This window comes from Micrasema longulum, unplaced genomic scaffold (genome assembly GCF_059751315.1).
Source record: "Micrasema longulum isolate JH-2025_06_02 unplaced genomic scaffold, ASM5975131v1 h1tg000798l, whole genome shotgun sequence".
Lineage (NCBI taxonomy): Eukaryota > Metazoa > Arthropoda > Insecta > Trichoptera > Brachycentridae > Micrasema > Micrasema longulum.
Window position 1 is genome coordinate 317,125 of NW_028277990.1, and position 69,556 is coordinate 386,680.

The following is a 69,556-nucleotide window of genomic DNA, read 5'->3' on the forward strand; positions in this document are numbered from 1 at the left end:
GGTAATGGAAGCCTATTGAGTCCATTGTAAGCCCAATACCACAACCGTACATCAATAAAAACAAGGTATTAAAGATCAAACTTCATTCTGAAATCTTAACAAACGCACAACTTAGATTTGCTTTTTAAATAAATTGAGCTTTGTTTTTTGGAGAAGCAAAAATAATGGCTCCCATTTCCTATATGAGCGTTAAATGGGCTTTCATTACCCACATATATGGGGTAGTGGGAGCGATTGACTTTTTAAAATTAAATCTTTATTGTAGCTTAATGCATGGCTGTAGTTGATTTAAACTGTGATGATAAGATAGTCAAATAAACGAGGTTTAAGTTACTAATAAAATATGAAAACAAAGTAAATAAATGTGGTTTTTATCAATATTTTCTCTTAGTAGGCTCCAATTATCCCGTTCTCTCCTACAAGTATAAGAATCCACCAAAAAACATGATAATGGTTAAAGAAATCGTAATAGGTAATAAAAATAATTTAGAAAATTTTACAAATCGCAAAAGAAAACTAAACAGAACTAAAACTTTAAAATATTTATGAAATATTAAGTAAACCTTTAATGTAATTCAAAGCCTTTTTTCCTTGGCAGATATTCAAAAAAATGCACGATGCTGTGGCTCAGCTCTGAGCAGAAAAAACGATGGTCACATCTTTTTAATGAAGGCGCCGGATCTGTATTCAGAATTTCCCCAAAAAGGGTCGAATTGAGTGTCGGACGTAATAACATATGACGAGAACAGGGTCGGTACTCGATATGTGGGCATTACCTACACTGTACACTACGCTGGTCTATGCAAATGCTACGAGTACCACCTTCACCCCTACACTGAACGGTTGGTTATTTAACCGCTTCGTGTAACAGACCTTACTTTAGTCGGAAATATCACCACACAATCCGAAAATAGAAAATCACAGAGATCTGCGTTTATTTTATTTATTTTTCATAAATTATTTAAAATGTATTCGCAACAAAACAACACATCACAAAATAAAACATACGTAAAAAAAACAACTAAACAACTATTTACTTGTTAACGTTCTTAGGACTTTTACATCATGGTTGATACAAATTATTATTCAATTCGCAATTATTGTTTCTTTTCCAGGACACAGGACTTGATCATCAGCGATGAGGTATAAAATAAATCCAAATCATCATTTTATTGATTTGCAAGCCGCTGCATGCGAGTAATTTGTGAATTAAATGAATAGTTAGTACTATGATGATGAATGTGAAACAAGATATTAAGTCTAGTTGAATACGGAAATTCATAAAATATAACATTTCAGAGCAATTTATTTTATTATTAAACATGAGATCACTTATTATAGGTTACTGGCGGACCCGACAGACGTTGTCCTGCCCAAACGTTGGCTTGTCTGCTATTTGCTTGGATTTTTTAAAAATAGATAAGTAGGTACCTAGGTATTTGTTTATGGTTGAATTCCAAAACATAAAATAATTCATTTTCAAATGTATAATTCTTTTTGCAAATGTCCAACTTGGCTCTTTTCACCAACAGGGGTGCACTTTATTCATGAATGATAGTTTCAAAAATGTATTTAATGTCAGTTAATATTATTTAAGTACTACCAAATTTTCAGTAAAAATAAATAAATGGGAAAAAATTACAATGAATGTAAGGAAGTAATCTGTTTGGGATCCATTAATAGCGAATGTTGTTTGTAAACATTCAAAAACAAACTTTTTTTAAATACAACATCCTTCAATTCTTTTGTACACGCATTCTCGTTGAATGCAACCCTGGTAGGTGGATGAAAAAAAGATTTATGTTTCTTACTTTTTTTTTACAAATTCCATTGAAAATTTGATATTTACGAACACGTGCAGCGCAAGATCTACATTTTGCTAAAAACCATATGTAAATCGGTTTAGCCGTTTAGGAGTAGTTTAGTGACATCACACGTACAGAAAAATTATATATATATATAAAGATACGCTACAAAATTACAAGGTACCTACATAATATAAAATGCGGTTGACATAAAATTTTGAAGTTAGTAAAATATTATTTATCTTAAAAATAAAGTGAGATTTATTAGCAGGCAAGTTACGTATTCAATGTGGTTTAAAATAAATTAATAAATTTTAATTAAAGCTTGAATTTAAAAAAAATACTTGAACCTTAATGTGTTTTTGTTTACAAGGTAAGGCATTAAAAAAAACTCTCTTATTTTAAATACTGTTTTTTAAAAAATTACATTTTAATTTTAGAATGTTCATTTTATTTTGGTATCTCATTAAATAATTTGATAGAAATATTTTTTTTGATTATTTTGTTTATTAGTTTATCAGACAACCGTTTTAATGGTTTATCTAAATACAATCCTTCTCAACAAATATTGAGACATATTAAAAACATTATTGCTACGTTCTGTTCGGAATCATGTGGTACGAACCTGGTTCGATTTTCTGATGCCAAACATACGTAAAACATAGTTTTTCACTCAAGTTTTTTATCCGGATCCGAACTCCGAACCAAACTGCAACGATTAGATAGACACAAATAATTGATTAGTAAAATAATGAATAAAATAAATAATTAAGTATAATAAAATGGATAAAATGCAAGTCTTCTTGTATGCCATAAAAAATCCAGTTTATTTTAAGAGCCGTTGAGTTCCAAAAAGAAAACATTATAGACTACCCAATATTATTATTATTAAAAAACTTAGTATGGAAAACGATTAATTTGGCTAAACAGTTAAAAGTTCGACTTATATACTTGTTTTTTAATATTTAACATACCGATTAATAATTAAACAATATATTAATCCATCTGTGAGCTTAAAAATATGACTTTAAATAATGTACATATTTCTATTTACCCATCTAATAAAAGAAGTGTAAAGTAACTCACAGAATACATCGTTACAATGTTTTTTCCTACCTATACAGCGCAAAATCCTATTGACGCAAATTCGATTGCACACATTCTCACACTCGAAAACAAAATCTTCCATGAAAGCTCCAGTCTGCGAGCGACAAAGGCTTTAAAAAAACCTACGACTCGATGCATGTGGAACATTCCGCGTTTCCCACCAATTCGTAAGCTTTATGCTTACATAAAGAACGGAACCTACTTTGAAAAAGGCTTTTTTATTGAATAAATAAATACATCCCGCGCTGAAAATACGAAGTCGATCACACGAAGCTTCACTTGGGAGCTTTATCAACAGTTTTTATTTTATTCTCTTGTATGTTTTTGGTATTATTTTTTTTCACTGTTATTTTCTTTGAATATACAAAGAAAACAAAGAAAAAAACATTTTAAACTAACACTTATAAACAAATGTAAAAAAATAACTGTACCTCAGAAGATATTTTTTCTTTTGCCGTTTCTAATTTTTTTTTCAAAGAAAAAGAAATATTTGCGTTCTTATAATTTACCCAAATATTTAAATTTTGGTGGCCATTTTCAACAAATTGTACATAACTCACTATTAGGAAATGGAAATCAAGTTGGGGTAGAGTGGGGTTCAAACCTCGGACCTCTAATCCACGGGACTAGAACCTAATTTTTAAAATTCAAAAATTATCACAATAAGATAATTTATAAAAAAAACACTGAAGTCTTGTCGTAAAAATTCCTTTTCGAAATAAAAATCTGATATCCACATCGTTTTCAGTAGTTCCAGTTATGATATGTAGATAGTATTATTATCAAAAAAATAGGTATTTTACATTAAAGGTTCTTTATAGATTGAAATTATCTCATTTGGTTCAAAAGTTATCATGTTTTGGAAATCGCACAATCACAAAATCTTATTTGCTGAACATTTCGTTTTCTGTGACTCCTATGATTTATCCTTTAAGGTACAGTAAATAATAAATAAATAAGTCAACCTACGGAAAAATAGTTACATGTTTAATTATGAAATAAAAGAAAATAATTACTTATGATCTTGGCATTTAATTCCATGACGAGGTGAAATGAAAACTGTGTTAAATAGAAAATATTTTTTTTTAAAGTAAAAAAACTAAGTATTTAGTTGGAAATATAAAGTTTTTAAGAGATTTATTTATTGATTCTATTAAAAATTTGGATAATATACAGTTTCATCCCTTAAACAGCTATGCAGCAGTATCAAAACAAATTCAACAAAGCGGCTGTTTATGATAAACTGTAAAAAGAGGATTTGTCCACTTGGAGTTTACTGATCCATGAAGGGCGGTTTAGGATTATCTGAGGGAAGGGTCGAAGTAAGGGACGGGATGGGGTAGAGGAGGGGAGGACCATCGAATATCCGGTATGCCATTCTAGCGGAGCCGGAAATGCCAAAATATACACACACGTCATATTTCCTTTTCATGTGACTACAGTCAATATTTTTTACACCGTTTGACAACAATGACATTCCTCTAACGTAACGGAATTTAAATGAAATAATTTTGCAAATACAAGTTTTTTGATAAATTGATTGAAAAACATGAAATCATGACTTACAATGATGAGAACGTTTGTAGTTTGTTTTACTTGTTTTTTTGTTTTTCTGAAGAGTGGGTAAGACTTAGAATTGCATCATTAATATCATTCTCTTTCCGCACCTAATGGTGTATAGGGCAGTACATTGGTACACCAATCGTAGCGTATCTTAATGATCAGTCTTACGCTTCAGGTACCAGTCCAGGGACTATGAAATATTCTAGTGTGAAAACACCCCTTTAAATAAATATTTCTTATCAAACATGTCGGGAATCGACCCCGAGACCTCTTGCGCGGTCGGCAATCGCGCTGACAATTACACCACGAGGCCGACACTTATAAGTATTTAAACTGGAAAATATCGGAGTAGTGATACACCATCCGCTCACAATTTTCTTCGGTGGAAAAATTCTGTTATTTTTTATAATAACGCCTGAAAGGCTTCTTAAAACCATAATAAATGAAGGTATAAATACATGTGTTTTGTTGAATTATAGGTATAAGGTTATTATATGTACGTATTTGGTTTTGGACTTGATATTTACAAAACGAGTTCGATTTTTTTTCTCTCGCAATGTAATTCTTAAACTTTTATCTATATTCAAGAATGTTTTTCTTTCTTGATTTTTCATATCTCTGTATATATTTCATTAATATTTTTGGTCACATATACGTATTTACTTGTTACTATTGTTATAGTTTTGCAATTTTATCATTTTTATTATGTATTTATGTATGTTATACATATATCTGTACATTTATCTTTTTTCCTCATATTTATGTTCAATGTAAAGACAATTTATACAGTTTATGTATAAATAAAAAGGTGGCTTATGCCATTATATTATCGAATTATTATATAATCGAATATTACGAAACATTTTAATGCAGAAAATCATGTCAAACTAAAGAATATTCTCAGTTTGCTGAACAAAAATTTATTTTAGTAAGTAATGAAAAATATACCGCAACACCCAGACCAATTGAAAAAATTATTCTTTCTTGGATTTTTTTCTTAGAACTGACGGAATTCGAACCCGCGACGCCAGTTTCACAATTAGCCGTCTAACCAACTGCGCCACGGCGCCTGTCAATATACTTCACTTTTCGAACATGTCTCGGCAAAATTAATATTCTCTACTTGTACTACTACTACTACTACCATCTCGCCATTTGACCGTACTGGTAGACAGAGAGAATAGACCGCCACACACGTCTATCCTGACATACATTCCTAGCTTCTTCCACATTCCTGTATCTTGTCATACATGCCCTTCAGTTGTGTCTGCTTTTGACATGATCAGACTTAAGATTTTGATTTGACTGATCATGCCACATCTTTCTTGGTTGTTCACGTCCTACGTTACTATTCATTCTCGACAGATATATCTATTTTACTATTTTTTCATCACCTATTCGTCCTACATGACCAAACCAGCTCGGTGTCTCTTTCTCATCAATATCTAGATTAGCACTCTCACCTGATTTTATCATTCGTAACCCTGTTTTACATTGATTTCCCACGCATTCGTCTCAGAGACTGCATTTCGACCGTATTCACCTTGCTTTCGTCCTTCCTCTATCAATTCCATGATTCACATCCATACATGAGTAAATGTACTTACTGTAAACTAATTTTTATTATTTGTTTTTAACAATAATTTGTTAATGTAATTTTATATAAGTATATGTAAATGTACATTTATATATTTTTGTTTAAATTCTTTACAAGTTATTTACATTTTTCTTTTTAATTCAATTACTTTTCTTATATCCAAATATTTTTTTATTTTTTTTTACTATGTAAAGTTTCACTTTTTATTTTGCAGAGCACTATGCTTTTTATTGTTTCTACATGTATACAAAAAAGCGTTGTTTATCTTTTAAATTTTTACTTGGGCGTATTGTAAAATTAAATAAATAAAATATGTAAAATGACTTAATGTACTTATAAATTACAGGTATTGCTTTTTACGTTTGTGGATTAACATTTTTTCAATCCCACTTAGTTAAGAACTGCAGTAGAAACTTATCATCTTTATGGGTATTTGTGCCATACGTATTGTTATTAAGCATAAAAATCATTATCAGCACACTTAAGGTTCACAAGTCTGATAAATCCTGTCGTCAATTTTCCAACCAGGAGTACAGGAGAACCCAACGACGGGATACAAAACGACCAACACAGAATGGTAATGAGACGCCGCCGGCGGCCAGCGCTGGAACGATCGAGACCAAATTGCATTATAAAATGGCGAACGTTACAAGCCAGAGAGCGGGCGACATTTAACGCCTATTTGCGCCCAATTCCAAAACACGCTACAATCCAATAATGTTATAATACACGGACCGGAACACAAGGCGTGGAGACCCAGGGGAAGCGGAGAGGGGGTGGAATGAATATTAGCTCCGTATGAAGAAAAAATATATCGACACACTAAAAACAAACTGAAATATTTTTATGTTTGTCCTGCAAGAGGTGTGATGCATCGGTTTAAATTCGATTCACAACGTGTCGAAATATGTGAAAGTATATGATTATATTGTTAAAATGTATTTTAACGTCTTCTTATTCTTAAGAATGGGGGTCAGTGCAATATAAGCTCCTGACGGCTCTGCGACCTGTGTAGATTTATTGTGACGGATTGACTTTAACCCAATTTTTTACTGTAAAGTTTAGCATAAAAATAAATAATAAATACATTCTTATACCCAAAAAGAGCAAAAAAATATTTGTACAACAGGAATAGGTTGTGCACAAAATGAAAAACAGATCAAACCGGATTGATACAGTTTTGGAATATGAAATAATTGGATGGGGATGTGCAAATGACACATTGATCAAACAACTAATCATTGCACAAAAAACTTTAGTAAAAATTATCTTCAGAACTAGCTCCCTCGGTATATTCATAAATTTTATGTAAAAGCTCTGTTACTGTACGCACACAAACACTATTCCCTACCTTCCATAACTCATTACACAAATACAAGAGTTACTAGATACTCCACCCTGATGCTGCAAAAACAACAAAAGAGGATTGGCCTACTACTCGGTAAAAGTTTACAATCTTCTTCCATTGTTCATAAGGACAATTAGTAAGTACTCTCAATATAAAATTGCTATTAAGAAATGGATAGTGGAGGTGGGTTGCGCACGGATTGATGAGTGGATAGAGCCAAATAGATAAAAAATTGTTTCCTGATTATTAAATTTTGTCTGCAAGTTTACATAAATTTATTATGTTTTTTATGATTATTTTAGTTTATTTTTCTTATAATTTTTACGATGATTATTAGGTTAATTAGATTAATTACGTTTTTGTTTTATTTTTCTTTCAGTTTTTAGTTTTATTATACTTATTGTAAAATGTTTCTCTCGGCACGGGACACCCCACCCCACCCCAGTGAGGAAACATTATTCTCTATACAAAAAAAATACAAAATTGTAAAATAATAAATAAACAAATTAAATAAAAAATACATGTTTTACACATAAAAAACTGTAACATTAATATAATGCACTTCTAAAAATAAACACAATTGAAATTCAATCTTTCTTCGAGTGCGGCAGACCCTGGAAACGGATGATTATTATATACAATAGATTTTTTTTTAAATACATTATAAATATATCAGAATCTTATAATTTAATTACAATAAAAAAAAGCCGATTGGGTTATTTACTTATTCAGCTTTTTGTTTAAATAAAAAATATACTGATTCTACTGATGTCCATGTAAATGATTCGTGAATTTTTAGTGCATATTTTAATTTTAATAAAGTAAAACGTGCATGCGTATTTTTATGTATAAGTATTTGAAAACACCTGCGACATAATTATCTTATCAATAATCCGTATATTATTTTTCTAAGCACCCTCTAAACTTTTGTGTGATGAGATTTTTGATGTAGCTTTTTATTTTATTTTTACATCCAGTGTCGGGAGGAAAATCCATTAAAAATAAATGTAGGCGAAATCACTTTACTTACGGGTAAAATATTTCATATTATATTCGGCGCTGGGAAAGTTTATGGACCTATGTAATTCAATATTTAAATGGGCCAAAGCTTAAAAAACTGATTTAATTATATTTTTTAAATGCGGTTTGTGACGGTAAAAAGATCTACGCAAAATGCATATCATAAATGCTGTGATAATTGCCGTAACACAGGCGCTTTCGACAATAAATTGTACATACATATTATATTGTTTCTTTAAATTGTAAACACTCTGATAAAAATTAACTTTGTATGAAAGAAATTAAGTTATCAACATTTAAAATAAATGCATGTAAGCAGTAAATACATTATTTTGGAATAATCTTTGTGGTATTTTCTTTATTGTGTAATCATTAAATGTGTAATGTTTCTTTAAAATATTTTAACGTTTTCTGAACCAACTTTTAGAACAATTATTATTATTTTATGAAGAAAATATTGCTCTTAGAATAATTAATAAATGTGATTTATCAATAAATATGTTTTGAAGATAATTATGTAATACAAATGTGGGTGAAAAACCGATTTACATGAAAAGATTTAGGCGGCCTCCATGGTGTAGTGGTCAAGATGCTTGACTCACATACGGAAGGTTCCGGGTTCGATTCCCGGTGAGAGCACAAAAAATTAGTATGATTTTTCCTAAGCCTGGGTGTTCTGTGATGTAATTCACCACTGTAATTGGGCCTTCTACCCTGTTGTGGTACAAAAATAAAATAAAGATGTAAAAAAATATAAAAAGATCACGATAGTGTCGCAATAGAAATCTATATCTATGGTTTATATTATTTATAGATCATTATTTACTACCCTTTTTTTAGTAAAAGACGTTTCAATCCTATTTTACTTCAGTGAGGTGCTAAAAATACATGTCATTGGAAAAATTAAAAACAAGAAAATAACATCAAATAAAATTAAATAAAAAGCCTTAAAATATTTTCAATCAATTTTGAAATTATGTTTTTAGTAAATTCTGAGACGAAATGTTATGTTTTTAAATGTTTATATTAATTCCAAATGTGTTATTAATTTTCTTTATAAAGCATAAACAAATAAATACGAGAAAAATTCAGATGTATTAGTAATACAATTTTTATAAGATTAAAAATATTTGAAACAGTTGCCTTTATGAACGGCACAATATTAATACAGTAAAACTCCGTTTATCCGAAATTCAGTCATCCAGATTGCCAAATATCCAGATCGTTGTCAAGAAATAAAAAGTAAATGAAGATTTTTTTTTAATTTTAATTAGGAATTTTTTTTATTTTTTTTTTATTTATTTATTTAATTTTACAATACGCCCAAGGGGCATTTACAAAAAATATACAGTTAAGTACAAACATAGTGCGTAAAAATTTAAAAGATAAACAATGCTTTTTTGTATACATTTAGAAACAATAAGAAGCAGACTGCCATGCAAAATAAAAAGTGAAACTTTACATAGTAAAAAAGAAAAAAATAATTTTGAATGGATATAATAACTTTACCTTCAGGAAGAAGAGGGGTCATAAATTTGTAATAATCATCAATATTAATAAAATCATTTAACAGAACATACGGGAAATTGGATACAAAAAATGTTTTCTTGCGCGCGATAACTGACACAGAAGAACCTCTGACGTCACACGCGGAGTTATTTCAGAAATTCAGAACCTTAAAAAATCATAGAGCTAATAAAACGATGTGTATTTTTTTTATTTTTTTGGCATAGTTTAATGGTCTATTAACAATAAAAATATATTTTTAAAAACACTCAACTTCCTCATTAGCTGTATCATTTCAAAATCGATTAAATTTGGCACTCATTAACTCGAATAATTTTATTTCCTTGTTTAGCGATTTTACATTACAGACATAAAATTGTGTCAATTATTTTTTTATTTTCTTTACAATAAACATAATAATAATACAGAGTTTTTAAAAAATAAAACATAATTACATAGCAATGAAATACATATTAATAGAAAAATTGCAAACAAAACAATCCCACAAAGGCATGGCCTGTTCGTGAGTATACAAGAAAATGTTAATGAATTTTTGCTCCTATAATCCTCCTCCTTTTAAACGACAATCATTCATACATTAAATTTCAGCAAAAAAATACTGGTAGATACCGAATAGGCACCTACGTAATGTTTTTACTTGTGTCTCTGTCTTCGACAATATACAACATGTCAGCATTCACGTAGTCCTTCCAGTATCATTCCAATAATAAAAATGATAATTAGATCAAATAGTTGTGAAGGGTAATGGTCCCGTGAATAGTGTCGCGGACTTTAGATCAGGTAGTTCAAGGTTCGAATCCCACTCTATCATAACTGGTTTTCCATTTTCTAAAACGGTCTTTCACGACTAAAAGAAAATGGCTCTAAAACATAACATTTCGGTAAATCATTAGAACTACAAAATGTATTATTTATTTCAAAAAATAAATATTAATACTTTAGATTCATACATTCTACCAATATTATATTTTATGTATAGTTATAGTTTTTTATATTTTACTTTTTGTGCTGTTACATGTTCACTTATTTGCCATACTTACTAGTTCTTTGCTCAATGTATTATCATTGCATTTTTTTTTATTTTTTATTATTAACTTTTTAAAATCATTCCTATGTTGTTGAAATTCCATTTGTCGATGCGTTTTGAAGCTGCAAGACTTTTTTTGATGTTAGCTATCATATTATGTAAATGTTATCAACTATCAAATATCTAAATTTAGTAAATGGGGTCTAGAATTTCAACCGTTCATGCGCTCAGTAGCTGCAAGACTTGTTGTAATCTAACTTCTAATTTTATAAATTTGCTTTTGATTTCGTTTTTAAAATATCACTTAAACTCTAAACTTCATTGTCAAATAAAAAATTGAAAATTAAAAATGTAAATAGGGGCTAGATTTCTTATTGTTCATGCGCTCTGTAGCTGCAAAACGTTCTGTTATCTAGCTCATATATATCATAATATATCATAATTGGAGACGAGGAACTAGAATCACAACCGTCCATGCGCTCTGTAGCTGCAAGACGTGTTGGGATATTTATTTATTGTACAGCGCCCTTGAGGTGATTTTTACAAAAATGACGCTATATAAATTATCCAAACATTATTATTATTATTATTATTATTAACAACTTTATCTCAAATGCCAAAGAAAACATTAAACAATTTTAGTTACGTTATTTTCTAACGCAATCGACGAAATAGAATATCCCGAACACACATTAATTATCTTTTACTTTAAATTCGAGAAAATATATCGTTTTTTACTTCGCTATCAAATTGAAAATTTAATCAAACAAAAACCATTCCTCGATCCCATTAACGCTTTGAATTTGATTATCTAAAAGTCCTATTGTAATGATCATAGGTAATCAATCAGAAATCACGGCCCTTCGACAAACTCGTTTTAAAATCCAACCGCCCTTGAGGTGATTTTTACAAAAATGACGCTATATAAATTATCCAAACATTATTATTATTATTATTATTATACATTTTTTACTTTAAATTCGAGAAATCACGGCCCTTCGACAAACTCGTTTAAATTTATTCTTTGGTTTTCTGTTGTGAGCTGTAACAACTCAAACAAATTGCATATTTTATAATAATTTTTATTCATTTAAAAATACTATAATTTACAATATATTTCATTTTTTAAATTGATCAATTTTTAAAACTATTTTTTTTTACGTTAATAACTACATTATTAAATATATACATTTACGTAAAAGTATTTTATATTATACTTGCAAAATTATGTTTATTACCTACCTACAATACCTTTATTATGATTCGATATATATTATTGCTATTATTTATGTTTATCTATGTCCCAACTCAAAGCAAGACATTAAGTCCCATTTGTTAATATGGTTATATTTTTATTATTATTTTTTTTTTTAATGTACAAAATTAATAAATAAAACATCTTCTTTTTTAACTTTACAACAATTCATACCAGTATTTTTAATCCACGAAATAAAAGCATTTTGTTAGTGTTTTTACATTTGTGATACTTCAACTAACTTATTTTCAAATTGACCGGTATCTTAACGGGTATGAAGAAAAAAAATGAATGATAATCTATATATATATATATATATATATATATATATTTATATTAAAGGCAATGTTCGAATGGTTGTCGTCGATGGACTGAATAACTACCGGACCAATTCAAGTGCTGTTTTTAAATAAATGTAGGTACATCTTTGCCACGAGAAGGTTTATAGCTCATAAAATCTTCAATTTATTAAGCACAAAATGAATTACGAGCGTAAATGTTTTTTTATCCATCACCAGGGTTGCATTTGCCAAGAATGCAGATAAAAAAAATGGATGGAGGTTATTTTTGTGTATAAAAAAAAGTTGGTTTTTGAATATTTACAAACAACATTCTTTTTTTATGGATCCCAATCAGATTATTCAATTGAATTCCTTATTATTTCTACCCATTTATTTCTTTTTACTGATGTTTTGGTTATCCTAAAATAATATCATTGGATACATTTTTGAAAATCGCATTTTGCATCCATCAATATTCGCATTAAAAATAATTTTAGCCGTTCTTTCGCTGTCCATTCGCTTTACATGTCCAAAGTAAAGCAGAGCTTCTTTTTGATTTTGTTGTTAATGCTTATCTCAGCCTTACATAATGTACGGATCTCAACATTTGTGCATCTATCGTACATATTTTAACCACACATTCGCCTGAGAGATCGTATTTCAACAGGATTCTATTTTGTTCATTTAATCTATATACGAGTATGAACTCAAATCTAGCAATAGCAAAGCATTGCCGGGTTCAGCTCGTAATCTATAAAACGAGATGAATAAATTATTAGGGGATGTAGAAATCCTGTCTTTGACTGGTTTAAGTGATCACTTTACACACCTTTTGGCAGTCAGCATTCTACCCAAAATTTGTGACTTCCACATCTCTTATATAAATAGTTAGTCGACCTCGTGGTGTGAAGGTCAGCGCGTTTGCCTACGATACAAGAGGTCATGGGTTCGATTTTCGACATGTTTGATATGAAATATATTTTAAAGAGTGTTCTCACACTAGAATATTTCATAGTCACTGTCCATTAGGTGCGGAAAGGGAATTATGATGATGATAGTTTTTCATATATATTTATACTTTTCCATTGTTAAGATATTTCTCAAGAGTATCTTACGAATGTCTTGCACAAGTAGAAGAATTTGTGTATCTGGGAAGTATGTTTTCAAGAGATGAAAGAGTAGAAAATATGTTGAAAGGATAGTGAGTGCGGGCAAAGTGAACGGCGCACTAAGCGAGTAATTGCTAATAAACATATATGTATGTCAATCGAAGCTAAACTGTTAGTGCATAACGGAGTTTTAGTCCCAACACTTATGTATGGAAAAGAAACATGAAACTGGCAGAAGAAGGATGAATTCCGAGTGAACGTGGTCGAAATGCGATCTCTTAGACGAATGGTGGGAAATCAATGTATGACAGAGTTACGATTGATGAAATTAGGCGAATGTAAATCTGAGTCAAGTAAAATTGATAAGATTAATCTCTGAGACGGTTTGGTCGTGTTGAAAGAATGGATGACGAAAGAATGGCAAAACAAGTGTACATGGCAATAATGAACGGTAACGTGAGACGAGGACGACCAAGGGAGTCGTGGCATGATCAGATAAACCAAAATCTTAAGTCTGGTCATGTCAAAAGCAGGCAGAACCAAAGGGCATATATGACAAGATATATAAATGTTGAAGAAGCTAGAAATATATGCCAGGATAGACGTGTGTGGTGGTCTATTCTCTCTGCCTACCTCTACGGAGAAATAGTGTAATGGTAGTAGTAGTAGTTATGATATCTGTTTATTTTTGGCAGAGTTTTTATGGTAATATTATTTATAAATAATATTATATATAAATAATATTATGACGTGGTAGACTATTCTTCCACATATATACAAATATTTTTAATAATTTAAGCATTAACTTTATGGTCATATATTTCATTAAATATTTTTATATAACCACTTAGCGGCTTGTCTATGTCTACCGTTTTCTATGTCTCAACTATGGTGATGGTTTGTGGGTTTTGCATGTTGGTTTAATTAGTGTCCTGACGAAGAGATAAGTACGTCTTGAAACCGGTAGACACAAAAAAGTCGCTAAGTGATTATATATAAATATTTTTTGAAATTAAGTAATATTACAAGTGTTTTTATTTACGCGGTATTTTGACATTTGATCGTCCTTTTTTAATATTTAAAGTATTCAACTCTTTCGTTTTTATTTAGGACATCGTTATGTCGTTTGGCCTCGGTTGGTGTGACGTCAAGATTCGTAATATTCTTTTACGCAAATTTCAATGGCAGGAACAAATAAACACGAATCGTGACGTATTAGGGGCGTGGCCAATGGAATTACCGTTTTCGCGGGAATTCAAAATTTAAAAGTATTTTTTATGCTACTTATGATTATCAAAAAAAAAAATTACTAGGCAGTATTTCATAGATCTTTATTACTTTAAAAATGTTTTAAAAAATACGTGATATTTCCCTATTACGAAAATTTTTAGCATATAATTTTAAAAAAAATAAAAAATACAACAATCAACAAGAACAAGCGTTCTGTGTTTGCTAATATTTTCTTACCATCTAAAATATGCTGTTTTGTTCGGTTTAAAGTCATTAAAATAAATATTATAAAAACTGTTTTGTAAAACGACATTAATAAAATTACTATTTGAAATGAGGATTATTTGTTTTAGATCGACACCGACGTCACGGTCCTTTTAGAACACCCGTGTTATGATGAAGTGGTGGGGTAGCTTTTCTTCAGTCGTAACGAAAGTGACAAAATCCAATCCAATTATTCTGTACAATGGGAACCCGCGTTGGTCGTTACTTAACTGTAAATGAGGCAAATATTTGCGGTAACCCGACCATTTTGTACACAACAATCACAGTCAATCTGATTCATTACTAGACCGGGTGGTGCGAGAGAAACGCCTTCCATCTCGCCCAAGAAACCCGCATTTTCGTAATCAATTTCTTTTGTCAATTAATTGCTTTTCTTTGCATTACACCGCGCTCTGTGAGCTGTGCCATCGCCACCCAAAAACTTGAAGGAAGATATGAACAATTTTCTTTCTGTTTGACCTTAATAAAACGTAATTACGTATTGTTTCGGCGATCGTTTGGATTAAGAGTTATACAATACGATCGGTGGGCGTTTCGCAGATAACTTATTATTTAACGTCTTTAGTATTGAACGTGAAGTTCCATTACCGCTATTTCTTTGACGTTTCCATCACCGTACTTTGATTAATATTGTTAACTAAATGACTGTTTTTTTACGAGCGTCAACAAAATCATTATTTTTACTGACTCGACTTTAATTTAAATTTCGTGAAATATAAAATGAAAGTTATCCGCGTGGTACATAAAAATACAAAATTATACGAAATATTAAAATAAACGATCCGCTGTAAAGGTCGATCGGTACCGCTGATAATAATACGATTTACTCCGTTTTTATTGTTCGCTCTGTCAAACTGTCAATTATGTGAAAACCCGCAATGACTCGGAGCTGCTAAAAATGGCAACCATCACAAAAACGCAACCTTTGCAAAGATAAGAACACCCTCACACCCGTCGAAAGTATAGATATCTGCTTTCCCTTTGTAGCCGACAAAGACGACCTATCTGTGTCTTCTCTTTTTATCGTGAACAAGAGCCGGGGTACGTTCCTTCTATTCCGAGCAGTGAGAACGTAAAAACAAAAATCACGCCTCTCGCCATTAAAAGTCGTTCGCGCCAAACGCCGAAACACAGAGCCGGTGGTCCCGCGCAAAACGTCGTAAGCGTCGCCAGTCTGCGTGACGCTAGCGCCTTTCGGGGCTCGAGATTCCGCCCTTACGACGTCACGTGCGACTTTTTGATTTCGGAGCTCGGGAGAATATAGTTCCATTCTTTGGCATATAAAAGGTGATGGCGGCGCTTAAGACTGGAGAGAAAGGAGGGTCTTTATCAGCGCGCGAGACCATTATGAAGGGCTTATCAAGCGCTGCTTCCTGCGCCGCTCCGGGCCGGAGTCGGGTGGCGCGTGACACAACGGAATAGATATTAACCGCGCTTTTTCCTTTTTGTGCTGAATAAAAGAAAATGGGTAGAGGTCGCGTTTTGGGGAAACAAATTCTTCGAGTTTTATTTTAAATGAAAACCGACGAATAATCGTATCGATTTTTTAATAAATTTGAATACATGACCGTTATAGAATTCAATTTCTTCTCAATAAGATGCTTTCAAAATCAGTAAATAGTTTTATGATTGAATTAATAATTTTATGATGAAATAAGACCTTTATAAAAACTACGTAGGTACCTATTTAAAAAAGAACGCTATGGAACGTATCTCTATCTGACATTATAGAGATTTTAATAAACCATAATACGAAATATAATCATTCGTTTCATTTGTGATTTTACAATTGATGGCAAAAATCACGCATATAAAACATACCAGGTTCATTTATTAAATATGAACATAAACAAAATGAAAAATATAAAAACGAATTTAAAAGTTTAAAAAAATATCAAACACAAAACCATTCCTTTTTTTTATTATTTATTAGGGATATCAACAGTAATACATGTAACAAAAATATAACAAATAAAATATACAGAGAATAACCAATGACAGATATCCACAGAAATACATTAAATACTTTTTTGTGTGTTATTATTTTATTCTTGACAAATACGATTAGGCGCGGAATGTTTTCTCTTTCGTTAATCATTAATACTACCAAAACAAATAAAATAAAATACATTACCGACAAAAATGTGAGTGATTCTAGATGTGTTCAACTGGAATCAGTAAAAGAAGCAATAATCGTTAAAGAATTCTGAATGCGCCCATAATAAGTGATAAGGAAAATGTCCGGCTATTAAATGGCATCTCTCCAACTTTGTCTCCACTCGAAACATCGAATGTTTCTTAGACATAAGTAAAGGTATTATTTCTCTTATTTCCACATTTGCGTAATTTTATTTTCGATAAGAATGCAAAAATAATTCATAATAGAGATAAAAAATAATACACTACTGGATATTAACACTCCGAGAGAAACGGGAAAAGCTAAAGCGTCATTTAAACGACTCATTCATTCATTCATTCATTTTCCATGTCCGCTCCCTCGTTGGAGTAAACGGCGTCCACAAAGAGCCTCCAGGCCTCTCGCCTTCACGTCCCGTAGTTCTGACATGAACTGCCAACGAAGAGTCAGCAATAGACGTCCAAGATATCAAGAACCTGATGCCTTGTAAATCAAATTGGCGTGTACTCTCAGAAGGCATCCCCAATATTTATCCAAGCCAGCCGTATCGCCTCCGCTTGATTGCGGGTTTTCCGAAAGTTGCTGCGCCCTTTATCTAATTTCTTCATTCCTCTCAAAGTCGGACCACCGGATACCCGAAATTATTTTTAGACACCTATTCTCAAAAACCAGTATTTAGGCCCTAGTGAGGTGACATTAGTGAGGCGTCACCTTGGAGATGACATGGATTGCATCAGCAGATAATAGATGTTATGCAGACTTTATTAGGCGGCATTTGGTTTTCACTGACTACATATCCGATCTACTGCTGAATACGGCACCGGCTATTCCTAGCCACTCCCGGGTTTCGACATTTCCATGACTTGATTTGACAGTCGGGGGATTTTTAACATCAAGGCACCAAGTATTACACAGCGCATTGGTTTTTGCAATGTTGATTTTTAGACGTATGTTTTTTTCTTTGAAAACCTTGAAAACAAATTGTCACATTCAATGGTGGTCCATGATTTGTGTAGGTATAACTTATTAACCCTTTATCTTATTAATGTACATTATTTTCACAAAAAAAACCATACAATTTTCATGAGAAAATATCAATTTTGAATTCCTAGATTCGAACCTGTGTCCTGCGAGTGATGTCTACAAGGTGGACGCGGTTTTATAGAGACGACAATGTCCGCGTTAAATAACTGGAAGTTTTTTCGTCCTCAGTAAACTCCATTTATTCAGATTTTTCTCCCTAATTAATGTATTCAAGAGAGAATTAATGCAAATTCAGAAATCAGTCACACATTCAGAAGATAAAAAGGCTGAAAGGAACAGTTGCTCCACCATTATGGGGAATTGTTTCCACACATTTTTCTGTTTTAATATTTTCCTTTCCTTTAAATTTGTCTTTTCATTGCAACCAATAGAGCTCGTTTGTTTTCATTCACAGGGTTATTTTGTTGAAATAAGTGGGGTTGGACGAAAAATTTGCACCCTGACTTAAAAACAAACAAACAGCATCTAATAATTACAAAAACTAAAAAGTACCTATTTAAATATTTAGAGTTAAAATATAGTACTGGTAATTATGTTAATTAGTTCAATTGTCGGGTTTTTTAAATTTCCAATAAGTTATTTCAAAAAATATGATATATAAGTAAGTTTGATTTATCTTGCTGATAACGTTATCTAACAATCTGTTTTTGTATTGGTTCATAGTACCTATTCTTTAGCGTGTTTATTTATTTATGTATTATTATATACGCCCACGGGGTTTTTACATGACAGGTACAAAATTAAAATTTAAGCGTTTCATGGTATAACAAAACAATATTTACATGGGTCTAATAAATAAGTATCGAATTACATTGTCCTTTAAAGATACATATTTAAATAAATTTAAAATACTACATTAAAAAAGCTAGTAAACAGTTTCAGGCACAAAAAAAAATTGCAGTAGATATTATTTAATTCAAGTAAGTAAAATACGATGATTATTACAGCATTTGTTTCTTCTTTGTTAATTCTTGTTTTATATTATTACGTCGAAAGTAGATATAGTTACAAAGTATTTTATTATACGTTGGTTTCAGGTCCCGACTGGCTAGAAAATTCCTGTGTTTAGGCAGTACCTTCTTTTTTATATGTGTTTTATTTTCATTAAATGATGCTTAATAATATCAAAAAATAAAAAATAAGTATAATCTAGAAAACACACCGATAGTAATAAAAATTTAATCATAAATATAAATTAGAAAATATCCATTAATAATTAGAAAATGAAATAAAATAAATATTTGATTGAAATCAAATTCTTTTTATTACTTCATAAGTTGCAACATTGTAAATGCAAATCTTACCCAAATACACGAATAGGTTGCAAACTTTCCAATCCCGCATTATTATTTTTGAGAAAATTTCAAATTTTCGTTTTATAAAATCTCGCTACTCTTTCGCAGTTATAATGGAATAAAATGAGCTGGAAAATGAGTTTCCCTCAGAGTATTTCAAACGGAGAAGCGCCAAGAAAGGGACGGACCGACGATTGTGGGAGGAGAAAGGGAGAAAGAAACCATTTTCTTAAACCCGAGGAATAAGTGCTAGTTGAATCGCAGATGAGAAAATTAGAGGCAATTTGTGTAAGTTTGTGAAAAATTAGCTCGTATTGTAACCCGGGATCAACATTGTAAGCGCGTCAAAATAAAATACCTATTTAATCTTTTCTTTAAATATTTGAATCAACATTTCAGTTTTTCAGTGCTGCAGGGCAGCGTTTATTTTATAATAAAAAAATACATATTATAATTTTTTACCCACTAAGTCTAAAGATTTTTTGATGGGACACATTTTTTTTTTATGACAGGTTTATATTACATTTATTTTATTTATATTTTACAGATTTATTTATAAACAGGCACTATAAAGTATCTAGAAGATATTTCTTCAGTTCTTTTTTTTTTCATTTGAAGATTTTTCATGCTAATGATGGTTTGTGGGAGATCATTGAACAATCTTGGAACAACGCAATTTAATGTTCGCTCTCCGAAGTAATTTGTAGTTCGGGAGCAGACAGGGAGCCCTTAGTTTTTAATCTAGTGTTGTGAGTGTGGGAAACTCTTTTTTTATATTCCGGATCAACAAAGTGATCTACAATCAATTTGTAGTCACAAAGTTGTTTTACCGGCAGGGCATTACAGAATTTAAAATATACACCTTCGCCCATATGTTTCGCCTCACGGATTATGCTATCCGGTACAATCCCCCTCAACAGTCTCACCTGAATATCATAAATTTTACCCAGATGAGACCGGAAGGTGAGACCCCAGACACGCACTCCGTAAGATATAATGGATTCAATGAGCGAGGTATATATGTATCTTAACGTAAGATATAATGGATTCAATGAGGATTTGTTTTAATATGTTTTTATCGAAGAGAATACTTTTTTTTATTGAAGCCTATGACCGGTCATTAGCTGGTACAATTGGCCACTTTACACGCGGTGTAATATTTACCAATCTGTCTATGTTTCAGTATTCCTTAATTTTTCTCATCTGTTGATCTTTATGAAAAAAAAACGCGAATATTTTGTAAACAATAATTTATTTTTTTTAAATTTAAAAAATATTGTTCATACAGCCAAAAAAAAATGTTTTTGCAATGCGCGGATATAAAACGAGACCACAAGACCTTTAAAACAGATCCGGATAAGTGGGTGAAGCGGGGCTTTCAATGTTGATCTTTATAAAGTTAAAGAACCGAAGCCTTTATTGCTCCGGGTCAGATTCATCTGACTGAATTATTTCACATTCATACTCGGCAACGCCTGAAAATAATTTTCAATTTGTAAACTTCTTAGGCCAGTTGGTTTTATCAACAACATTATGAGTTTGTCCAAATTTTGATGACTATGACTGGATTCAACCCCCTAGGGTGATATTAATATTAATATATTACAACAGAGATGAAGAACATATTAGAGAAGGGAATATAGAAGTCTAGGCATTGACAGGGCTTATGACATGTTCTAGTTTTTAAATTAATATGGTGAGTTTTTACGGAGTCAGTTTTATGAAATGGGATATTCTATCAGAAACGTAAATTTTTTTCATTTCTTTTTGAGTAAAAATAGTAAACCTAAAATCCCACAAAGGCATGGCCTGTTCGTGGGAATACAAGAAAATGTTAATGAATTTTCGCTCCTATAATAAAACGACAGTTATAATATTTTTGTGTAACATAAGAAAGAGAAAATAAAATATTCTGTAAAAGATTACATGGTATTTTTTTTATAATAATTAAAAGGAAATAAAAAATATAAAAAACATAAAAATATTATAAAGAGCAACAAAATACATCATAGAAAAAAAGAGCTCATATCTTTAGTTTGAATCCAGGATAGTGCGTGTTTTTTAAAAGAAGGAAAATTTTGAAAGTTTGGAATCAATGAAATGTTATCAGTAAAAAAAGAATTAAAAATTTTTGGGCCTATAAAATATGCATGTCTCTGTGCGAGCCTCATTTTGCAATGTAGTATTTCTAACACACGATTCCTTATTTGACTTGATCCATTTGAATAACTTGTAAATAAATTTTGGTTCTTAAATATATATTTTAAACATTGAAAACAATATATTTGTCTTATGTCTAAAAGTTTAGCTTCTTAGAACAATTGGAAAGGGGAAAGGTGCGATATTTGGGAAGCATTATTTTTAATATACATTTTTTAACAGTTTCTAATGGTTTACTATGGTGGTTGTAAGTTCCCCCCATCCAATTATTCCATAGGAAAGCGATGACTGTACAAGTGCATTCCCGATCAATATTAATTACTTATCCAAAAACTTATTAAAAAATATTATTAAAAATTATTACATTATTTCTAGCGATATATTATGCGTCTCTAATCATAAATAAGTTTAAATAATACAGAACAAATGATCATATATGAATGTAAAAACAAACATTGTTTAGAAACTATCCATACCAAGTTCAAAAGAATGACAGTGCATTTTTTTTGTTGATAAGAATGAAAAAAAATAGGTTTATTAATTTAGGAGATAATTAGATGGTGTTCTGCAAAAATGCGTAGACCCAACCAACCTCAAACTTAAATAATTTATGTTTAACGCCAAGCGCATTTTTCAAAAATATAATTTAATATTTAGCTTGGCTGTTAAGTTTATTATATAAAAAGTACTTCATAGAACAAAACATTTATGATTTTTATGATATTTATTATTTTTTAACATGAAAAATATTTATTATTTTGTAACATAAAAATTTAACAAAAATGTGAGATAACACATTTTAAAAGCATTGTTACTTCCCCAAAAAAAAAATCTTTTTTCAAAATTTTATTTTAAGGTGTAATTATGAATAGTATGTATTTTATTGTGATGGAAAATTTGAGTAAAAAAGAATTGAAATTTAAATAAAAGCTTCATATTTTAACCAGACGCTAAAAATACTTTGGAATTTACTTCCAATATGAGTCCCCAAATTACAGAAATTTAGTGGCCCTTTGCAAAAAACAAAACTTGTCGGTAATTTTAGTAAAGGAAGCGTCTTTTGCGGGGTTAACACATTTATGCAATATTTTTATCCACATATTGATCTTAATTCGCAACCATACGCTAGGCATTTTAAAGCAGTGTTACATTTTGTTTTTAGTCCAGTTGCATGGTTTTTGGTTAACGCATCGAGGTATTACAGATAATTTGTAAGTTAAAACTCCTCTAACTATTTATTTAAAGTAAGAATAGTACTTTTGGATCATAATTCTGACACCTACTCATTTTTTTCGATTTTGTGGCTTGTACTCTTTATAATATAATTTACTCTTTGTTCATATTGTTGTTATATCTTTAGATTATTTTGTAACAGTGTTAAGGGTTTTATTTCAACACGAATTGTTCCCGAAGAAGCGAAATAAACGCGAATTCAAAATAAAAATTTAAGAATTTGTCCAAAAAAATTTTTTTTTTGTTTTGACACAACTTCTCTAAGAAAATAATCTGATTTGTTTACACCGCTAAGAATAAAAGTTTTAACTGAAAAATACATTAATGCACAAAAAACTATTACTATTATGCTTGTCAAAGTTTTGCTGATAATATAATAAGCATTTGAATTTATGAGATTATTAATGAGCTGGAAAATTGATGATTACGATTTTAATCACCTTGTAAGATATGAGTAGTAGGTAATTCGAAAAGTTTAGCTCAAATCTTCCCTTCAGATTTAATTATTTGATTACAAGAGCTTGTTTAAAATTGAGAATTAAGCTCTCCTTTCTTATATTACGTTTTAAGTTGTGAACTCGAGATGTTAATTATTGTAAAAGGGTTAAATGTATTATTAAGTCACCATATTTCTTCATTAAAACATTTCTTTTCATTACTTGTTTACAGAAAGTGCCTACAATACATAATTTCGTAAATTGCCATGATACCCGAACGTATTACGTAATTTTTTGGGAAAAAATATTGAAGGTACAAAATTATCTGTTTTTTTTACTTTTGCAAGTATCTCGTTGAAAATTTTGTTAAATTTTATTTATATATTTATACTATTTATATATATATATATATATATAAATAGTATAAATATATAAATAAAATTTAACAAAATTTTCAACGTAATATATATATATATATGTATATATATATATATATATATAATATATAACTTAATTTACACATAAAAGACGAGTGATACTTAAATCCACGGTGGATAATTGGTTATTTTTAGATCAATTTATGTATATCAATAGTCTTTTATTTATATAATAAATTACTGCTAACTTGCACCAATAAAAATTTGCTCTAACAAACTGCAATGTTTAAGATAAGAAAGGTTATATGTTTAAAATGATTGAATTGTATTTATCATAAATTATTTTATTTAACAAATATAAGCAGCTACAGAAATACTATCAGTATACAATGTCGAAAAAAATACGTTTAATTCATGTTTTAAGTATTAACATTGTGGTCAAACACTCTAACTAATGTTAGTAAATATCAGTACCTATATAACCATTTTTTTTTTTTTGGAAATACTATTTATACTACGGAGATAGTGAAGGTGCGATGTATTTTAGTATTTGCATGTTGGTTTAGTGAGTGTCCTGACGAAGAGACGGGTACGTTTCGAAACCAGTAGATTAAAAACTTGTTAAATACTAATATTTACTTATATTAGTTAATACGTTTTAGTGTCAGAATGTACAAACTTGTTTCCTCAAATATTAAAATCGATATAATTATGTACAATGTACAAATGTGCATGTATCCAAAGAAAAAAATACAATTCCTCTGTAAAACTAAAATAGAGGTGTATATTACTCCCTTTTATTACTGCCGAACTTAAGTAAACATTATAGCTATTGGAAAAGAACGTAATTTTATTAATTTAAGAACACAAAAAAATAGTTTTTTTTTTTTTGAAACGCTTTTATCTTACAATTTTTTTACTATACCAGGAACATGATATAGTTTATTTAACCTAACTTGTCTTTTAAGTAACTGAGATTAAACTTAAATATTTAATTTAAGAGTTTATCTCTGATTCATATTATAATTGATTTATTACATATACATTATTACAAAACGCAAGATCGGCTGAGAACATCGCCGCTGTCGGTGAAAGTGTACAGCAGAACCCGAGGCAGTCGATTCCTCGCCGTGCACAAGAACTCGGCCTTTCGCAGACTTCAACTTGGCAAATATTGCGTCGGGACTTAGGCCTACACCCGTACAAGATCCAACTGACCTAGGATCTCAAAGTTATGATCATAGACAATTCTGTTTGTTCGCTGACTGGGCTTCGAATCGTTTGGAAGACAACCCCAATTTTTACCGAAAAATAATTTTTAGCTACGAGGCGCATTTTTAGATGAACGGCTGTGTTGACAAAAAAATAGCCGTATATAGGACGACACCAACCCACGCGAGGTTCACCAGGTGATAATGCATCCTCAAAAAGTAACCGTTTGGTCTGGATTTTGGGTCGGCGGCGTCATTGTTCCTTACTATTTCGAAAACGACGTTGGTGAGGCGGTCACCGTCAACGGCGAGCGCTACAGAACGATGATAACCAATTTCGTATGGCCCAAATTGAACCATATAGACCTAGACGACATGTGGTTCCAGCAGGACGGCGCTACGTGCCACACAGCGGACGCCACGATTGACATTCTGCATGAGCGATTTTAAGGTAAGGTAATTTCGCAGGGGTGATCTGAATTGGCCACAAAGGTCATGCGATTTGACCCCGCTAGACTTTTCTTCTGGGGTTTCTTGAATTCACAGGTCTATGCAAATAAACCACAATCAACCGATGCCCTAAAGGTGAACATAACACAGGCCATCGCTCAAATTCAGCCGGATCTACGCGGAAGAGTCATTGAAAATTGGACCACTCAAATCCGTGCCACCGTAAGAAGCCGAGGCGGGCATTTAAACGATGTCATATTTCACACTTAATGGCACATATGAGCCTTTCAAATAAAAAAAGAATTTTTTTAATATCTCACACACAACTTGTTTTATTTCATTTCAACGTCCACCCGCCCTTATTGAAAAATCCTTTATATTGAGAAGGAAAAAAATCCCAAAACAGTAAAATTCTTTTGACAAAAGCATGTAAAGGAGAAAAGTAGAACTTTCTACTAATTAAATGCAAACAGATATTACCAAGTATTTTTTTTTTACGTGGATATGTATTTTTTATTTAATTTTAGGAATAAGAAAAAAAAACAATTAGACAAATAAATACATTACAAATACTAGCAAAACCATTTTGCGGAGTAATTAGTTTCAGCATACAAGGGTTGTTTTCTCTGAACATCGGGGAGGGAGGTGTTTGGAGGTTGAACACATCTTCTTGTGAATATTATAAACACACCGCGAGCATCTTTATTCTGATATATTAACAACCCCCACATCTGTTATAAATTGTGTTCTTCACATTTAAAGCACCAAAGTTTATAACTTGAAAGTTTGCAAGACGTAATAATCGCAGTACTATACTCCTTAGCATTAAGCAAACCGCCAGGGGCTATTAATGATAAACAATTTACCATGCCAAATTTTCAATGAACCTATCAAATGAAATAATCTAGTATTAAAAAAAACGGTTTCGTGAAAAAATGATTAGGTGTTGACATAACTTGTGCCCGTTTTTTTACAAATTTTAAATTGACCACCGACAGTATAAAAAAATGGTAAAGGTTATACGTCATTCGAAATAAAATTTTCTGCTCTACAAGATATTGTGTTGCTTTTAAGTTACACGTATTATTTTATTTGAATGGAAGTGGAAAATTTAATGTCAGATAGACGATAGTGAGCATTTCCGTTACCTATTTATGTTCGCGTTAAATCGAGGAAATTAATCTGCCGATAAAAAGCCTGTATTGATTGCCGGTTCTCCGACTATCACAATGCAAAAAAATGACGTCTTATGAGTCTATGGGGACGTAGAATCGTTATTCTATTATATTATTATTCATTTTTACACTAAGAATTTTCCCAAAGCAGTAATATTTTTCGGGATAAAAGGTAGCTTGTGACACTTATCGGCTCTCCAGCTGTCCCGACGCAAAAATCGCGTCACTCGGTCACTCCGTTGCGAAGGGGAAGAAGAATTCATTTTTCTCAGTAAAAAAATTCTTGGGAAAGTAATATTTTTTAAGAGATGAAAATTAGCCTACGACAGTTCTCAACTCTCCAGCTACACCAATTTGAAAAATTACGTCGATCGGTTGCTCCGTTGCGACGTGAAGGAAAACAAACAGACAAACACACTTAAGCATTTCGGTAGTCAGATGGCAGGAGGGACCATCTGTTTGTCAGTTTTGTAGTTTTCAAAAGTTTTAATAAATATTTCAGTCAATACACATAGAAATTGCAAAATGCAAAAATACTAAATAAGGGATTTAATAAAACGTTTAGTTTCGCTAATAACTTTGATATAAATCAACCAGTGCATATGTCAAATCCTTTAATTTTATCTATTTTAAGAATAATTATTATATATTTCAGTAAGGCAGGTACTAAATCATGCGGTATCTATATATTATTTGTTACAAAAAAGTACCTACCCATATGACAGCTTGTGATTTGCGAATCGCGAAGTAAGAGTTCATAATAAACCACAAAAAGAATGTCCAATTTATTTCGAATGCCCTCGTTTAATTGTATCCGTTTCAGGAACATCGTCGCGTAGGGAATATTGCGTACATCATTCTGTTAATGATCTGACAATGTTTTTGGACTTAAAAAAAAAAAATTACCATTGACTTTTACTGTGGACTTGACTAAAGCATTCGACAGGATATTGCTAAAAGACATTGTAAGATTACTACTAGAGAGCGAAATATCCAATACAATAGTACAGAGACAGGGAGATGGAGATTGAATAATTTCCTAATCAAGAATCAAAACTTCAAGGTGTAAAGTTGTGTTTTTCCAGTCCAAATATATTTGTGTTGTTTAATTTTTACAGTGGTTTTTTTTTGTTTGTTTTTGTAGTTATTTGATATATTGTGATAATTTACTATTTAAAAAAATAATAATTTCAAAATAATTGTATTAGAAACGCGCCGAAAAACTTTTATTATTAGTTCGGCGCGATCTAGATTTTGTATACTTTTGAACATTATTTTGAATATATAATAAAATTAAATAAAAAATATATAAAAGTCTGAGCCCTTTTCTGTTTAATCGTATAATGGATAAAATTAGAGAAGAGATGACTGGCTTGGAACTGGATAACAAAATGGACAGTAAAATAATTGATATGATATGCTATCCAAAGGACGCAGCTATAATAGCTGAATCTGAGGATGACCTACAAAGAATGCTATATTCGTTTCACCTAGTATCACAAAGGCTAAACATGTCAGTATCAGTCAGCAAAACAAAAAGTCTTACAATATCCAGACAACCTATAAGAAGTAAGCTGACTATTATTGACAATAAGCCGATGGAACAGATCATGAGTTTCAGATACCTGGGACCTGGGAGTATAAATCTCAAGTCATAACGATTTGTACACTGAAGTCCGAGAACAGGTCAACAAAGCATCAACTGTGTCGGGGTGTCTAAGGAATGTAATATGGAGAAATAAAGTTATGCGTATGGATGACAAAGTCAGAATATACAAGACATGTGTGAGATCCATCATGATATGAAATTAAGAATTTAAGGTCTTATTACTGGAAAAACGCTCCGAGACCGAATCCGGAATACTACAATTAGAGATACATGTGAAATAGGGGATATCGTGCGATAGAACAGATCCAGACGAAGATACTGGAGGGACTATGTGGACAGGATGAGCAATGACAGACTTGTGTGCGCGGCAGACAATGAAATCCCATCTGGACAACGTCCGCCTGGAAGACCATCCGAGACATGGAACTAGTTTTCCATAACATAGATCTTAAGATCTCTTAAAAGATGAAGCAAAAGATGAAGATATTTTTACCCACATGCGAGTTCCTAACGTCGCACAGTGTTTCGTTTCATACAAGCTAGAAACTAAAAATTCTGAATGTACTTTTAACTCACGTATGCGATTCATTTAATCCTAAAAAGAGGTTTTTTTTATTAAATATGTAATAATAATTCATTTTATAAAAAATATGTCACATTTTGTTATTTAATAAACGAAATAAATTTTCTGGAAATTGATATCTGCATCCAATAATGTATTTAAGGATCATAAATAATTGAAATTATTACTTTAATTCTATTGACTGATAAATCGGTCAACCTATAAAATAAATCATTGAAAATTATATTAGATACTTAGGCATAAAATAAAGATTTCACCCGAGAGAACTAATCTGCCTTCACTTGTTTTGTCAGAATAACCATTTTACAGCTGATTTTAATATGTTAAACATGATAACTGAAAGGGTTTAAATAAACTTAAAAGTTTGGCATTGTAAGGAACACAGAAGTGAGGCAACGGACACAGCAACCCTTGGTATCTACTGTCATCCAAGGCGTTTTGGCTGGCAAGGCCATGTACTACGTATGCCTTCCGAGAGCCTTAACCATGCTTGCCTATGTTACAAGGCATCAGGTTCTTGGCGTCCTGGTCGTCCACTGTTGACAATTTGTGGGCAGTTTGCGTCAGAGTTGCGGTACGTGGACTTAACTTGGGAGGATGTACGGGAGGTCGATCGCTTGGCCGGAGGCAGATTATGGAATCCATATGCTCCACATAGGGAGCGGATATGGTATGATGATGATAAAACTTAAAGGTTTTTAAATAAAAAAAATGTTATAAGTGATTTTCAAATAGATGTGTTTTGAGAAATATAAAAAGAGCATGTAATGTAGATAAGCCAAAGGAATAAAATTCTTGTCGAAAAACTCTATAATACTAATAGAGTTCATTTCACTGGGTTTGGCGCCACAAATATAACAGGACATGGTTGACTTATTTTCAGCCAAAACGTTGCAAATTTTACCATCTACCATTGTTAAAAGCATTTTAAATTTTATGGACAATACTACACCTCCAATATTAACATTAAAATTTTCAAGTTTTTTAATTGCATCTTGAAGTTTTTCGATTTCAGACTTAGTAAGAATATCAGTTTCTTTGGCGAAAATAAATTTAATAGGACGACAACAAGAGGTTGAGGAAGGGCTTAAATTTTGCCAAATTACTATATTAGGGTCATCATTAAGCCTTAGTTGTATTGGAACGAATGACATAATAAATAAAAATTCATCTATTGCATGCTCTGTGTGAAATTTCTGTTTATAATTACTATGTCCCGAGCTTCCATCTCCACCCCACTTGCATATAAGAGTCAGTACAGAACCTGAAGGAACTCTTTCTTTTAAGACTTCTGATTCTACATTTAGCAATCGTTCCACCGTATGATTTAAAATCACTTGTAGCTGGATTTCTGCACTAGTTTCCGTTATTTTGACAAATTCCTCGCTCAGGCAACATGCTTTTTTTGCATTTCTTAAACTATAAAATGCCGGATATATGTTGTGTCCGGTTTTTATGGCATTTTTACGCATAACTTTGTAGGAATGCGAAGATAATTTACAGTCAACGTATAAACTTAGCGCTTCCTCAATTGTCAATGCCCGCTGTTTGTTTACTTGTTGACGTTCCCTACGTATTTTTACTACTTCATTGGGAGTAGCTTTCAAAATTTTCTTAAGGAGATCGGCAACTGTGCGTTTTCCTGATGCTCGAATAGATACCTGCGTGGCAAACGAAAGTTCTTCAGATGTCTTCGTACTCACTAAATCACGCACTTTTGTCCTTTTGCCCTGATCACTGCATGCCCCAAAATCCTTTGCGGGGCCTTCCAGTAGACGTAGATGGTTCATTCATGTCTACTGAAGGACTTTGTCGAAAGTTTTCACATATCCAGAGCCACTCAATTTTTTTTTTTAACAAATCTATATAGTTTACAGCCAGATTCGGTCCATTTTCTGCTTATATTTAAACAAATAAGCTTAATTTGATTTTTTAATAGTTTTTCACCACTTGCACCGAGTTCACCGACATCAAATTTACTAACAATATTATTTAACACTCCTTGAAGCCTTTCTTTCTTCGTCAAACTCTTCCACATTACGTACAATTCTTGCCTGGAAATCTCGTATCTGGTACCTGTAAAATAACAAAATAAGATAGATGCAACTTCGTGCGGTAAAATATCGAAACTGTAATGAATTAACAATAAATTGGTCTATTGAAAAATAAAAATAATATTTTGCTACTTTGATATACTCTCCGAGATAAATTCTCGAGAAGTTAGAAATTGATATTTTTTTAACTACTGAAAAATACATAAGTTAAATTATTGTTTTTTTAAATACCTAAATGAAATACATTAAAATATTTAAAAAAAAACCATACAACATACCTTCCAAAATAGCTTCCATTTTTTTTTAAATCGAAATAAAAAACTTTAAACTTGATAAACAACCGTTACACGTCGGACGCCAAAATGTAAATAAATGTAATTAGGCTTTCAAAAACCAATTATCCGACTTTCATATTCTGGTATGAATCACCCTAAGCATTATTCACCCCAATTAGGCTTACAATCGTCACACTAACTATCTGGTAATGCCCCCATGACGTCATCGTTTAAGAATTCAAAAGTGACTTTTTATCTTGTAGCTTGTATGGGTCAAAACACTGTGCGTCGTCTGTCGAAGTTTCGTAAATGAATGGAGCTGAAACGTTTATTGATATAGATAAATTTGCTACCCCTGCTATTCGCTGTCTGAGCTCGGCACAAACAAACCTGACAATTTGGCGGGATAATTTTTATCGCGGTGGTAGATCGAATGCCGTCTGAAGTTAACGCCGAGTTCACACACTTTAAACATGGCGAGATAATCGCTTGAATCGGCTTGATTTATTCACCGTTTACGGCGAAAGTTTCGGCTTCCGATACATTCCGTTCGCGGATTTCCCGCAAGCCTCGGAAACTTTGAATTAATTTTCATACCAGAAGAGCACTTATCAACGGCGCTGTCGGAAAAGGTTGCCTAATTTATTGCCTCGTCTAATGAACAGATTGTCGATGGAGCATAATGTTACATGCGCCTACACAACATTATATTCGCATTCGTGTTTAGTCGTACATCACCTATGGAGACAAGCAGCCATAAAAAAACAACAAAAAAAACATAACAAATTTATTGCCTTTTTTACAAAATAAATTCCCATCAAAAATACAACAATCGTATGTAAAAAAAATATAATATAGGTCGACTCTTTTGTGTACTTTCTTTTATATCTACAGTTATAGTTAGTTGATTTATTACACAATAAAAATAAACAGTAATTATCACGCTAAAGTAGCTCGTTGTCGGGAATCGAACTGTGGGTCTGAAGGTAATTTTTCTTCAGGTAAACTATGATTCAGGAATCGAGCGTATCTGAAAAAAATATTATTTAATACTTGTTTTGCACAACTATAATATGTATTAACTTGATGAGCACGCTCCATTCAAATTTAGGAATATAAAAAAAAATAGAACCCAAATGAACGGTGTTGCCTATATCTAAAAATTAGCCAAACTTCCGAAAACTACTTATTTTTAATGAAAAAAATTATGCGAATATACCTACCTATAGGTAAGCTTAGCAGGCAAGTTAAATATACATTCAAATAATAATACAGTAAATGTTTTGTGCTGCAAATTAGTATTCATTTTTAAATTATACTGATTAGAGGTGGTAAAAAACATGTAACAGTTATTTTAAAACAGCTATTCTTCCAAATCAGCTGAAACCATTTCATAAATAAATAAAAAGGTTACTACAAATTTAGTATTTGAAGAATGAACTTTGTGGCTATTTATTATAATAAAGTAAATAAAAACAACTCTGTTTTTAGCTACTTTTTTTCTACTGACCGGTTTCAAAGCTATACAAGCTTCTTTATCATTCATAATAAGAAAAAAAAACAAACAAACAATATTTTTTTAAGTCCACTCCTGTCTAATTTTAACGATCACATCAATCTCACATTACACTTCCCATCCTAACAAGACAAAAATACTTGATTTACTTGATTTCATTAAAAATCTTACTGTAAAGACAAACTAGTAAGGATATTATTAATTTATAAATTAAACTGCTTCGTGAAACTGTTTCTAAAAATTGTGACAGTGGAATGATGTATCCAAAATGGCGTCGTTCGTTCTAATAAAGTTGTTGCATTTATAATTTCTACTTACATTTTGTCATAGAAACGAAGTTGTTGTTGGGAAAGCGACGGGCGGGTATTGGCCAGAGAATCCAATAAGTGACTTCTGCTTATCATTATATTGTCACTTTGTATTGCATCATCAGAACTGAGTTTTTCCTGCAAAAAATAATTTTTATAATTTTTAAAAAAAAAACAACAATTATTTAGAAATTCGTGTTGAATTTTTTTTTGTAAGTTTTTTTTCAGAAATCTATTTTTTTCATACCCAAAACTAAAAAACATACACGAAAAACAAAATAAATTACAGTAGAACTGCATCTATCCGAACTCCAGTCATCCGGATTGCAAAATATCAGGATGGTTATCAGGAAATAAAAAATAAAAGAGACGTTATCTTCTATATATATATACATGAATGTATGTATGTTTGTCATTTATAGACCCAACAACTACTGAACGAATTTACATGTGATTTTTCACAAAATAATCTAATTTACGTGAATTAAGTTTGTAAATAATAATAACTTCAATATGTGTATCAGAAAAAAAGTTGGAGCGAATATGTGTTTTTCATCTAACTTCCAGGGTTATACTCGACTGAAATGCATATTCCGAAAAATTTGGAGAATGTTGTTTTTTTGCATATTAAAAAGGTTTTTATTTCAACGTTTATCAATGGTTTTTAATGGATACTGAATTGATTAATTTCGTAACAATTTCTGAATTTCTACATATTCACTTATTTTTAAATCGATCTTTAGTAATGCTTAAATAATTTATCTGACATTTGATACATTTTTGTTATTGAGATTATTACACAAAATACACCACCGTTGGTAAATAGCGCAGAGTTTGACATTTGCAAAAATAATTCTATATTTGAAAATTATTTATTTTGTGTTATGGAATTCAACCATAAACAAGTACCTAGGTACCTAATTAAATTCAATATTTGAATATGAAAAAAAAATAGTTTTTGAATTCAATCATAAACAAGTACCTAGGTACCTACATATCAATAAAAGGTCTTTTTCCTTTTATTCGGACAGTTTTTGCACGCTTTCACGACACAGTAATATTTATTTTATTATTATTTATTTATTGACGTCAGTCCATTTCAACAATGGTTAACACATTTTCTTGTACTAAATACAGGTACAAATGAAATAAAATACAACCAAATAAAATTAAAGCTAGGACAAAAAAAAATACTACCTCAAGACAAGAATCTGGTCTATCTTAGTTCTTTATTATCTTTGGTTTCGAATTAAATGTCAAGGTCACATCAAAACCCGGCTGGCGGTTAAAGAATGACTAAATTCGCGTTGGGTTGAGTTTCATAATTTTATAGGGCTTACGGTAAATCGCGCTCTGACTTTTCCTTATTTTCAACACCTATTCCCGTATTTTCTCCGTGGATTATGGCACTAGAGTAGTGATATTTGCACGATTTTTATTTGAGCACGACCAGGACATTAGGAGATAAAACGAAAAACTAACCCTTATTATGAATATAAATAACTCAAAAAAGTCCAAAATAAATAACGTGTGTTCTTATATACAAAAAAACGTTTGTTCAACCAGCTAATAGCAGGCAAGCCAACTTTCGGGCACGACAACGTCTGTCGGGTCCACTAGTAAGAAATAAAAAGGGCGCTGGGCCGCACGGGCGTTTCTTCGTCAAAGAAATCAACTTTGCTGAACATGTTTAACCCTTATACTGCTGAACAACGATATATCGTTGTTGTTAATCCGGGCAATAAAATTCTAACCAGATTGTTGCTGACGTCATAATCCCCTAAAAGGTTAACAAATTCGGGAACTTAGTGTTGCACTTTCCCGTCATTGGCATAAAACATTTACAAAAAACAAAAATACATATTTATTTTTTTATGTATTTTAATGTATTCTTTGCATTTTACAATAGGTATATATAAGTTACAAATACAAAAAAACTATTACATTAACACAAAAAAAATCCCCCAAAGGCATGGCCTGTGCGTGGGTATACATTGTATTTTTAATTGAAATAAAGGCTACTGGAAGAATACGATAGATTTATATATATATATAGATTTTTGCGACAATTTTTCGTCACTAAACATGAGAAAAATATAATAAATGTATATTCTATTCATTAAAAAAAGAAGCTATTTAAATCTTTTTTTTTGTCCATAATTTCAGCAAAAAAATTTACGAAACATATTAAAATAATTTATCTCTATCATATTGTCCTTATGTAATGCATTGAACAGTTTTAGAGCTATAAAAATTATATTTAAATTATATTACATCAATAATTTGGTTTCATACACTAGTTACTGATTCAAAAATGTTTAATTGTTAATTTATATTCACCTCGCGGTGTAAAAGTTAGCGCGTATGTTTTCGAAACAACAGCCATTGCAAAAAAAAACAATATTTACAAATAAACATACGTTTTTCAGAAATAAACTGCGAGAAACTGAATATATTAACGTATAACCAACAAACTTTCGTACTCGTTTGTTAAGTTAAAATTAAAATTCTTATTTGTAATACAGGTTCTATCATTATCATATCGTTCTTTCAACATCGTACCAAGAAACCTTCGCCATTGAGAATTAATGAATAATGAATAGATGAATTTTAATTACCTAATATGAAAAAATTGGTAAATAAATATTGTTTTCTGCATGTCCCTAAATGAGTTTTTTACAAAAACTCCTTGGGAATATTATATACAATTGATTATATGAAATTGGAATGAACCACCCTTAGCGAAGCTCCGAGAGCAACTGAGCAACCGGCGTTCCGTGATTCAGACTGGCCTGCGTCACGCGTGAAATTGTCGCTCGCGAATATATTAATAGTATCGAGAGTGAGACGTAGAGTGTTTCAGACAAGCATATATTCGGTACTTTTTTACTTCATCGCCGCGGCAATGCGACACATAAAACAAAAAAAGGTTAACTTTTAATTGTGTGGGTGATTTATCTACGGTTTCTGTTAAAATTATTTTTATGTGCCCAACTTATATTTTTTATTTAATAACAAATTACTTCAATCGATACGTAAATGTGTAACGGAGGAATACTGGAAATTCGAAGCCAGTATTTATTATATTGTTGTTTTAAGACAAAATACAGATCAGAGGCCAGAAATTAAAGTTGATACCATGCCTATGAGAGATTTTTCGTTATAAATAAAGTGATATATTATGTAATAAAAAATGTAACAAATTGATGAAAACAAAAAAATTGTAAATAAAAAAATATTACAGGTCTGTTCAAAGTTTTGTTACTTTGGTTCAACAGTATCTGGAGATTGTTAGTTTGACCAGGAGAACAACTGTCGAATAGGAAAAGCGGCTACCACATTTAGGCAGAGTTTGTAATAACGTTAAAAATATAATGAATATTTAGAGCGGATTTTTACGATTCTAATGATATAACTGTCAATGTATTAAAAACAAGTTTTCATTTATATTTTCGGGGTTAAAAATGGGCACATACAAAACGGCTCGCGGTTAAAATGCGTCATTTTGACGTTACGCGTTATGACCGCCGACTGCGCTTTAAACAAAAATTGCGTACAAGTTTGTCGCCAATACGGCATACGTGCCGTTTGTCCCGCAGGGCGCGAAACGTCTCGTTTTCGAATAGTAAATTTCTCCGACGTCGCATGAAAAAAATATTGATACAGAAACCATTGTAATTTTTTGCGTATTTAAAAACAAAAATATTAAAATGTGAATAGACCCTATTATGCAGTAGGTACCTACTTTTCATTACACGAGCAGATTATTTATATGAATTAGATTATTCCATAATTTGTGATACAGATCTTTTAACTGTCAGATTCTGCAATGTTGCGAGAGGTGATATGTTATAATAGATGATACTCGTACAATAAAGGGGCAGAGAATAATGATTATTTAAGCCTGGCTTGCGGTGTGAGATTAGATGCCTGCAAAGTCTACGTATAAACAGATATCGCGAACCATTTCAGGGATGGATGTAAAAAATAAATTCGTAAATTAAAGTGTCTTTGTTCAGTGAAAGCCAAATGCCGCCTACATAACGCCTGCAAAACAATTCTCTTCTACGGATGCAAATCACGGCACCTCACTACAGCCCAAAATAGCAAAATACTGAGTTTTGAGAATAGATGTCTTAGAAGAATCTTGGGTGTGGGGTGGTTTGACTTTATTGATTTAATTATTCATAGAAATATATACAAAAAAAATGACGTATCCCTAACTCAATGAGGGCAAGAGCCCTGTATTGAGTTGGGATACAACATAATGGAAAATTAAAGCATGCGCATTATTAAACAATAGCAAAAATAAAAATGAAAAATTATTACATAAATATATATTTCAATAAACATTTAGATAACATGCTTAAATGAACACACTTGTAAGGAATGAAGTAATGAGAGAACGGACGCAGCAAACTCCGGCGACAACTGTCATTAAGCTGAGGTGATACTATTGGCTGGGCCATATAGGTAGTGCGGATGCCTCCTGAGAGCCTTAACTACTTAGGCTTTAGGTTCTCGACGTCCTGGACGTCCGCTGCTGACTGTTCGTTGGCAGTTTATGTCAGAACTACGGGACGCGAACCGGACTTAGAAGGACGCACAGGAGCTGGGTAGCCGAGATGCCTAGAGATGCTTCTAACTAGGGGAATGATGAAGAAAGTGTATGGCATTTTTCGATTCTTTATATATGCTTAGTTTGAATATTACATTCCCACGCGTGATGGTTTACTATAAAAAATAAAATGTGGAGAAAACTAGCGACATCTATTGTTGAAAAGGAGTCAGTTTTTATAGACCCGAAATCTTTTTATTGGATTAGTTTCCAAGATAGACTCTCATTCTCATTTATTTATAAACCTTACTTATTTGAACAAGATGATTTTCACTAACAATAATTTGAGTATGTCCAAATATTTGTAGACAAATTCTGAATCTGGAAAATATCTAAAATTGTTATCAATCCTGTCAGGGAAAAATACAAAGGTCCGAATATACCCAAAACTTTGTTAATAACATAAATGTTTTCGTATATCAAAAATATTCAAATATACCAACTTCGTTATTTGTTTAATTTAAAATATATAATTAAACCACAATAATAAATTATTTTTGATAGATTTATTAATTCGGCAAACTCGAAATTAACAAATATTACAATAGAGATGGGCAACATTTTAAAAAGCGTATCATATTGATGTTCAATATAAAATATTTTTTTAAATTATACTTTTCGAGTCCTATAAAATATTTGTGGTGATATAATATATGTCTGTGTTAACCAATTATTATTCGTCCCAACTCAACACATGACTTTTAAAGTTGGGACTTGTCTCGAAAATGTGTAATAAAGTGTTAAATATGGAAGTCTGGGCATGTTAGTCTTCCCAAAAATATTTTCCATCTCTGTTGTAATACGGTAACCCTGGGAATTGAAATCCAGTTCTTGTCTACAAACATTTGGGCAAACTCAAAATATTGTTGATTTAGCTTGAAATTCCAAATATATATTTTTTATATGTTTATTTATCTTTATTGATTTTTACAAATCATCGTTGCGCCGATATCTGTTTTTTTTTTTTAAAGTATTTTGAATTTCTCATTAAATAACACTATTATGTTACAAAAAAATATAGGTACATGAAACATTTTTTGAAAATAAAATTACGTATTTTTCTTTTTTTTATCATAAAAAAAATATTTTTTAAAAATCCATTATTAAAAGATACATTGTTTAAATTATCTACTTAAAATGTTACTTAACAGGTATTGCCGACGAAATGCCGATTAGTTCATATCATCGTCAGATCGCTGCCCTAATACTTGTACGTTCAATAGACCATTTTGCAAATTTTACTGAAGACATTTTATTTATTTTTAAAGTCAAATAAATAAAATCAGTAAGTGGAGATTAGCACTCAAAATATGCTGAAAATACTATTTAGTAACGGAAAAAATAATAATTCTTTAGCTACATGGACGCGTAATAAGATAATGAACATATTGGCATTCATAACTAATTCTAAAAATGATCTATTGAACATACAAGAAGGGCAGCGAGATAATTATACCTACACCAACACATCTTTTACACTACGGTCACTGTGTGAGAGTAGGCATTTTTATCTAGCGACGACTTTACATTCCGAAAATTCGTTCATTTTACTATTTAGTTTCTATATGTATTGCAATCATTATATTTTTGTTTTTCGGTCATATTTGGATTCATACACATATTACTGTTTGTCCTAAATAAGGGGAGTTCATAATGAACATAAAGACGTGAAAAAATTACTTCTTAGTGGAAACAATTATTTTTGATATTTTACAAATTTCGAAAAAAAATTGCGTTGGATTTACCCAAATGTTTCAAATTTTGGGGGCTTTTTTTACGAATTGTAAAAAACTCACTATGAAAAATGGAAATTTAATTATGGTAGAGCGGAGTTCAAACAGGGCCGTGATTACAAACGCTATCTTCGTCGGTACATATAAATATCGATTTTACTTTATACATATGAGATCGTATAATGTAAAATATTTCGATATTTATGTACGAAAATGTGTATATTTGTGTAAAACATTAAAGTATCTTCGACGGTCACCTGTAATTGAACATGAATAGAAAAAAAAACTTATTATTTTTTTCATACAGAAAACTTAATTTTACTTTGAAGATAAAATTGAAGATAAATGTTAACTTCCCATTGTAATACGGGCCCTGGGTCCTGTAATCCGTGAGTCCGCGAAACTAACACGCGAACAGAATACAACCATTAACGTTAGGGCCTCGGGATTATTAAGTGAAATAATATTTCAAAAGAAAATCGTCAAAATTAGATTGGCTATCTTGATCATCGCATTTAAGATTCGGTTTTCGATGGTGTATGACCCCTGCTAGTTACGTTTGTATTAGTACGCTGTTCATATTTCGATACGGTGTCATTATAATCTGATAGTCTAATTAACACTGTCATTAGCTATAGTCTCATTATGAGACAACTCGGCTCTACGTAGGTTAATACTGATAGGTCGATAATAGGTCATTTATTTCCTACCTATTCACAGAATAGGTTCATGGCGATCAGGGAAATAAAATGATAAAGTGATACGGAGATTATCTACTACTATCTCGAGCTTTATAAGGATTAGCACATTATTTTAGTTTTTTTTAATTGAGACACATTTTTTTAAATATCCAAAAATATATTGACAAAAACCTCTTGAAAAATTTACACTTTGTCCCTTAACCCTTTGTTCCCCGAACATAGATTTAGTAGAGATTTTTAAACTTTTTATTTTTGAATTATTGATATTTATAGCTTGAAAACGATTTAGTATTTTTCTTGTTTTTTTTTTAAAAACCTCTTTATATAAAAAAAATAATGGTACAAATTCCATACAAATTGCGATATAAAAAGTTGTTAATTTTCCAAAACGATGCATTTACAAAAATAAATGAAGAACCAGCATTATAATCAAACCACAAAAATATTTTTTTAAGAAAAAATTTACTTTCTATCGTAATGGGGAAATATCACATATTACGAATACCGATTAAAAGATTTAGAATAATTAGTTGTGTTATCAAAATCAGTACGGATATTGTGGAGAAATTTTTTCATACATAAATGTAAAAAATAAATTCGATAAAATTACGTTCGTAGAAAAACGCGACGTGTTTGACCTTGGTTGTTGTGACGTCAAGATTCGTGATATTTTTGTACACAAATTTCAACGGCCACGAACAAATAAACATGAATCGTGACGTATTAGGGGCGTGGCCAATGGAATCGCCGTTTTTGCGGGAATTCAAAATTACAAATTAAAAAGTATTTTTAATGCTACTAATAATTAGCAAACAAAAAAATTTACTGGACACTATTTCATAGATCTTTATTACTTTAAAAATGTAAAAAAAAGATATTTCCCTATTATAATATTGAAATTTGTAAAGGAGTAGTAATTTTACACAACCAAACGGATGTCAGCTCTACGCAAAACTGATCCCCGGGAGTCACTTTTTGAAACTAATTACTGGAATATAGAAAATAGCTGGAATTGCAAAAAAAATACCCAATATGTACAGACAGTGATTAGTTGCACCAAATGCATTCTCATTTAAGAGATAAGAGTTATTTTACACCTGGACAAATTTATACCGTCGGCGTCGGAGCAAAGGGTTAAAGAATTTCAAATTTTCGACATACTATACAAAAAAAAAATTAATGCAAATTCGATTTGAAAGTTCTTCTAGGATTTCATATTATATATTTATACTATATATAATAAGAGACAGTTATTTTTTTATTAAAGTTTTCGTCTAAGAGTTGACAACATTTCCATATGCACGAGTACATTAATATTTGCTGGTGTAGATGTTCTTTTATTTGCCGATGATCTGAAAATTTCAAAAACCATTACCTCTACTAGTGATTGTAAGACTCTTCAATCTAACCTTGTGAGACTAAATGATTGGTGTCAGAAAAACAACCTGTGTTATCATAACGTTTACTTTAAATAAAAACCCAATATTTTTTCCTATAGCATAAACTTTATTGATCTAGTTAAGAGTAACACAAATAATAAACTTGGGAATACTGTTCGATGATAAACTGTCATTGGATCCTCACATTTTATTATTTGTTATTTTATTTTATTTACTCATACAAATACATGTTCTATTTAAATTTAAACGGTAACAAAGTTCAACATTTAACTGAATCGTGACATATTGGGGGCGTGGCCAATGCAATGAACCGTTTTCGCGAGAATTTAAAATTATAATAAAAATATTTTTTATGCTACTAATAAGTACAAAAAAAACATTTTATACTCTCGACAGTATTTCATAGACCTTAATTAATATAAAATTGTGATATTTCCCTATTATGAGAAAGCCAACAATTCGAAATTTTTATAACATACAGGTTATATTTTTAATATTTTACTAAGCCAGTTTTGTGAAAAATAACATGCAGTATGAGCACAATACAATTAAGTTCCAAAAACATCGGTTACCCAGGTTGACTCGCATCATATTCAATAGTTTGCAAAAGGGCCTGAATACCAGCATCCGTACTTAACTGAATGTACCGGGGAATAACTAGAATCCGGGTTAGTCAAATTATATGTTGTGCCAAAGTACCTGGTGAACCAAATAAAGTAATAGACAGAGTAGGCAGTGGCAGATCAGTATTACATGATCTGACGGGATAAGAGCCAAGGCGTAGTCTAGTACTCAAGATTTCCAAACATGGAAAGCAGGTTGACAAACTAGAGGATTTCCGGGTCGGTGTCGTAGCAAGAGAGTACCCAGAAAGATAGGTTATCAATATGGTGGAAAGTCTAGGAATACTCTGTCTTCTGGTTCTAGGAAGCCACCTTATGAAGGCCAAAATTGAAAGTGGATGAAAATTTAAGGGTCTTGTGGGGCGTGGGGTAAGCGCTGATGGCTGTCTTAATATGCAAACCTACTACATATGCTAGAAGAGTGGATAATAACTTACTATGTTGTAAAAATAGGATTCCCATATGTGTGGAAACTAAAGCGGGTGATACACATTTGAATATTTTTTTAATAATAGATTTATAAAATAATTCATATTCTATAAAATAAAAATAATAGAAAATAAAATAAACCATACCAACTGTTCTTCCAAGCACTGTAACTGAGCAGTAGATAGTATGGATTTGAGATCTGCTCCAGAGAACCCTTCTGTCATCTCTGCGATTTCTCGTAAATTAACATCTTCAGAAAACATTATGTTTTTGCTGAGAATTGTAAGGATATCCGAACGGTCATTCTGAGAAAAAAAAAGATTTTCAACACACATTAAATGTAAAAATATTCATTAATAACACTTATTTTAAAAAAAATATATTTTTACTTTTAGATAGGTAAATGAATAATAAAATAAAGAAAAATAGATTGTATGAAAATGTTTTACATCGCTTCTTTGCAAGAACAACATATTATCTCAGAAAATACAATTTTATTTTATAAAATCTAAATTAATGTTTTTTTAACTATGGACCTTCAATTAATTCAGTTATCGTTAATTAAGATCCATTCGATTTTTAACTTTTTTTATGTTTAAAAGTCGCTTCCTGTAAAATTGCATTTTTTGAGATAATATGTTGTTCTTGCAAAGAAGCAATATTATGTATTTTGTTTTGAACAAAAATGTAATATTTTCAAACAAAAAGTGTGTATGCATTTGAACATTACCTATTTCAATTAATATTTTGAACCTAACATTTTATTTTATTATGCATATAATATAATATTATATATGTAAATATAAGTGGCCACTTAAACCAGCCAATGACAGACTTTGTAGATGACTAGACTTTCATATTTCCTGCTCTAAAATGTTCTCCATCTCTGTTGTAATTTGTTCATATTTGTAATGGTTTATACATTAAAGTAGTTTCGACATAAAAACTATTTTTCATTGACTAGTGTCTTTTTCATTGATTCCTATTTATGTAAAAAAATTGTCATAAGTGCTAAAGATTGACTACGCTTACTTTTCCTAAAAAAAAACAAGAGAGATTTAAGATTTTCTTGCATACTTAAGGAAAAAATTATTTAAAAATTAAATTTATTCAATTGTTAGATTAAGATTTTCAAATTATATCAGAAATTACATTAATGTTTCCAAATCAATATTGCTTCATATAATGAAAAAATATTGTTAATTTCATGGGTAAATATCTGTACATATTTTTTCTTCTTTCTTTTCTTTTACTATTAATTAATTGTCAAAAATACCCTATCTCAAAAAGTACTATACATTGTATTATTTCCATAATTTAAAAAAAAGACAATAGTTACCAAATCAGGCATTGAGCAATGTATCGTAGTATCAAATCTTCCAGGCCTCAGTAAAGCACCATCAAGTAAATCTGGTCTAGAGGTCGCTGCCATAACAGTTACACCTTTAATAGCTCCCTCCACTCCATCAAGTTGTGTCAGGAACTGATTTACAACTCGATCTGTGACACCGGTTGAATCATGACCACGACTGAAATACATTTTAAAATTCAATAAAACAAAGAGGGATGGTGATCCAACCTCACAAACATCAATGCAAATGACTCACCGGGGTGCTAAACTGTCAAATTCGTCAAAAAACAGTACGCATGGCTTTCTTTTTTCTGCTCTAAAAGAAGAAAAAAATTAACAGATGTTAACATATATCTTAGAATGCTAGAACAGACATTTTGGAAAATAAAAATTACTAAAATGAAAGTATTATATATTACATGTTGTGTTTTTGGCTAATAAAAATAATATATTTTTTACTGTCTTAGAACAGGGTTACTTACCATAGTTACATAGTCAAAGCAACTTTATATTACTGTAAAAAAAAATAAACATAAAAAGATAAATAAAAAATATTTGTATATACACAGGGTGTTCATTAAACCCTGTCACATCCAAAACCACGATGATCAGTATGAGCAAGAAGACATATTGGCACATTAAAATAACTTTTTAGAATGAATAAAATTTTGAAAAATAAAACATTACAAAAAGCAAACGGTTGCTTACTTCTGCAGGGGAGAAACAAGGAGGAGGAGGGGGGAATCTGATACTGCGCAGCGCTCCCCACACTTCTCCCCTGCAGAAGTAAGCAACCATTTGTTTTTTTAAATATTTTATTTTTTGAAATATTCTTTGTTCTAAATATTTTTTTTAACATGCTAATATGTCTTCTTGCCCATACTGATCATTGTAGTTTCGGATGTGACAGGATTTAAAGAACACCTGTATATGTAATAATTTGAGGGTTGTTATTAACTAAGCCAGTAATTGAAAGGATTGGGAATTTGCAATTAACTGTTCAACAGTTTTAACTATATTGCTACATAATTATTATTTACAAGTAAATAATTACTTTTCAAATAAATTCCTGACGGCTTGCTCACTCTGGCCAATATATTTCGAGAGGAGTTCTGGTCCTTTTACACAAATAAATGAAAGCTGTGAAAATTTTGCTACACAGGATCCTATCAAAGATTTTCCAGTGCCAGGTGGACCAAATAACAATATGCCTCCAGGTTGTTTTGGAAATAAGCCAGGATACTAAAAATGTTAAAACTTATTTTATTGGACAGATTAAGTTATTTAATTTTTATTGCGGTTATTTACAATAAATACCTACATACCTAATACTCTATTTATTTAATATTGGACTCATATTTTTAATTTACACAAAAAATATTTCAAGTTCATTTAAATTATTGTTGACACAGGGGTGATTTATGGCTTCAGATGGCCTGATCAAATGAACACATGGCGTTTAGGACAGTTGCCCACCACATACCGCACACCGCATCTAAGGACATAGGTGTTTGGGACAGCTGAGCTTTCTGTATATCTTAGATCGTATTCAGAAGTTTGAGAAAAAGCCTAAAAACCAGCACTCGTACTTAGGTGAGTAAGTACCAGGGATCAAATACTAGAATCCGGGTTAGTCTAATTATTTTTTTATTTATTTACAATTTTAAAAAACCCGTTAGGGTTACATTAGAAATTTAATATTGTCTAGTCATTTTATGTCTCGTCTAGTCTAGTTAGTTCAGTCATCATGTGCTTTTTCAGATTGATTTTAAATTTGTCTCCATTAAAAGTTTTCAAGTAGTAAGGTAGGTCGTTGTAGTGTTTAAGTCCATTATGTAGTATTTTTGACTGTCCTGTGTTTGTCTTTGTTTTTTCAATATGATAGTGTTGTTGTTGTCTGGTGTTATATTTGTGTATGTCAGCATTTTTGACTAATATTATGTCGTCGTCTTGTATGTTTCCCAGTGTTATTTTGTGCACAATTTTTAAGGTCTCAATTTTAGTCAAGTAGTTTATGTCAAACTGGTGTGTTTTTATACTGTGCCTAAGACCTGGTGAACCAAATAAAGTAAGCGACCAAGTAGGCTGTGCCAGATCAGTGCAACATGATCTCACGGGATGAGAGATTAGGCGTAGTCTAGTACCAAAGAGTTTTAAACATGAAAAGCAGACGATAAGCTAGAGGAGTCCTAAGTAGGTGTCTTAACCAGAGAGTACCCAAAAAGATAAGTAATCAAAATGGTAGGAAAACAACCAGGAATACTCTCTTCTGTTTGAAATTGAGACGGGGGGACAATTTTGGCGGTAAGCTATTATTATATATTATGACACTACAAGGTGGGTGATACTTTAGTTCACAAATATAAAATAATTGATAATCGGTTTTATCATTCAGTGGGAAGGATCGCTATAAAAATATAAACAAGTATTAAAAGATATACATTCCATATGTTTAAATATATAAATAATATCAAATGAGTTTAATTTTTATGTTATAAGCTAAAAAATCTGTCAAAAAAGTATGATTAGGTGATAACATTAATTTTATAATTTAATTTAAAATGTTTTGAATTGTTACTTACTTTTAAAGGCCAACACAATATTTCTATCAATGTGTTTTTAGTATGGTTCATCCCTCCTAAAGATTCCCAAATGTTTTTATTGTTTTCCTGATCAGAATCATTTTTACTTTTTTCTTTAGTCTCCAAAGTTATAAATTTATTTTTACTCGATACTAAAAAAACATATTCAGTAATAATAAAGTACACTAGGCTTTTAGATTAAAAACGGACATGCATATATCACTGAGAATAGTGAAAAAAATTGTCAATATAATTATAATAACAACTAATAAAAATACCCGCTTCTTTGACAGCTTTATAAATTTTCTTATTCATGTAGTCAACCAAATCCCTGACAGTGAGTCCAGTAGTTTCATTTGCCATTTTGTTATAATCATCATCTTTTATATTTGCAGTATAATACAAATATTTTTTTGTAATATTTTTGAAAAGTTTAACACGTTCTGACTGTAAATAAAAATATAAAAGAAATCATATATACATATTAATTTAAATTAGATTTTTTAATAAACTTTGTGCTTATTATGACATGAACTTATTACCTTAGACAGTTCAGGAATACTAAACTGAAAAGGAAATAACATTTGTCCTTTAGTGATTTTGAAACCACTATTTATGGAGTCTAATCCAGTAGCAGTTATCAAAACATTTACTCTCTCGCACTGATATAATAATTCTCTTATAGAATACACTAACCTGAAATCATCATAAAGCCATTTTTATTACATTTGAATTGTGTAAATCAAAAGAATGCAAACGTTTCTTGTTAAAAAAAATTAGCTACACATATTGCGAAATATTTACCATACATTACAAATCCTAAATTGTACCATCAGACTCAACAAATCTAAACAATCACAATAGTACCTTTTGTAGCCTGTTTTTAAATCAGGATTTCATACCAAACTATTTTTGAAAAATATATAGCACAAATAGACAGCGGAGAGACTATCACTCCCTCTCACTTCTGTTCAATGTACTTCATAGTACTAACGCTCCTATATTCCTGTGTGAAAAATTTCAGCTTTTTAATCTTCATTTTCTATTGAATATGTTTTGCAACTTGAATTAAAAAAATAAAACTATTATTTTATTGGTTGGTTGGAAGAAATTTCCATTTGGCAATAAGCCCGCCAATGTACAAATAACATTATGTACAAAACGTTCAATAAATAAATAGATGCTTCACTTGTAGAATAATATGAAAAATTCAAAATCAAATACTTAAACGATTTATTATAATTATTTAAAAAATCAATGAGTAATCTTTACATACATATCGAAGAATACAGTATCTTGGTGTGATGCTCCTTCATGTTCAGTGGGAATAATAGCTTCAATATCATCACATATTAATATGGAAGGACTGTGTTCTTCACACAACTGTACAACTTTTTGGAAATGTTCCATTACATCTTTTCTCCCTTTGATAGATCTACATTCTATTCTCATATGCCATACACCCAAATCTTCCACAATCATCGAACAAAGTGAGGTTTTTCCAGAACCTGGAGGACCTAAAATATTTCATTTTTAAAAATGACATATTCATATTTTTACCAAAAACAGTATGTACTTACAGTATAATAAGTAATAATATCTAATAATTTTGAAGTAAAATGCAAAAATGATAGTTCATATACAGAATTAACTATATTACACCAACAAACTTTAAAAAAAACGTGAATCAGGTTGCAGTCCCACGGTAATATTGCAACTCAGGATCTCAGGTCTGAGGTTTGCCCATGCTCTACCACAACATGATACCCATATTCTAATTTACGACTATTATAATATTGGCAACTTACCAGTTATAAAAATATGATTTTTATTTGAAGCTACCTTTATAAAAGATAGTGTATCTTTCAGGAGAATGCTAGACTTTATAATATCACGGCACTTCTTGACAATAATTTCATAAGATTCTACATCTCTGCTGAGGTCTTCAATGTCGAAATATTGTTTTACACTTAATATATTTGAAGTTGGCTGTATAGGCTCATTATTCAAAACAACTTTACAATGTCTAAATATTTCCCCATAAACTAACGCATACTTTAGCGTCTTTGGGTATAAATTCACTTGAAAAGACACATTCTTTAATGGAGCTATGTTAATTATTAAACCATCATTCAATACCAGTGGTTCTTTTTCTGAAAAATTTGTGGTAATGTACATTTTTAAATCAGTGGCCAAATTTTCATTAGTTAAATAGTTATCCGTAATGACTGGAATGATTTCGATCACATCTGGTAAAACTTTTGATTTTGTAGCACTTTCCAAAATAAGTTTTCTTCCTAAATCGATATTTAAGATATTGCTTAGAGGGTTTGGAATAAATACTGGAGCATATTTTATACAGGATGTCGATTCGATCAAAGAACTGATGGAAGAAAGATGTTTAACTTTTACAAACATAACTTTTGGAATGGAAACAGCGTTACTATCTTGGGTCATTTCTTTTTCCACAATGCTATCCATACATCTCAGGCTATGTACATTAGCGTCTTCAAACCCGAGAATTTCATTTTTGACATAGACCGTGAATAACTCTTTGGAGTCAAATATATTTTTCAAATTAGGATCTTTGATATTTCTACTTACTACGGCTCGCATAATATGAAATGTTTTATTTTGCTTTCCTTTACTATATTTCGTCAAAGATTGTTTTAAATCTGTCATAAAATATGTTAATTCTCTTACTGGTAATTTTTCAACAATAGGATTTTTATGAATTTTGCAATTTTCATTGTGTTCATTTTCGTCTGCCTCTTTATGATGTAACATCACAACGACTTCTGTATGCTGTTGTAATAGAGCAGATTCATTAGTGTAGATTTGTATTGATAATGAAGGTGATACCCATAAAACCATTTTTTGATTCGCAATAACGAGTCTCAGTTGATCTAGTAAGCATGATTGTAACATATGAGCATTTGCTTCCTGTAAAATGAAAGAAAGGTCTTGATAATTTAGTAAGCTTAGTTTTTTTAGTTAATCTAGAAAATGTGAAAATGAAGTAGAATATAGAAATTAAAAAGAAAATAAAGCCAAAGAGCCGTTTAAGAAAAAGATGTTTCTTTGTTGTTATTATTGCAACATTATTTACCAATATATCTAAATCATCTTCCGTTTCTGGGTATACTGTTACTTTACTTGTAGGCTGTGGAAGGGGGCAAATAGTCAAGCACACTGCGGTTCCTTCAAACAAACCTAATTTCTGAGCAAAAAGTGGATTCAGTCCAATACATCCATCTAGAACGTTACTTTCAACACACCACAAAATTATGCTTTTTTCCTCCCAGCACACTTTAACACACTTTCCCTAAAAAGAAAATTGTGTTATAAAAAGAATTCATGGAAAAAGGATTGCTTTATCTTTATACAAAATAAAAAGATCGATAAATCAGTATTACATTAAAGTTTTGAACTCCAAATTGCACTCGATTCACATGACCAAAACAGTCGTAAGATTGAAGAAATTGAACAACGGATACGCAATTCCACATCTTTTATACAAATAAAGAATTCCAATAGTTCAGCTACTGAAATTAAATACACATTCAAAGTGTAATTTTATTTAACCATCAACATCTAATTTAAAAAATAATGCAACTCTTGATGACTTTTGACTGATTTTTTGACACTTTGACCAGCAGATTTGACGTTTAATACAGTGTTTCCAGTTTCCATGTAAAGTAAACAAATATCTTCCGAAAAAAACTAATATAATAAGTCTGCCTCTAAACACTTCATTACAAATACTTTCAAATATTTCACCTAAATATTTTTTTCCATTTTTTCATTTCAATTTTTTTTCTTCAAATAATCTTCATTGGTACATTGTTTTCGAACCAAAGTAAAAAAAAGTTTTTTTTATGCGGCAACACAAATCATACTGTGATTGGTTAATTGAAAACGAATTTATCCAATGAGATCGTTTGGAATCAACGGTCATTGGAAGTTAAAACCAGGACGGAAGTTTACGTTTTACGTTTGCTTGATGGGAGGCCGAAACGGTTTTTAGAAAATATTTTTCAGTTTTTTTTAGTTATTGGTGTAAAATATACACTACATATTTGGTAAGTAAGATGCTTTACTCATTCGCTATTCAATTACTATCCTTATTTTGTCAGATTCAATAAATTTCATTCATGAATGTGTACGAATTTGGGCCCTATCCATGTTTTGAAAAAAATGCGTGTAATTTTTACACTATAACTTTGTGAACAATATAACTCAATTTACTACATTTTATCAAGAAAAGGTGGATTTATTACTAGTGGCTTTTATCGTTTACTGTTTATCGTTATATCCGCACTGTATTCCGTATTGTTTGGTGTTTTTTGTTGTTGCATCACATGGTTCGATTGCATTTGTTTCAAAATATACGGTTTATAAACCAAAGTGTTATGTATTCTGTAACTCAAACTGCGTACCAATTCAATATTACAATAAGAGAGCAGGTTTTATGTTTTTATAATACATTTTAGAATCTATGTAGGTAGACCGTTGCAAATTGTAACGATGCAATTTAAATATTCCGTTAGCACTTAATTATATCGCGGTTTTATGCTGTATTGTTTTTTCCAATTAATAATGTGTTTATTCAAATAAAGTCGTTTATAACTTATCAGGCTTACATATTTCTTATTCTATAAAATAAAAACGCATAGCATATCTCACATTCCAATGGTTTTACCGCCATATTTTATTTAGTTGTATCTGTCGAATGGTCAGTTTTTGCTACGTTCTAAAGGAAGTTATTCAATTTTATTATTTCCAGTAACGCATTGCTTCATGCCTCTGAAAATTCATATTTTCACGCACGGCCAATCTAATGATAAATATCTTTTGCGGCAACAAGATATTTTACATACATATTTTTTGTTTTTTTGAAAATTATCAACATAAAACAATTTATTAAATACCTGTTACAGCTATCCCTTTTCTCAGAAATACTTCAATGTTTTGTGTTTTTTTTTAGGATATACGTATTTTTATAAACTACTTTTTATTTATTTGTTTCTCATCTAGTAAATGTTGATAATTTTAATTATTTTTTTTTGTTAAAACATACAGGTAACCAATAATTTAGATAAACGATTGTCGCTCAATTACATTGGTAGCTAATGTAAGTTGTTGTTTTTTAGACGAAGGTATAAAAAAAAGAAGACAATGGCGCCAATCAAATTGGCAAGTAAGACTTCCCTCGGTGGATTGAATGGAATCTTCACAAATGGTGTCAGCACGCGGAGTCGAAATGGAAACAATCCCAAATCACTTAAGGAAACCACAAAGATTGTTGGTAAACGAAAAGCCGGAAGCCCTTTGAAGGAGACTACAGCCAAAAGAGCTGCATTTGGTGATATTACTAATGCTAGCATTGCCAAAACTATATTAAATGATAAGCACAAGAATATCCTTGTTAAGAAAGTAACCATTGAAGCTAAGACTTTACCTTCGTTAAAGGTTTGATTTAATTCCTCCTGTTGAATATGTTTTTTTTTTTACATCATTTTAGTAACCCACTTTACATACTGTTATTTTGCAGGATTTGAAACAAAAATGCAATGAAAACATTCCTCAGGCAGTAAGTAAACCGGTAAAGAGACAGAGTGGGCTGAAGACAGCTGTTTCTAAAGAAAGTTTACACAAGTCTGTGGTACCACCGCCCAACAAAGAGACTATCAAATTGTTACCCCCACCCGTCTCTAAAGCTGAACTTCCCACTAGAACTCATAAAACTGTGGAGAAATACCATGAACCCCTGAAGACCTTAGATGTGAGCAAAGTCTCAGTTTCTACGCGCCTCAGTGATGAATTCAGTGAAGTATCACTATATGTGTCAGCTGTAGAGGATGTGTAAGTTTCATATCTATGCACTCCATTGTTTTATATTAATTCATTAAGCTTTCTATTATATGATGTTTACAGATCCACTGTAAATAGCACAATAAGTAGTGCCGAGAATGTGGGAAAACCAATAGTGACGGAGGAGAAACAAGTTAGGACCGTTCCTGAGGGAGTTGCAGATTTTGCAAGCTTTCTATTAAATGTTGTTTTAATGTTTACAGATCCACTGTAAATAGCACAATATGTAGTGCTGAGAAAGTGGGAAAACCAATAGTGGCGGAGGAGAAACAAGTTATGACCGTTCCTGAGGGAGTCGCAGATTTTGACAAAGCTAACTGGAATGATCCATTCCAAGTATCACACTATGCAATGGACATTTTCAACTACCTGAAAACCCGCGAGGTTTGTTATTTCCATTAACCCTTTCCGTTAAAATTTGACATATTTTATTCATTAGTTTAAACAATAATTTTGTTATTGACCATGAATATATAAACTCTATACTTGAGCTACTAACCTTTTTGATTAAATATTAATTTGATAAATTACAAACTATTCCAAATCTGTTTGATTGCCAGGGAACCTTCATTATTGGGGATTATATGCCTCACCAAAAATGTCTTACTGGAGGTATGCGAGCCTTGCTCATCGACTGGATGGTGGAAGTTCAGGAGAGTTTTGAACTCAACCATGAAACTCTATACCTTGCTGTGAAGCTTGTTGATCTATTTCTCTGTAAGGAGACTACTGGAAAGGAAGAACTCCAACTTCTTGGAGCTGCCTCCCTATTTATTGCCTCCAAATTTGACGTTAGTATAATATTTCTCGCTTTTAGTATTTAGATTTTTTTTACTAGAATTCTATTTTGTCCTTCAAAATAGTTTTGCTGTTAGAAGTCATTACTTCTTTTACATGGGTTTCTAAAATAATAAAAAAATAATTTGCAGGAAAGAATTCCTCCCCTTGTGGATGACTTTTTATACATCTGTGATGGAGCTTATAACCTGAAGCAATTATTGACAATGGAAATTAATGTCCTAAAAATTGTTGGATTTGACCTTGGGATTCCTTTATCCTACCGTTTCCTGAGGAGATATGCAAGGGTTTGTAAAATAGTAAATAATTATTGCCATGAATCTACGTACTTTTAAAAACATTCTGTGTATTCCAAACCTATTATATATTTTTAGTGTGCCTGTGTTTCTATGCCCACATTAACACTAGCTCGATTTGTCCTGGAACTCTGTTTAATGGAATATGCTGTTGTATCCATGTCTGATAGCAAAATGGCTGCAGCTGCTTTATATTTAGCTATTCGGATGAAGAACCTTGGAACCTGGACTCCTACGCATGTGTATTACACAGGTAACATGTTAACAATATTAATTTCACCACATCAACAATCCATTTCTCCAAATTACAAATTTTGAGATATTGATAAATTAACTATGTGTGGTCACCTAAAATCTAATATTGTTGATTTGTGCACTCATTTTATATATTTCTTCAACCAATAATGGAGGCATTAGCAAAATGACTGTTTTATGAGTAGGACATTTAGGAATGTTTTTTTTAATTATTTGAGCGATACAAATAAAACCTCAACATTTGATCAAATAAGCTTCGAATTTTTACATCCCAAATGTTAAATATTTTAAAATGTATACTCTCAGCACTAACTTCGTGGTTATTCATTATAATAGAATGAATATTTATTTATTTATACATCGATGGTTCAAAGAACCTTTTACGAAAAAATGATTTACAGAAATAATCCCAGCAGTGAACAATTCATTATGTAATCCATAATATGAAATATAATATTGTAATTTGAACTAGGCAATTTTGTGAACATAAAATATTTTTTAAAAAAAACAACAAAAAGTAAAAAAGAAACATAACATCTCTAAATAAAAAATATCAATTACTTAACATGATCAAATCTTATGTTTTAAATATAAATATAACAAAGTAAAGTTGAGAATACTTAAACATAAAAATAAAGTAATTAGTATTCAACTGGGTAATAATAAAAAAGAAAATCAATGCATAAGTTTTTTAGAGCAATGAGAAAACTTAAATTATCAAATAGCACCTTTATTTTATTAGTTGGTTGGAAGAACTTACCATTTGGCAATAAACCCACCAATGTACAATTTATATTATGCACAACACGTTAAAATAAAGAAAAGAAAAATGTATCCAAGGAAACAAAGTTCAATTGAATAATATATTTTAAAATAGATCCATTACTTTTCTAAAAAATAACAAGTGAGATTTCATTTCAATTCATTAACAGAATTTTGTATTAAAAATATAGAACATTTGTTGGATAAAACAACTTTGTTTTATTACGTTTAATATTTATTTATTTAAAAATAATACATATATTGTTGATTATGAAGTTCCTCCGTTACCTTTCTTGACTAGTGTGTGTTACCTCTTTTTTTGTGCATTCTACAATACCTTACCAAAAAATATTATATTTCATTATAACATGTTTGTCAGTGTGTAATCTGCCTATTCTCTACCTACCTGAATTAGGTTTTTGGTGTAAATTGTAAGTTTGTGTGCGTGAGTGCTTTCCAATAAATTAATTTAATTAAATCTATTACATTAAACAACATTTCCTATAGAGTATTTCGTTGTTATAAACATACATATAATTTAGTTACAATGCAAATCCTTTACCGAAGAATACATTTTACAAGATGTTTTAATGTTTTTTTATGATACGAAATATTTGCATTCTTATAATTTACACACATATTTCAATCTTGGTGGTCATTTTCAACGAGTTGTAAATAACTCACTATCAGAAAATGGAAATGAAGTTGGGGTATAGTGGGGTTTGAGCCTCGGACCTCTGATCCGTGAGTCCGCAGTACTAGCCACAGGACCGCAACCTGATTCAATCAATTTTTAATTGGTCCTTTATACTTTTTGGTATAGTATTAAAAAACTTGTGACCAAGGTATATGTGCGATCATTGGCCATACCCTGTAAGAAATATGAAAAAGAGATAAAGCATGGTAGATGGTTGTCATTTTTTCTTATCTTAATAGTGTATCAGATAAAGTGAATATGAACTGTATGATATATTTTGCAGACTTGAATGCATGTGTAATGTTCAAGTGACGTCAATGTTATTATTTTATTTTAGGATTTACCCTCGAGGAGATACTTCCCGTAGCTCGTGTACAGAACATGTGCCTTCACAAAAAACCAAAAGAAGCACTCAGCACTGTTCGGAATAAATACTCCCATAAAATATTTTTCGAGGTTGCTAAAGTTTCGTTGATAGATAATGAAGCCCTGAATGCTTTATAGATAAAAAATATTAAATCAATTACTTGTTGACTGTAAGTACAAATCGTAGTTGACTTTGTGGGCGTTCCAAATGCCCGAGTGACTTGTGTGTTAGTGTGATGTGTGTCAAAAATGAAAATTGTACAAAAAACAACAATCTAGGTGGATTTTGTAAAGTGTTCTGTGCAGCGTCCAAGCTTAAAGATGCTGATTACTGACCCTCCTTGGAAATTTAATATCTATGTTTTCATTCAAAGTGAATATGTATAATTGTTAAAATAATCAGTAATTATTCTAGAATAATATGCATCTGAAATATTTGTAGTTTATCATACTCCAGATATTGGCAGACCTCGATAGTAAACTATTTAATTGTATCTTTTGGTTAAAATAATTATATATATGTTTTGTTTTGAAATACCTCCATTATGTAGTGTAAAAACAAGAATGCAGATGGTAAAATTCCGCTCAAAAGCAGAATTATATCCAACACCCCTAAATATCTACAATATTACCTACTTAAAAATCAACATTGGCAAAATATGGATGTTAAAACATATGCAGAGCGGTGAATGTTATACAGTGTGTAAAATGATCACTTAAACCAACCAATGTCAAAAGTCCTGTAAATGCCTAAACTTCCATTTTTTCTTCTCAGCAAGATTTTTTGGCTCTATTGCAAAATCTATCACTGTAAAGCAGTGTTATTCAGCCTGTGGGTCGCGGTCACAAGCAAGGCAAAAGTAAAATGCGAGAGTTTTAGGTTTTACACTAAAGTAAAAATACAATAATTTCAGTGAGAAGGCTGTGCCTGTTTATTTTTAACAATTTGTCAAATAATCATTCCGTTTTGAGGACACAGATAGTCAAATTATTTTCAACTTGTAGTCTATGTATTCCTTTCTTTAGTTTTTATAGAGAAGAGAATTTTAATACATATATAGATATGATGTGGAAAATGGCACCAATCATTTCATAGTTTCCCTTGCCAACTCTCGGTATTCTTCTTTTCTTAGTATCCGGGTATCCAGAAGACATCAATCTTGCCAATTTAATTCCATTTTAAGCATGCCGTATGAAACTTATAGATCCGCTTCTGACACCCTGCTGTGACCGCTTTTACCTACCTCGCACTCGATTTCTCAATCGAAAAAAATAAATGTGTTTCAATAGAAAGAAAATTAAACTTACCACATACAGCTTAAAAACCCAAAAGTCTGTGTGAAATAAGTCTATGATATAATTGGGAATCATCTCATTTCAATTTTCCTGTCTTCTACATCCATGCCTCGTGTGTAAGGATGGTCCTTTGCTGCCCTTTAAACAGACAATTTTGTTGTAACAAGAACATTTTATTGTAATCATTTATTGTATTACTCGTCAGCATATTTGATACAAATAAAAATCTAAGTTTCTATCAATTACGTACTTGGAAATAAAATTGAGAAATAAAAATTTCTTTTTCTGTTCTGCTGTCATATTCTAAATTATGTTATTGTTCTTTTGTTGTGCACTTCCTGTAGAATTGGGCAAAACCATGTTTTTTTTTTAACCTCAATTTTGTGAATTAGTATGATTAAGTAATTGAATACGTCATTTTTTCATTCACCAGATAAATAATATTTTTTTAATGTCAAAACTAGTTCCATTTGACTCTGAAAATAAATTAGTAAAGTCTCAAAATGTAACTTTTTTTTTTAAACATTTTAACATTTTTTTGCACCACAACAGGCCAGGAGGCCTAATTACAGTGGTGAATTACATCACAGAGCACCCAGGCTTGAGAAAAATCACACTTTTAATTTTTTGTTCTCACCGGGAATCGAACCCGGAACCTTCCGTGCGTGAGTCAAGCGTCTTGACCACTACACCACGGAGGCCGCCAACGTTTGTGTATTCAATTTTCTAAACACATTGTTTAGGCGGTTTGTAAAATTTTATCCCTCTAAACTCTTTTTTAACCAAAATATATTTCACTAGACATAAAGGCGTTTACAGTGTATTCAAATGTTATATATAATAGCTTATATGCACTAGTGATGGCGAGACGGGTAACCAATGACGAGCATGTCAGAAGTCACACGTATCATTTACTAAAAATCTATAATTGATAACCATTGGGTTTTGCTCAATATTTTCCTCAACTTAACTTTTGTGAGACCTTTTTCTCGGCATTGAAAAATATTAAAACAATAAAAAAACGACTTACTGATGAAGTTTGTGATGCTTGCTTGTGTTTAAAATGTACAATATACCAACCTTCAATTAAAGATTTAGCAAATACATTTCAGCATCAAAAAAGTCACAATGTCAATTTAAAAAAATATTTTGCTCGTTGGTAATAATCAATAAATAATTCAAAAAGAGAATCCTTTCATTTACTAGATTTGCTAGGACGTCAAAAGTTATTAATATTCCTAGATGTGGCACGGCACCATGGTTAAGCCAGGTTTTTTCAAAATTTTGACACCAAGCTAAGAAGGTTACTCATCACTGACCTATACTACCCGCCTTTTTTTATGTAATCTTTTGTGTATTTTTCTTTGTCAATGATTATAATTCTCGATAATTTTAGTAGTACCATTTTTATGAAAATTACCACAGGTGCGCTTGATTCGCCATACTTTAGTCTTTCGATTGATGTTTCTTGTTTAAACTTCATATTCCTTAAAATGTCTGATTCAGTAGCATACATCTCTTAAAGCTTTTTGCAATTAAAAACCTAACGGCCCCAAAAAATATTTCAGATCATTGTTATTGAATACAGAGTTGTTTTGATGTATAGTTTATATTCCTTTAAAACAAATATATTTTCTTTACATAATTTTGTTGGCTTTAATGTAACTCACATTCCCTGTTTTGAAGAGATGTAGATTATCATCATATAGAATCAGAGAAAAAATACTATTTACATGGCAAAAAATAAATAATTTCAGTAAATATCAAAATGATATTCTACATAATAAATAACATTCTTCGCACAAAGCTGGCATTCATTAGATAGTAGTTAAATGTTCTTTTTATGTATTATTGAAGTACTTTTTTGTAAAATATGACTAAATGTTCAATCCTCAGTTCATATTATCATAAAATAATTGGAATATAAAAATATGTTTGTCTTGCTTTTCTTTTTGACTCATCATTTAGTCTAGAGAAGCATTAGCACAAATGTCTTTTTTTCTTAAGGTCCATCCTTAAATACTCTGCATAACTTTTTATTTTTTAGTTTCTAAATCAAATTTTAGACTTATTTATTAATTAGAAATAATTACATTTCACCATCCATCTCTTGTTGAGATTTATAGATGCATAAATTGTTTGAAATAATTTATTTTGTACGTTATTTATTATTTCTATTTTAAGATTTGCCACTATAACACTTGATCTTTTCTTTGAGGTAAACCTCTGAGGAAAAGAAAAATGACCATTTAATAATTATTATGGAAACACTAATGAAATTACAGGACATTTAAAAAGGTAAATTCAGTTGTAAGTTTTATTTAAATTTACAACAAAAAAATATTAGAAAAATTTCAGTTAACTGCCTTTTTAAAAAAAAAACATTTGTCATGAAATTATGATGTACATATTTGTTTCTTGACTCAACATCATTAGCATTTCCTCAATCAATATATTACTAGCTCTCAAAAAAAAAAAGGGAATGATAGTAAATTTTATAATTTTTACAATTTCGGATTCGGCTTTAAGTAACAATTTAGTTTTCTTGTGTGTGCTTTAAGTAACTCAATAAAACTCAATGTGCTGAGTTAAAATGAAATATTGTTTGCAGAGCAACAAAAAATAGAACCAATTTTAAAAATTATTCTTATAATCTTACATCAAGATATATATTTTTATAATATGTATTACTTCAGATTAAAGCTATAAATTTAATTTAATAGATCTACTCGCCAAGTGCTGCAAGATTCGACATTAATAATTGTTTTAGAAACTGTATTTAAATATTATAATTTATATTTGTACATATTTTGTATGGAAAATACTGAATTCTACAGAGAATTATGTTTTTACAATTAAAACAAAGTGGGGCGGGCCCGACTGACAGATTTTGAGAGGTCAACGTTCGGGCTGGGGTTGAAGTAGGCAAATGCGGAACTCATTGTGTTTGTAAGTTTAGTCATGCGTGTGTTTTATGAAAATAACCGTTCGGTGATCCCCATGCGAAGGGCTTTTTGTTGACCGCGCACTATTTCCGACCCTTCTACCGACACAATCAAATTTCTTATTGGAAGTAACTTAAGAAAGGGTGGATAAGGAACACCCACGGCATTTAGAGGAGCAGTCACCACAACGCTCAGCTCGAAAGCACACGGTTGATTTGGGGATCTCACACCACTCTTTAAGGAGAAATACATGAATGATAGGTGCCCATGTTATAGTTGGTTAGACGGCCAACTATGAAACTGGTGGCACAGGTTTAATTCGCACAAGTTGCAAGAAAAAATCCAGGAAAGGTTTTTTTTTCTCAATTGAGAATTGGTTTAAAGCCTTAAAAATCCTTTAAAATTGAGGCTTAGCATTTTATTGCTTTTACAAAAAATCTTCATAAAGCTTTGTAGTTTCATCCCTACAAATTAATGCTCGTTTAAGGATAAACTATTGACTACACAAACTTCTAAAATCGCTGTTTAAAATTCTTCAGCAAATCCTTCCCACGAGCAACATTTCTCTGAAGTAACGAGGCCAATTTTCATCTCTCTGGAGCTGTCAAAAAACAATGTTCTCTACGTTGGGCTAAAAATAACCTATGTCAACTTCACAAAAAACCACTCCATTGTAATTGTAGCCATACACATCAAAATGTACCGAAAATCGTGTGAAAACTTCAAAAATGGCAGCAGTCATCTCGTAAATATAATCTTCAAAACACAAACAGATTTCCTACTTATTTTAATCAAATAAACTGCCTTTCTCTATGTTGCACCGTTCTTTATTTATAACTCCTTAAAACTCATCAGTTGGCTCCACCCCACCTGTATAACTTTTTATGCATCTTACCAAATTCATTCAAATAGATAACATGAAAATGTGAATGCAATATTGAATGTTAAAAATAATATAAAAATTAATAACCGCTGTTAACTTAAAATATCGATAAAATGTTACTATGTATGTTTTTATTTTTCACCGATAGCGTGATTATTCGTATAATTTATGTAATATCAGTTATATTTCAATATAAAACAAAATAGAAAAAATAAAGAAAAATTACAACCAAAATCGACCAAAGACGCTTCTTATTCCTTAATCAAATCTTTAAACCCAAAAAACATTTTAATACTGATATGATTTGAGGCTTTTAACAATATGGTTTATTGAAGCCTTCTGTATTTGATCAGACGTATAGAAAACATTCATACAACTGAAGTATTTTACTCTTCAAAATCTGTATTAAATTATATTCACTATGTACTTTTCTTATTTCAATAGTGTACTTTTTTTATATTAATATTTAAATGTACTTAAATGTGCCTTTTGAGAGAATTTATAATTTACATTGAAGACTTTTATATTATATTTTGCAATAACATATGGCGTTAATGCCAATTTAGATAATTACAATTAAATTAACCACTTAGCAGCCCAAGAGTGACTCAGGTATGAAGTGTTTTTCCATACTGATGAGCCCGAGCCTGCTTTAGAGAAAACTTATTGCAACTTTTTATTTTCAATAGAAAACAAGAAAACATTTTTATGAAGTCCAACTAAGTGGTTAATAAACATGGTGGCTTTAAAGCAATAAAAGATTATATTTAGGATGTTACCGAGAATATAAATCCATATGTAATTGGGGATTTTATTGGGAGGCAAAAATGAGCTTCAACTCTGTGATCTGTTAGAAGGTAGTCAAAATAAAAGCACTAATAATATATATCCATACTTTAACACCCGCTCGAAACAGTCTCCTGCCCCTTACTGTTTGATGCCCCATGTAAAATAAATTTAATTTTAAAATTCAATTGAATGCTTATCGCAAGTTAAATCAATAAAATTAAATGTGTATTTTATTAGTTAGTCTTTATGTTATTTTCTTTTAATTTATATTTTTGTCGAATTGATTCTTAACATTGTATATATACACCCTCTTACACTCTATACACTTAAAATTATTACTTTCTACGGATTCTAGTATCTAGGCCAATAAAAAAAATATTTTACTGTTCATATAATTATTAAATTTCTTTTAGAAAATAAGTTTTAATATTTGTTTATACAGGGGTCGGCACTCAAAGTGTTACTAATTAAAAATTCTGTAATTTTGTCAATTTTGATTTTTTAAATTTAAAAACTTCAGTAAATCGTAAAAACAATTCAATTAAAAAATATATATATTGTTTGATCTAGCCACCTTTAGCGCGGATTAAAGCATAGAATTTGTCCAAGAAGGCTTCACACGCTGCACAAATGTGGGCTGATGGTATTTTGTCCCATTATTTACGAAGAGCAATCTTTAAGGCATCGACCTTCTCATATTTTTTAGCTGATACTTTGGCCTCTAGAATGGACCATATGGAAAATTCCATTGGGTTTAAGTCCGGGTAATATGGAGGCCACTGTTGTGATGAAATGAAGCTGGAAACTTTTTCTCGTAAAAAACGTTTGGTTTCACGGGCTTTATGGGATGGTGCCGAGTCTTGTTGAAACGTCCAATGGTTTCTACCAAATTTTTTATGTTCCCAAATAACAATGCATCATTTAAAATCTTTTCATGGCAGATTTGCTGATTTACCTTAATGCTCTGTTCAATGAAAACGAGTGGTGAGCGTCCTGTGGCAGTTACCACGGCCCAAACCATCACTGATGCAGGCGCTTGCTTTCTCAGAGCAATTTGCTGGTCTAAATTGCCTTTTAATTTGCACTGTAACCATACACAATCGTTTAATTTGTTTACATATTGCTGAACTGTAAAAAATTTTTCATCAGAAACTCGAATTTTCTAGCTCGCCACCAACGCACAAGTGTTTTAACACCTTTGCTCTTGCCAGACGAACTGCCTTTTGTGCAGGCGTTAAATCTCACATAAAACAATATGCTTCAGTAGAATTATTAACAATGTAACAGACTGACGCATGTCAAAACATGAGCGCACTGTCATTAGCTGTTTGGTTGCTACAGCAGCGTGAAGTTGGTAACACGTCGAGCGCCTACCCCTATAAAGTCATGCACACTAATTTTCGATGCATGTTATTCGTTATTCCATGCTGTTATATTATGGTTTCTGAAACAAATATGTTTTGATCAGGTGTGTGATTCTCTTTTAATAATACAACTGCAAAATTCTTGAGTTTATAGGAGGTTCCAGAATCTTCAGTCATTTTTTTTTATTGTCAAAAATGTATTTATTTATTGATAAACAACATTTATAAACTCAAATAACCCATGAAGATAACTTAAAATTTTGTACAAATATTTAAACTTTCATATGGAAAATATCTTCTTGTGCCATATCAGGCATACGTGGCAATCACTTTTAAAAAGGTCTCTCTGTCTTGCGCTGCCCGGAACAACTCTTCCAAACATCTCATTCTGGTCCAGACTCTTATGTTGCGCAGTTTGCCTTCTGCCAGGCCACGTCCCTCAATCATGGCCATTAGTATAAGTTGGAGGATTTTATACTTATCTCCATGCAAGATGTGACCCAGATATAAGATGTTACGGACCTTTATACATTTTAACAACTGTCTGTTGTAATTAGCTCTCCTCAGACCTCTACATTGCTGACCAAATCTGTTCACGGTATATGAAGCATTCTTCTGTGAAGCCACATCTCGAATGCCTCCAACCGGTTCATAGTGTGTGGTTTCTAAGCCCAGGTTTCTGAGCTGTACAACAGAAGAGACCAAATATAACGCTTCACCATTCTCTGCCGAAGTTTTAAATTCAATTTATCATTGGAGAATATTGTTCTCATTTTGTTGAATGTGCTATGAGCTATTTCAATCCTGCATTCCACCTCCACATCTGGGTCTACAGACTTTGTAATAACACTAGGTGTAAAATAATGCTAGAGTAGTCTGCTTTTGAAAAATATGAGTCGACTCAATTAATGAATCTGTTGGTATTTTTACTTTTAAAAAAATGTATTAAACTGATCCAACATCCTGTTAAATAAGTATGGTTGTATCGTATTTGCCTAGATTCATTCTTCTAAAATGATAAAATGTAGAATTTTTTTACTTTTATATGTATTTTTTAAATTAATGTCTGTGCCATAAGAATTCTGTAGGTTTTGTTAGTTCTAAGAAACTATTGATAAGTGAATAAATGTTTTCAATTTATCTGATAACATTATTTGATTCAGGGGATTTTGTAAATAAATCATTACATTTTAAATGCACTTTATTAATACATTATGTTCTTCAGTTGAAATACCTCACAAATAATTTTGACTAGCATCTAGTATTTTCCATAAATTGCCTTAAGGGAATGTGCAGATATGTAATGATATGTATTGCAGACTGGTGTTGTTGCAACACTACCAATTACGCTTGCTAAGAATTTATATAATACATATTATATTATAAAATGTTTTATTTTCACTATTTAAGACAATTTTATTAAATAATAAATAGTTATAGATTTTTATTTTCATTTTATATTTGATATTTTCATTTGTGTTTTCAAAAGTTTTGTTGTAAATAAATCATTCCCACCATAACTCTTGTTTTCTGTTGAACAAAATTTATTCATTCAAATTCTTTATAAGAAGCATGTTTATGAAAATAGCATAAAGATATATATTTAAATAACAAAAAAAATATCCATGCAGTATATTATAGCAGTCTTAGCGTGGGTTACTTTACTTCATGGGAAAATAATGCGAAAATTTTCTCCATTCAATAAAAGAATTATATATTTCCAAAATCTACTACCTCTATATTTATGTAATCATTCCAAGAATAGTTGGCATTTTGAAGTTTAAAAAAAAACAATGGGTACTAAAACATGCAGACTTGAGAGAAATATTGGAATGACTAAACACTAAATAGAGTTTACTTTTAGATACTGTAGATGGGACATATACAGGTAACCCATGTTGATCGCGACCCTGGCGAGTGTGAATTTGTTCTAATGCGATATTTTTCGCAATGTAGTGACGTTTGGAAAGAAACTAAAGATAATCGAAATGATAGAAAATAGTGGTAAAATTGCAGTTGTAGGTAGGGATTTCAAATTGCCTAAGTACAGTGCGATCAATTGAAGAAAAGTGGGGAGAAATTGTTTTTAAAAAAGCAATGGTTGGTTTGATCGGTTTAAATAACGATCTAACTTCCATTGCCTTAAAATGGTAGGCGAATCGGCTAATGCAGACATAGAATCAGCTGAAAAATATGCGATAGAGTTCCGTGAAAAATCCCCTGTTGATCGATGAATTTCACTTATCGCAGCTGTGTCCAGAACGTATCCCCCGCGATCAACGGGGGTTTGCCTATATTGGAAATGGAAATATTGTCATTATTTAATTCTTAAGTATATATCATAAATCATAATCAGTAAACTAAAATAACAGCGAATGGGTAAATTATTGAGGAAACTCAGCGCTACGGGAAATTGAAAAGTTAGACCATTTAATCTATAGCAATTCCCAAAAATGTATGAAAAAAATAATAAAAATGAAGTATGTCACAATTTCTAACGAATTAAACAATAATCAATTTTTTGATAGATTTTTGGTTTATGGGAAGCCAACTCACCAATCAGCAAAACTCAACAAAAAGAACTTGTTAAGTCACAGGCGGAGTAATTTTTAAATTTTAGGATAGTTTGATAGTCTATTAACCACCTTTGGGTTACTATTCAAAAAGTAGGTAAAAAATCATCGGGTTTTTTTTTCATAAGATTTCTTAATAACAATACTTATTTACAATGTACCAGACAAAAGTTTTAAATAATGGACTCATTTATGACCCTTTTTTATAGCCTTTTCAAGTCAGAGGTTCACAACATAAGATGTCACCGGATATTTTTTTGTAATAATATTCTATTGAATGTAATGCAAATGAGGTAGCCAGCGATTATTGGTGTTCATTTTGAACACCAACACCTTTCCTTGGGCCATTTTTCCATTACACTTTCAAAATTAACTGCTAAATATAAAGAGGCTTGTGAATTACAACTTTTTACCGATTCCTTCTTCATACAAACAAAACACAAACACATCCGTTAACTTGACTGACCTCGAAATACTAAATTCGACGTATAACGTATTCGTATGCGTAGGGAGAGTAACAATTTGACATCGCGAACGTTTCTGTTGTTGCGGGTATACTTTTTGTACCTGGGCGTACGGGACATGGCTTGTTGCATTCGGGCAATAATATCGCGGACGTATCACATATTTTCATATGGGTAGGGCGGTTGACAAATAAAAAAATCACTGAACTTCCTCATTGGGGATGTAAAACAATTGTTATTGTATAATTTATTTTTTTAAAGTGGTAACAAAGATTCACCATCCAACAATAGACTTACCCTAAAGATGTACCAGACGTGTGTAAATATCCACATTATTTTTTTCAAAGAAGCCTCTATTGTAGAGGCATGTCAGCGGGGGGAAAGAGGAGATATTTAAATGAATAATTTTTTGGTAATATTTCAAGTTTATCATCATTTTCATCACTTGAGATATCCAGAGCCATACGCATATCTCTATGCCTTCTGAATAGTAAATACATGCAAGGAGTTTTGGAAAATTCCAAAAAAATAATGCATAGTATTGCTGTAATGAACTGTTAAATACTGAGTTATACCTTGTAAAACCGAAGTCCTGTGAATTGTAAACTGGCAAGCAAAATTTTAAGATTTCTGTATGGTTATACGTTCTGTTGCGACCCCTAAAAAGGTTTTGATATGCTGCCCACTCTACACTTAAGTGCAAGTCAATACCCATCTACAAAATACACTTAAATACCAGATTGTGTTGCAAAGTGTGGATACAATCTCCAACATAGAATATGAAATTAGCAAGTGAGTCCTTCGGAGAAACAGTAAACTTAATGCATGAAACCTATGTTAAATCATGTAGCAGCTTGCTTACACTATTTTTGCTGCAAATAATTTATCAATTAAAACAAAGAAAGCTGAGATGTAATATCCTAACTTAACATGGATTTTATTTCAGAGACATTAATATGAAAAGAATGTCATGTATGAATGTACTGTAAATAAAAAAAGCACTATGTATCCAGAGATAAGAATACCTGAAAGCTGAAAGCAGGTTTTTATTTTATTAACTGTGATGCCTACATGTTTAGTTATGAAACGAAATTAGGCAGACACCTATTCTACGATCGGCGATGCAGAGAGGGTGGCGGAACTCTTATGTATATAATGTATGTATCTTTGCAATGAATGTGCATTTTCCGACTTTAATATAATTTAGTGAATAAATAAATTTGGTTAAATAAATGAAAATGACAAAAAGTCAATACATTTCTTGACAAAAATTTATTCAACTTTTAAAATGTGATGACAGGAGTTAAATATGTAGACATTCAAAATGTATTCTAAAATTATTATTTTTAACCTAATACTTACATGTTTGATTACTACTATTACTGATCTTTAGTATGCAGATTATCTGGAGCAAAGTCTATATTACATTAAAATACATTAAAAATATATTTAAAATAAGTTTATGGCTTTGTATCTAATGAAGTTATACATAGAATTAATCTGGCTTACTGGCATTAAATTAAAAAATATCTTATGCCAATGAACCATTTATTATTGGCATATTTATTATTTGTACTTATCATGGTAAAATAAAGTAAAATCATACACCATTAAAATAAATATCCGGTATCCGGTAGATTGGATCGGTTGACTCTTAAAGAAATATGCCAAAAATGAATCTAGAGAATAAATATTCCTATATTTTGAGTTTGTCCAAATGTTGTAGACAAAACACTAGATTTCACCCCTAGGGTTTTGTAATTTGTTCAAAGTATATATATCGCAGCCTGATTATCATTTCAGCCGGAACACATATTGGCTGACCAAATTACAAAACGGCTCTGTATTGTAATTCCGACTGAATGATCAGACATAATGTTTGTTATGTAAAAGGGGGTAAGATGGCCATGGTTTCAGGTCGAAAACGGACATCCACATGATACTACTGGGAGAAGAAAAATAAAATTCTAACAATTTATTTGACATTCATGAAAAAACATTTTCAAAACAAACCTTATGAAAAATTACGAAAACATTAAAAAAAAATTACTTCGACTATAAAGTTACAAATGTAGTGGACAAAATCAAGATATCTCGAAGATTTATAGATCTATGACATATGTAAAATAAGACAGGGGAATTATTTTATTTTTTGATATCACAAAATTTCAAAAGGTCATTAATTTTATACAAAAATAATATCAATCGATATTGCCTTTGCTTTACATTAGGTTAAACCTCCTACACATTCTTAAAACATATACAAGGAGAACAAGCAAATTACAATAATTTAATTTATCATAATAATTAAATCACATAATATGATCACATCACATGTGACCTGCGTGTTTTTAATTTACAGAAAAAATATATAATATAATATCTCAATCATTATTTTACAAATATAAGGTAGGATATCATCGATGGCAACCATCACCGTGTAAGACAAATTTGACCAATTTAAAGGAGAGAGATTATAACTTTTTTTGTGTGTTCAGTAAAGTTATGGAAATAAGAAAATTTAACATTTGAATCATTACATGTTTTACATGTTTTTAAAAAAAATTTACTAGCAATGTTTGAATATATTTATTGCCGAATGGTATATCTGGTGATGTTACATACACAGTGATGGGTTGCCATTGACGATATGCCAAGTACAATATGTTAGTTGGAGCAATTTTACATTGCTGTAAAAAAATCATTTCCACACCAGAAATACAGGATACTCATCTTGCCTGGAAAATTAATACTGTTAATAATGTCAGTTAATATGCATTACTGTCTAACTACTTTTTCAATTACAAAAGTATTTTTACCAAATTGAAATGTGTTTATCAATATCAGGTTTAAAGAATTTGTTCTTGAAATACCTACCTACATATCAAGTTTTTTTATTCTTTCAAAGGGCAGTGCATCGGTACACCAATTGCAGTGTATCTTGGATATTGTTTTGTTAAGTTCAGTGTAAAAACATATTTCATGTCATTTGTGTCAAGAATCTGAGACCTCTTGCATGATAGGCAAACATGCTAACCATGAGCAGACAAATTGAAAAGAAAAATTACAGGAATTGAATTATGTTTCAAAAACAAACAGGTTGTTTATGCCGCCAGACAATGTGTATGAAAACATTACTGAATGGTTACGCTAGTTGATAAGTGCATTGGTTAATTTACCATTCGGGCACATCGATTCCTGACTTAGCCGTCAAAAGTTGTAGCTTATACTCTAAAAGTAGCTGGAATAGCCGAAATAGACCAAGGTTTTAGATCAATCAAAATATAAATGAATGATGATTTTAACACTTCAGCTCGATTCCCAAAAAACACAAATTTTGAACACCTGTTCTGCATATTTAGACAATCATTAAGAAGATAGGCAGTGTCTTCGAATTTTGATTTAAACATTGCTTTTTCTGTCACTCTCTCGCAAATGCCTTCCAGATACTATAGGAAAAAGACAATTGAACGTCGGACTGATTTCGCCAACCTAAAATTGACGTTTCGCTGTCCTGTTTTCCGCACCCCAAACCTGAAACGATTTTGTTGTTATAGTATAAAAAGAGTATTAGAATGAAATATTTTGTGTCGATGCCTTTTCAGTTTTTTGAAATTATTTATCATATTTGTATAACGTACGTTAGAAGATGGCAGATAAAACTAGGTGCTTTTTTGGGTTTTTGGATGATCCTAGCTCCCATAAGAAACAATTTATCAAATAAGCAAAACAATAGAGA

At 31.0% G+C, this 69,556-nt stretch overlaps 2 protein-coding genes across 4 annotated transcripts; one reads left to right on the forward strand and one right to left on the reverse strand.

The window, feature by feature from the left end:
• Window positions 1-31,967: 31,967 nt before the first annotated feature.
• LOC148278988 (uncharacterized) lies at window positions 31,968-50,041 on the reverse strand. 3 transcript variants are annotated; one of them, XM_088230613.1, is made up of 13 exons: window positions 49,872-50,041; window positions 49,565-49,780; window positions 48,264-49,398; window positions 47,732-47,972; window positions 46,998-47,151; window positions 46,734-46,902; window positions 46,456-46,607; window positions 44,928-45,115; window positions 44,130-44,189; window positions 43,862-44,051; window positions 42,669-42,827; window positions 33,029-33,156; window positions 31,968-32,224 (listed from the first exon to the last, which is right to left on the reverse strand). In XM_088230613.1, exons 1-13 carry the CDS (start codon window positions 49,962-49,964, stop codon window positions 32,134-32,136), a joined length of 2,976 nt encoding a protein of 991 aa, XP_088086739.1. In that variant the 5' UTR covers window positions 49,965-50,041; the 3' UTR covers window positions 31,968-32,133. The 3 variants fall into 2 exon arrangements, 2 of the variants coding, with proteins under 2 accessions (XP_088086739.1, XP_088086740.1); XR_015823013.1 differs by lacking the exon at window positions 46,998-47,151 and having other exon boundaries at window positions 49,872-50,007.
• Window positions 50,042-50,421: 380 nt separating this feature from the next.
• Window positions 50,422-58,653, forward strand: CycB3 (cyclin B3). The gene is made up of 8 exons (XM_088230615.1): window positions 50,422-50,537; window positions 51,609-51,927; window positions 52,010-52,320; window positions 52,533-52,713; window positions 52,890-53,120; window positions 53,259-53,414; window positions 53,502-53,676; window positions 55,475-58,653. The coding sequence occupies exons 2-8, from the start codon at window positions 51,634-51,636 to the stop codon at window positions 55,639-55,641; spliced, it is 1,515 nt and encodes a 504-aa protein (XP_088086741.1). The 5' UTR covers window positions 50,422-50,537; window positions 51,609-51,633; the 3' UTR covers window positions 55,642-58,653.
• Window positions 58,654-69,556: the final 10,903 nt, after the last annotated feature.

Bases quoted from the DNA above. Each gene is read 5' to 3' on its own strand.
- LOC148278988 (XM_088230613.1), bottom strand. From the start codon at position 49,964: ATGTGGAATTGCGTATCCGTTGTTCAATTTCTTCAATCTTACGACTGT. The intron at 46,903-46,997 runs GTAATAAGTTCA...TTTTATTTACAG, and splicing joins GTATTCCTGAACTGTCTAAG to TCAGAACGTGTTAAACTTTT. The intron at 45,116-46,455 runs GTAAGTAACAAT...TAACATTTTTAG, and splicing joins TATTGTGTTGGCCTTTAAAA to TATCCTGGCTTATTTCCAAA.
- CycB3 (XM_088230615.1), top strand. From the start codon at position 51,634: ATGGCGCCAATCAAATTGGCAAGTAAGACTTCCCTCGGTGGATTGAAT. The intron at 52,321-52,532 runs GTAAGTTTCATA...TAATGTTTACAG, and splicing joins GTGTCAGCTGTAGAGGATGT to ATCCACTGTAAATAGCACAA. The intron at 53,121-53,258 runs GTTAGTATAATA...AATAATTTGCAG, and splicing joins TTATTGCCTCCAAATTTGAC to GAAAGAATTCCTCCCCTTGT.